Source organism: Gobio gobio, assembly GCF_949357685.1.
Source record: "Gobio gobio genome assembly, chromosome: 2".
NCBI lineage: Eukaryota > Metazoa > Chordata > Actinopteri > Cypriniformes > Gobionidae > Gobio > Gobio gobio.
Window position 1 is genome coordinate 71,941,698 of NC_137098.1, and position 72,089 is coordinate 72,013,786.

General features: G+C 41.0%; 1 protein-coding gene across 1 annotated transcript; it reads right to left on the reverse strand.

The window, feature by feature from the left end:
* Positions 1 to 5,894: 5,894 nt before the first annotated feature.
* Positions 5,895 to 50,480, reverse strand: LOC307120817 (C-type mannose receptor 2-like). Its single transcript, XM_079807992.1, has 5 exons — positions 50,437 to 50,480; positions 50,242 to 50,280; positions 49,790 to 50,149; positions 13,942 to 14,289; positions 5,895 to 7,678 (listed from the first exon to the last, which is right to left on the reverse strand). The coding sequence occupies exons 2-5, from the start codon at positions 50,276 to 50,278 to the stop codon at positions 7,323 to 7,325; spliced, it is 1,101 nt and encodes a 366-aa protein (XP_079664118.1). The 5' UTR covers positions 50,279 to 50,280; positions 50,437 to 50,480; the 3' UTR covers positions 5,895 to 7,322.
* Positions 50,481 to 72,089: the final 21,609 nt, after the last annotated feature.

Genomic DNA, 72,089 nt, shown 5'->3' on the forward strand with positions numbered 1-72,089 from the left:
CATGGTAGTCTTTGGGTGCATAAGTTACTTGATACGATGCTGACCTGTGAAGACCCACCCTGTTCTGTCATTTTTCTAGAAGGTAAAGCTGAGAAAATAAGGAATACATTACTTAATATGAGAGAATATTTAATTATGAGACGATTGGATAGCAAACTTAACAGTACAGATAGGCTAGCGTTAGCGTAACTTACATTTTGTGAAACAAGAAAGGCTAACCCAACTAAGAAACAATGATTACCATCTTAGTCGACCAGTGCACATATTAAAACTACTTAGACAAATGTATAACGGTGAGTGATTGCAGGGGGAGGGAAAAAAACATACCTTTCCAGGGCTCCATTTTTATCAAAAGTTTGGACTGAGTTTGTATCTGTTAGGGGAGGAGCCTCTCAAATATTTGCAGTAGCGGCATCTATTGTTCATAAATGACCAGCACAAATAGAAGATGCCGCTCGTTGACTGAAGTGCCTGTTCTTTGGCCTGATGCTCTTTACTTTTTACATGCCTGTTCATATCTGTCACACCTTGATGGGCACTTGAGCTCTCCTGTCTGCAGTAGTAGGAGCTGGTGGTGCCAATGGCGATGAATGGCCATGTGGTTGACCACACACTTTTAAAAGTACACCTTTAGGTGGCTGCTCCACTTAATGCTTTCTTCTTCCCTGTTTTGTCATCACCTCTTCCACTGTCTCCTCCTCTGATCTGGCACTCTTTTTAAGGGGCTGACCCTTTGGAGCCCAGAATGAAATAATACTCTTGCTTTTTCCCTGATATCTTTAATCAGACAAATGCAGTGATTAAATGTATGCATCACCAGGATATAAAACATTACTGAAACATGGCAATCTGCTTTAAGTCTTAACACCGCTGAAAAGAGTATTAGTTCATGATAATTTGAAATAAAATAAAATACATCCCCAGTACTTTCCTTATTTTCAGGAAGCCCAAGCTAAAGCTTCTGGTTACAAAAGCAGCTGGAGAGTTTTTGACTACATCAATTATAATTGCGGGGTTGAAGTGTGAACCATTTAGGGTTTATTTTTTGCAAAATCCACATTCAAAGTAATTACAATTAAAAACAATTACAGGTGAGATGTCTCCTCATTAGCATAATGCAAACGTTAACATTTTTTTATCTATAACATAGTTATGAAAAATAGCATCCTACACATAGAAACTAGCCACCACAACATGCCACAGATGTAATATAAATCTTAGTGAAAAACCTATTCCCTTATCTTATATTCTATTATAAATGTATATATTATAAATATATTATAAAGTTAATCAACATGTAACATAATAGTGTTGCAATAGGAACGGCTCACATCTTATCACACATATTTTGGAGCGTTTATGGAGTTTATGGTTATTAGCACGCCATGCATGCACAATTAAATGAACCAGGCTTCAGTCATGTTGCGCAGATATTTGGTCCGTTCCGTTCATACGGGATCTTGGTGCTTATAAAACCTCACAACGCGCGATGTAATTTCATATCCTGATTCATGTTTCCATTAACCATGTTAATGTAGGTGTTTGTAGGCTACTTGCTTTTATTGTATATTAATTGTACAATTGTGCATTAATTATAATATATATATCCATTCATTATAGCCTACTATGTTTTACTATATAGAGGAACAAGTTGACTTCACCTGCTAGCTGATTGCTCATGTATTTTTCCCGTTCTCGGTCGCGCGCCACCGGTTTAAAAGAGCTCTTCTGATTGGCTGAAATTCTCTGCTCTCTGAACCGCTGCCTCACAGATGCGCAAATCTCTTTTGCTCCACATTTCGCGTAGTATATGGTGCAAAAGTGAGAGCGCGCGGAACTTGATATTTGAAGACGAAAAAACTGCGTTTGAGACTCGTAGCAGCAGATTCAAGCAGTTGTTGTGATTGGACTTGTGATTGTGTTAGAAAAATATCCAAGAAAAGAAATACATTTGTGATCAAATATTCTACAAGTGTGCAGCTCTCATTGCATGGATTCACATTTTAATTTGCGGATGTGCAAAATTTGTCTGTGACTTCACATTTTTGATACGGGTGTGTGAATGCGTTTTGCACCATATTTACTGCAGCAACTGTAGCAAAAATGTGTGTATGAGTTTCTTCACGTGTGATTCGTAGAACAGGATTTGTGCACCTGCAGTGAAGAATGTGTGAAGGTGTAACTGTTGCGTTGTGTTTGTAAGTGAGAAAAAAATTCTAAAAGTTTACAACTCTGTGACTTCAAATTTATTGGTACACGTGTGGATATGATCTACAGCAACAAACTCCACTCTCACACGTGTTCAGTTGTTTTGCACCAAAAATACCTTCATAGATTTGTTTCTATAATTGAAATGTTTTATAGCAGTATTAATAGTTCTATTAATTTATATCCAAATACTTCTAAAAGATTTCCCATTTGTAGAGGAGTGTGCCAAGGTTGTCCTATATCCCTTTTTTTATTTCTTATTGTAGTAGAGTTTCTTTCCATAAAAGTTTTGAATTCTTCAATTATTAAAGGAATTACCATCTTCAACAAACAAATCAGATTGACTCAGCTTGCGGATGATACTGTCTTTTTCTTGAAAGATAAAGAGCAATTGCCCACAGCTTTGCAGTTAATAACACTTTTTCTGTTGCTTCTGGTTTAATGTTAAATAATATGCCTTTATGAATCAAATGAGGAAAATGTATGTAACATCCCAGTAAAAAAATAAGATGTAGTATTTACAGTAGGAATAAGTGTTTATAGTGGACGGACAAGAATTACTTTTGTCCCCTAAACTTAAAAAAGCTCAAAACATTTAATAACTGGCTTCAAAGAGACTTAACTGTTAAAGGTAGAGTCCTTCTAACCAAAGTAGAAGGGGTATCTAGGTTTGTTTTTCCAGCTGTATCCCTCTGTGTTCAAGATTCAATCTGTAAGAAAATGAATGCTTTATTTACTAAATTTTTTTGGAGGAATAAACATCATCATTTAAGAAAATAAATTCTGCAAAGTCCAAGGAATTAAGGTGGTTTTGAGCAAAGTAAAATGGCTCAGGAATTGTCTACTTAATTCAGACTTAATATGTTTTTTTATAGCATACAATGTTTTTAAAAAGGTTGGAGGTTTACGCTTTTTGTTAATGTGTGATTATTCTACTAACAAGCTGCCTGTGGCATTATCCAATCTCTATCAACAAGCTCTCAAGGCTAGGGGGGGTATTCCAGAAAACAGGTTATGTGACATACCCGGGTATGTTTAAGAGTAAGTAAGCGGATAACCTCAACTTTCGGTTCCAAAAACGGAGGTAACTTTCAGGGTATGTAAGTAACCATGGCAACTCACTCTCTGAACATAACCTGCTCCGGAGCAGCTCATGTTCCAGGGTTAGTTTGCTTAAGAGGTATTCAGAAGAATGTGTTTTATATAATTAATATAGTTATTGATATAACCAAATTTGTTTCAGTTTCATAATATACAATATTATATATTAATTCTAAAGAATTTGAATAATTAAAAAAAAAGTTTAAATGTTAATTCAATTAAAATATATTATTTATTTTATTGTCATCTCACACATGTATCTGCATTCAATTAATTAGCATCAAACAAACAATATAATTTTCTAAAGATTACTTTTTAAACGAAAAGATGATTGTACAACCACCAAATAGGTGGTAATGTGCACAGGTTATGTAAATCGGCATTAAACAAAAGAAGAAGAGGAAGTAGAATGGCACACTTTTTCTAAGCGTCTGTTTCTATGTGGAATCATCAATTGTTGCTTTGTTGAGAATGCCTTGTGTGTTAACCGGGAACATACCTCTGAGTTGTCTGAATTTACTCCCGGACTCGTTTCTGGAACCAGCATACCTCGAGTAAGCAAGGTTTGGGTTAATCAACCGAGAGTTCAAGGTATATGTGACAGTAAGTTAACCTTGCTTTCTGGAATATCCCCCTGGAAGTTGTTGTGCGTAACTTTTCTACGCATATGTGGTGTTTTTGTTATTTTCCGTCTTGATCCCTCTCCTCTTGTTAGCTTATAATTGGTTGACCCCCCCCCCCCCCCCCTCTTTATCTAAGTTTATGGATATTAATGAAAATTTTTAATTTTGTTCAGATCAACCAGATAGAATTATAAAAAAAAATATGTTATCATTCCAAATAATTCCAGGAAGATTTATCGATACATTTTCTACAGAAGTCAGAAAATCTAAAGATGTTATCTTATGTTTTGAATCACAAAAGCCATCTGTCAATTTCATGATGAATCTCATGATTTTATTTGGTAAATGTCATATTCATAAAAGTAAATGGAATAATTCAAAAACCCTGTTTGAAGGTCTTTATGACTGATTTTCATTTGAGTCTCTGAAATGTATTGATAACCAAAAAATTAAAGATACACTTTTATTCGCCAAAGAGTTGAAGTTACTTGAAAACTGAAGTGGTATATGCTGTCTTTCTTATTGTTTATTTATTAATTTTTTTTATTGTATTTTTTTCTCCTTTATACAATGTAATCTTTTTGGATGTCTTGTTAAAAGTGTAAAGGTTTAGATTATGACTCAAACTGTTTTTAGCGTGACTAAATCACTTTTTTTTTTTACAATTATGCAAAGCCTTTGTGTGCTGTAAAATATGTTGATATCAACAGTTATATTAAAAGGAAGTTCATTCTTCACGATTATCATCTCAGGCTTCTTTTTGCTTATTCATGATTTTTACCACTAGATGGCCTCGATGTATAAGGGGTTAAAACCTTTGCATGATGAACCCTTTTACACTACAGTTGTATAACACATAACTCTCATAAATATTTTTCTCAAATATTTATCCATATATTGTGTGAAGCTTTTTCTGTCCTTCAGCAGCTAGTGTTTATCCTGTGTGGACGTTTGGGCACATCTGAAGTGTAGGTTATAAGTCTGCTGATGTTGGATAAATATTGTGTGCTATAGCCTATAATGATGAACTCAATAACTTTAAAAAAGTCTAATAATATTTATGCTGAAATACTTCTGCATATGTTTCTATCATATATCACAGTGACTATCTGCTATACAATGATACCATTAAAAGTAAGGCAGCTCAAAATGTAACAAAAAAAATCTATAAAATAATATTTGAAAAAAATTAACTGCAGATATGCTGCCAAACAAAACAACTAAAGATTAAACCGGTAAAATACCATAATTTAAATAAATTGCACAAATAATTACAGAAAATTTCCTTAAATGTTTTACAGAAAAAAAACCTCTTATTTTCCAGATATGAAACTTAACAGACATGCTTCATGCCAGCACACACAACTCATTCACGGCTCCCAGCATGCATTGCGACACAAATATATTATTATTTATTAATTAATATTTTTTGATTGTCACCATTGTTGAGGTTTGTATGGTGAGTGTTGATGTCTAAGTGTGTCTCAAGTTTTACACAAAAGATGCAGCATCTCACACTGATCTCTGCATTGTTGCAAGTGATGTGACCTTTTTTTATTAATTTTATATTATTTAATGTTTTAACTTTATAATGATTTACATCAGTCCTAAAATACAGAAATGCAGTGATTTGACTGCCATAAAATCAAACAAAACAAATAAAATTTAGTTCAAAAGTCCAACTAAAGCAAACACTAATCTCCATAATAATGACTTCAAATGAAACATTCAATAAAACATGAACATCTAAACCTCTATTAATTCTCAATAACAGAAATAAAGTCAAACTTTAAACTGCTGTTACTTTACTCAGTGTCTATATGGGTCCAATCTACAGACTGTTAGTGTTCATTTAACACGGAGAACTTTACTGTGTAGAAAACTATTGAGTTGAAAGACCGTTTACATCATTTTCTGTTATATATATGTGTGTGTTTTAAAAAACGTCACAACACAAGAATGCTGTTGGTAAATACGTTTATTTGAGCTGGTGTTGCCCTCTTTTGAATTACAGGTTGCAAGATACTTTATACTCAACTTTTAGATTATCTTTAAAAATAAACCATATTTCATTTCACTGAGACACATATAGATGCTCACAATCATTTTCTACACATGTAATTTGTAAAGATATGACTAGTACAGCAGTGAGAAGAAAGAAGCCACACCACCAGAATACCAAGATCCCATGAAATCAACGGCTGCGTTTCCAAAAGCATCGTAGACCATTGCCACCAACATCAACTTAGCTCACGATGCTTTAGAGAAACACAGCCGTGGCTTGTGCTTTGCTTTTTAATAGCCATTTAAGACATGCTTTAAACCACATCCTTGAACCAGGAGTAGTTGACTGTAAGTACTGAAAGCCTGCAGGATGCTCACTAAGGATAAAGAGTTTAACAAGAAAAGTCAATGAATGTGTGTATGTGCCATTCCTAAATGTTTATTGTTTTATCCGCATGTGTGCATGTATGATTTTGTTTGAGGGGGAATTTGGGGGACATTTGTTGGTTTCAAAGGACTTTTATTATGATGGGCCAGCCCATGAGAAGAGAAGGTGGCCATTTTGAACGGGGATGTGTGTGTGTGTGTGTGTGTGTGTGTGTGTGTGTGTGTGTGTGTGTGTGTGTGTGTGTGTGTGTGTGTGTGTGTGTGTGTGTGTGTGTGTGTGTGTGTGTGTGTGTGTGTGTGTGTGTGTGGAGAGGTGTTTGCTACCTTAACTCCAGAGCATCGGTCCAAAAATGATCTCTGAAAATCAATCAGAGTCATGGTGTATTAGACTTTTGAGCTGTTTTATTGGTTCACGCTCTACTCTGGAAAACACATTTTTTCTTCTTTTTGGGGACACTTGATTTTTCCATTTGGACTTTAGGGGGCATCAGATTGATGAGTATTATTTTTTGTTTTTTATTTCTATGGACTAAGGGACTGATGTGTTGAGGCCAGTGAGTCTATTCATGGACTTTCATTATTGGGGCTATTTTCTGAGATTATAAAAGGGACAATAGTTTGTTTTTTGTTTGGTATTTCCTTCTAGCAAATGAGTAAAAGAGAACAAAGCAAGCAAAATATCCCTGTGATAATGACTCAACCCTTTCATAAAGAGTTGCAGGTGTTGTAGAGCGTTTGATTGAACAGTCTGTGTTGAATATAATGAGTGTTTTTTTCCAGAAGAGAACGACTAAAAGCCACAGATGAAAACTCATTTTGATTTCATGGGGTCTTTAAAACATATATATATATAAAGTGCATATTAGTATTTTATACTCTTACATTACAGAAATTAATTTCTTTGTACTGATACAAGCACATTATCTGATGAAAACAGTAAAAACTGTAGAAAAAGTGTTAAGATATGCCAGTAATGAAAGAGCAACACAAACATATCCTTCACTCATAATTGCTGCAGATGAAGTTGAGTGTGTGGTTTTCAGGACGGCTGATCCAGCGCTGATCTCCTCCAGACTGAACTGCTCCAGATCTCACTGCAGACTCACATTGATCTGAATCATCTTTATCCCAGTTCTGATAGCACACGGTCTCTCCGCTCACCCAGAACCAGAGTCCCACAGTGCAGGAGTGACGTAAACCCAACCACACCTCCGCAGTAGACGCCCCTTTAACCACATTCATCACACGACGCTGCATCTCGACTGAATGAACCGAGACCAGATCCATATGATTCTGTCTGCAGTATCTCAGAGCTTCAGACCACGTCCGGTTCTCTTTGATCAGAATCAGTTTATCTGGACACAAAACAAACCACAAGCAAAAACGTCTCGGTTACGTATGTAACCCTCGTTCCCTGAGGAATGGGGGTTTCGCTTAGAAGCCAATCATCTTCTTCGTATTCAACAGCGCCCAATGGCAGTGCCAATGCCATGGGCATGCGGAATTTGCATGCGTAACTCCGCCCCACCTCGTGGGTATATCAGGAAGTACGCTGGCAACATCGCATTATGTTACTGCTGCAGGAGCCAAGACTGAACTCCGCGTTCCAGGCAGCACAGCTGACGTGGCAAAGGAAACGTACGTCTCCGTTCCCTCCTCAGGGAACGAGGGTTACATACGTAACCGAGACGTTCCCTTTCGTTCAGTCACTACGACGTACGTTAGTGACTAACGAATGGGGGATCCTATTCAACAACGCCACTCGGCTGTCATCCAGTGCCCTGCGTAAGTGTGAGACCCGCCACTTAAGGCCGTAGGACTCCCACTTAACACAGGATTACCAAGGTACACTGGGAAGCATATCCCAGTGAGGGAATGCCAAGATGCCTACCGTAGGGAGGACTTAGAGAATACACATATGACCCGCTGAGGGCTGCATATGGAAGATCTCTAGGGTTCCAGCCGAAGGTGGATTTTTAACCCTAGGGGTGGCAGGGACTTGTCAAGGGAAAGACACCTGCTCACTGAGGAGGCTTACGGTGGGAATACTCGTGTGGGGGTCGCCGGAGGGGAACCATGCACACGGAGCACCTGGCCGGACATGAGGGTCTGGGCTCGAAAGGGCAGACTGAACTGATGTCGGCGTAAGCAGTGCTGGAGGAGCTCAGGGCTCTCGGGGAGCTCACCTGAGGAAAATATCGCACGTATCCAGTCCTTGGAGTGGAATGGCGAGCAAGCGAAGACACCTGAGCCTGGCCCATTACCGGCCACCCGTAGGGGCGAGTACATAGTCGGACACTGGCTCCACTCGGAGATTGTAGAATCTGGCGAATGTGTTGGGTGTCGCCCAGCCTGCAGCTCTGCAGATGTCTGTTAGCTAGGCGCCATGCGCTAGAGCCCAAGAGGAGGCCACACTCCGGGTGGAGTGTGCCCTCACACCAAGGGGACATGGTCGGGCTTGCTGCTGGTATGCCAAAACAATGGTGTCCACTATCCAGTGAGACAACCTCTGCTTTGAGAGAGCGCTTCCCTTCCGCTCTCCACCATAACAGACAAAGAGCTGGTCTGAGGTCCTGAAACACTGCGTCATGTCTACGTAGGCGCGGAGAGCGCGTACTGGACAGAGCAATGCCAAGGCTGGGTCTGCCTCCTCCAAAGGCAGCGCTTGCAGGTTCACCACCTGATCTCGGAACGGAGTGGTAGGAACCTTGGGCACATATCCGGGCCGGGGTCTCAGGATCACGTGAGAGTTAGCCGGCCCGAACTCAAGGCACGCTTCGTCAACCGAAAATGCTTGCAGGTCCCCGACCCTCTTAAGCGAGGCCAATGCGGTCAGCAGAGCCGTCTTCATAGACAAGAACTTAATCTCGGCCGACCGCAAAGGCTCAAAGGGAGGCCTCTGCAGAGCACTTAAGACTACTGAGAGGTCCCAAGAGGGAACGAGAGGAGAGCGAGGAGGATTCAGTCTTCTCGCCCCCCTCAGGAACCTGATGATCAGGTCGTGCTGACTTACCTTTTTGTCTCCCAGGAGATCGTGGTAGGCAGATATTGCGGCCACGTACACTTTAAGGGTGGAGGGAGACAGCCTTCGCTCCACCCCCTCCTGGAGAAACGATAGCACGGACCCGATCGGGCATTTCCAGGGGTCTTCTTGGCGGGAAGAGCACCATGTGACGAAGAGGTTCCACTTCAACGCAAAGAGACGTCGTGTAGACTCAGCTCTAGCGGAAGTGATGGTAGCGACCACCGCAGGTGGAAGGCTACTCAAACCTACCGTGTCCCGTCCAGAAGCCACACGTGGAGCTTCCAGAATGCTGGACGCGGGTGCCAAAAGGTGCCCCGTCTCTGAGTAAGGAGGTCCGGTCTCAGAGGAATAGGCCAGGGAGGGGCTGTCGCAAGGAGTAAGAGTTCTGGGAACCAGGTCTGGCCGTGCCAAAGCGGGGCGACCAAAATGACCTGCTCCTTGTCCTCCCTGATCTTGCACAGTACCCGTGCAAGAAGGCTCACTGGGGGAAACGCATACTTGCGTAGCCCTGACGGCCAGCTGTGCGCCAGTGCATCCGTGCCGAGGGTGCCCTCGGTCAGGGAATAATACAGGGAGCAATGGGAAGAGTCCTGGGAGGCAAACAGATCTACCTGTGCGTCGCCGAACCGTTCCCATATCAGCTGGATCGTCTGGGGGTGGAGTCTCCACTCTCCGGGGAGAGGCTGAAACCGTGAGAGCTCGTCGGCTGCACAGTTCAGGTCTCCAGGGATGTGGACAGCACGAAGGGACCTCAGGCGCTTCTGACTCCACAAAACGAGATGACGGGCGAGTTGAGACATACGGTGGGAGCGTAGACCGCCCTGGTGGTTGATGTACGCTACTACGGCCGTGTTGTCTGTCCTGACTAGCACATGTTGACCCCTCAGCAACGCTCGGAAGCGGTGCAGGGCGAACCGTACTGCCAGTAACTCGAGGCAATTGACATGCAGAAGGCGCTGGGGTCCTGTCCAGGAGCCCGCGGCTGCTTGTCCATTGCACATGGCACCCCAGCCCGTGGATGATGCATCTGTTGTCACAACAACATGCCTGGAAGCTCGTTCTAAGGACACTCCGGTCCGTAGAAAACTGAGGTTCGACCACGGGGTGAGTGTCTGTAAGCAGGCCCGAGTCACTTGTACCCAGAGCGTGCCAGACCGCCATGCCCATCTCGGGACTCGATCGCGTCGCCAGTGCTGAAGCGGTCTCATATGAAGCAATCCGAGCGGCGTTACCGAGGCTGCAGATGCCATATGCCCCAGGAGCCTCTGAAAGTGTTTCAGTGGAACCGCACTCTTGCCCTCGAGTTGTCGAAGGGAAGTCAGCAGAGACTGCGCGCGCTCGCTCGAAAGCTGCGCGCACATGGCGACCGAGTCGATATCCATACCGAGAAAAGAGATCCTCTGCGCGGGGCAAAGTTTGCTCTTCTCCCAGTTGACCCGAAGGCCCAGACGGGCTAGGTGATGGAGCACCAAATCTCTGTGTCCGCAAACCTGCTCTCGAGAGTGACCCAGTATGAGCCAGTCGTCGAGGTAGTTCAGGATGCGAACCCCGTGCTGCCGAAGGGGCGCAAGGGCTGCCTCGGCAATCTTCGTAAAGACGCGAGGGGACAGAGATAGCCCGAATGGTAGAACTGCGTACTGATATGCCCGCCCCTCGAAAGCAAACCGTAGGAACGGTCTGTGTCGAGGCAAAATGGAGACATGGAAGTAGGCGTCCTTCAGGTCGATCGCTGCAAACCAATCGTGTGGACGAACGCATTCGAAAAGGCGTTTCGCTGTCAACATCTTGAACGGAAACCGGTGAAGGTAACGGTTCAAGACGCGCAGGTCCAGGATTGGCCGTAGTCCACCGGTCTTTTAGGGTACAATGAAGTACGGGCTGTAAAACCCGCAATTCATCTCGGCTGGAGGGACAGGTTCGATCGCACCCTTCGCCAGTAGGGTGGCAATCTCCGCTCGCATGACGGGGGCGTTGGCCCCGATCATGGTGGAACGGACTCCCCGGAAGCAGGGAGGAACCTGCGCGAACTGAATCGCGTAGCCGCGCCTGCCGGTCCGCTCGACCCAGCGGGACAGCCCTGGAAGCTGAAGCCAGACATCCAGAAACTGCACCAGCGGGGTCATACGGTGTACAGACGTACCTGGTGTGGGCTTGCAGCGATGCAGCGTCACCGGCCCGGACATGGGAGGCTGTGGGGCGTCCCGGTGCGGGGGCACGGTTGACAGCTGCGTCCTGACAGAGGAGACCAGGGAAGGACGCACGTTCCACTGGAGTCTGCTCTGCCAGGAGGCTGGCGACAGAGTGGGATGCGAGTGGCGGGACCCGTGGGTGGCGCGCACCGTCATCACCGGACTCTGTGGGCTCAGGGATGGGAGTGTTAATTCTTTCTTTGACCAACATAGGGTGCTGCTGACCCGGGGGCCAGCAGCTGAACAAAGGATTCTCCCCCGGCCCTCCACCGGGGGAAGGAGTGGTCCTGCTACCATCTCCTCGAAAGAATTTCCCATCCCTGAGCCGTCCGTCTCAGGAGCGCCGCTTGGCCTGGCGTTTAGCGGGGCGCGGGGCGGCCTGAGGGGACTTGGACGCCTTCCTACGGCTTCCTCCGCGACCCGGCCCGGGTGAAGGCTGCTGCTTGGACCGGGTGGGAGGGGCGGGAGCCTTAGGAGGGCGTCCTCGGCGTGGAGCAGACTGAGGCGACTGTGCCGGCGGCTGGGTGGAGGCAGCAGCTGGCCGCCGGGGCAGTACATGTTTGATAGCCTCAGTCTGCTTCTGGGCGATTGAGAACTGTTGGGCGAAGTCCTCAACCGCCCCGCCGAAGAGGCCGGCCTGGGATATGGGGGCATCGAGGAACCGGGTTCGCTCGGTGTCCCGCATATCGGCCAGGTTCAGCCACAGGTGACGCTCCTGGACCACATTTGTGGACATCACTTGACCCAGGGAGCGTGCGGTCACCTTCGTCGCCCGGAGAGCGAGGTCGGTGGCGGCACGCAGCTCATTTAAGAGCCCCGGATCAACTCCACCCTCGTGCATGTCCTTGAGGATCCTGGCCTGGTAGACCTGGAGGATCGCCATGGCATGCAGCGAAGCGGCAGCCTGCCCCGCGGCTCTGTGCGATTTCGACACCAAGGTTGATGTGAACCGACAGGCTTTGGAGGGGTGCTTAGGATCACCACGCCAGGTTGAAGCGCTCTGAGGACACAGTTGCATCGCAACAGAACGTTCAACTGGAGGGATCCCAGTGTACCCTTTAGCTGCCGCCCCATCGAGGACGGAGAAGGCGGAGGAAGCCACCGAATGGTCGCGGGAAGACAACGGGGACTTCCAGGACCGCGTGAGTTCCTCATGCAGCTCGGGAAAGAAAGGTTTTGAGGGCAGGGACTGACGGGTGTCAGCGCGAGCCCCCAAAAACCAATCGTCGAGCCTTGAGCGTTCGGGACAGGGTGGAGGGTTCCACTCGATCCCTAAACTCGCGGCTGCCCGAGACAACATGGCTGTCAGCTCTGGATCTGACTCGGGCAATGCTGGCACGCCCGAGGGCGGCAGCACAGCCGAGTCATCATCTCCAGAGGACTCGAGCCCACCTTGTGATGCGGTGATCGACATCGCATCCTCCTCCGGAGCGCCAAACGAGATGCGCGGGGGGGCCGGAGCCGGCCCCGCGATCTGCATCTGAACGCTCGCGGGTTGCAATGGGCAAGACGGGGGTGTGGCCCGAGGCATGAGCGTCGGGGCTTTGTTCCACACCGTAACCGTCAAGTCACCCTGACCACCAGCCGAAGTACTGGGCCTCTGGGACTCAGTAGATCGGGGTGTGGTAGAGGGGACTCTCACTTCAGTACGAAGGTCATGGAGTCTTGACCGCAACACTGCGATGGTCATGTTCCCGCAGTGAGAACATGACTCATCCACGAACGCTGTCTGAGCATGCTGAAAGCCCAAACATACCAGACAGTGTTCGTGCCCATCAGAGGAGGAAAGCAACCGACCACACCCAGAAGTACACGGACGAGACATCCTGAAAAGGACGCGTCACGTGTAAGCTCTTTTATGAGAGGAAAGCCTCGCAGAGAACGCCGAAGCGCCCAGGGACCACACACCAGCTGTCTAGCGGACCACTGCGCAGATCAGCAGGCAGGCAGTATGATGATCACTGGAACGCGCCGTAACACCAACGCCTCTGGAAAGCTGCTCGTCTCGAAAAGCTGTCGAAGACTCAGATCAGGCTTGTAGGAGTGAAGAGATCCTCTTGGCTCCAAAGCAGAAACATAATGCGATGTTGCCAGCGTACTTCCTGATATACCCACGAGGTGGGGCGGAGTTACGCATGCAAATTCCGCATGCCCATGGCATTGGCACTGCCATTGGGCGCTGTTGAATACGAAGAAGATGATTGGCTTCTAAGCGAAACCCCCATTCGTTAGTCACTAACGTACGTCGTAGTGACTGAACGAAAGGGAACTAGAGAGAGACTGATCAAAAACAACATGCAGAACAAACACTGTGGAGGAATCTGTCATGTCAGACATGTAGCTTGAACTTTAAGATATCTGGAGCTGATGATGGACTGTGTGTGTTTTGAGAGGATCTGCTTACCTTCATGACACACAAAAGGAAATTGGCTGTCGCAAGAGATGTCATTCCATTGTCTCTGATCCCCCCATTCAGTCACTGCACAGTTTTCAACACCTCCATAATTATCAGGTTGACCAGATATCCAGTCTCTGAATGAGGAGTCACTCTGATCTGACCACTGCCATGAGTCTCTGAACAGGCCGATCCAGACTTGTGATTCAGATAACTTATTATCATTGATGAACTTCTGAATCTGTTGATTCTCATTCTGTTTCCTCACACTGACCAGATCAATGTGATTCTGTCTGCAGTAACTCTGAGCTTCTCTCCAGTTCATCGTCTGATTTACAAAGACGAGTCCTGTGCTCACTTGAAGAAAAACACATGGAAACAGATTCAGAGTCAGTTTGTTCATTATTCTTACACTGATTTATGGTTTGGATGTGAATAAGAGCAGCGGTGGAGCATCAGAAACACGTGTCATTTAAAGACTTTAGAAGTGAATGAGATAATGAAGTGATTATTGACATTTTTTGCTGCTGCAACTTTGTCTTTATAAAGCGCATTTGTTATGGCAAAATAAATTATGACGACTCGGTAATGACAATTCAGTTTTGATGATGACACCATAATCATGTAATGACCTGTTTCACTGGTTCATATAGCATTATTAATATAGTTAATGTTCTATTAATGTGACATTATTAATATAGTTAATGTTCTATTAATGTGACATTATTAATATAGTTAATGTTCTATTAATGTGACATTATTAATAGAGTTAATGTTCTATTAATGTGACATTATTAATATAGTTAATGTTCTATTAATGTGACATTATTAATAGAGTTAATGTTCTATTAATGTGACATTATTAATAGAGTTAATGTTCTATTAATGTGGCATTAATAATATAGTTAATGTTCTATTAATGTGACATTATTAATATAGTTAATGTTCTATTAATGTGACATTATTAATATAGTTAATGTTCTATTAATGTGACATTATTAATATAGTTAATGTTCTATTAATTTGACATTATTAATATAGTTAATGTTCTATTAATGTGACATTATTAATAGAGTTAATGTTCTATTAATGTGACATTATTAATATAGTTAATGTTCTATTAATGTGACATTATTAATATAGTTAATGTTCTATTAATTTGACATTATTAATATAGCTAATGTTCTATTAATGTGATATTATTAATATAGTTAATGTTCTATTAATGTGACATTATTAATATAGTTAATGTTCTAATAATTTGACATTATTAATATAGTTAATGTTCTATTAATGTGACATTATTAATATAGTTAATGTTCTAATAATTTGACATTATTAATAGAGTTAATGTTCTATTAATGTGACATTATTAATAGAGTTAATGTTCTATTAATGTGGCATTAATAATATAGTTAATGTTCTATTAATGTGACATTATTAATATAGTTAATGTTCTATTAATGTGACATTATTAATATAGTTAATGTTCTATTAATGTGACATTATTAATATAGTTAATGTTCTATTAATTTGACATTATTAATATAGTTAATGTTCTATTAATGTGACATTATTAATAGAGTTAATGTTCTATTAATGTGACATTATTAATAGAGTTAATGTTCTATTAATGTGGCATTAATAATATAGTTAATGTTCTATTAATGTGACATTATTAATAGAGTTAATGTTCTATTAATGTGACATTATTAATATAGTCAATGTTCTATTAATGTGACATTATTAATATAGTTAATGTTCTATTAATGTGACATTATTAATATAGTTAATGTTCTATTAATGTGACATTATTAATAGAGTTAATGTTCTATTAATGTGACATTATTAATAGAGTTAATGTTCTATTAATGTGATATTATTAATAGAGTTAATGTTCTATTAATAATATAGTCAATGTTCTATTAATGTGACATTATTAATAGAGTTAATGTTCTATTAATGTGACATTATTAATAGAGTTAATGTTCTATTAATGTGACATTATTAATAGAGTTAATGTTCTATTAATGTGACATTATTGATATAGTTAATGTTCTATTAATGTGACATTATTAATATAGTTAATGTTCTATTAATGTGACATTATTAATATAGTTAATGTTCTATTAATGTGACATTATTAATATAGTTAATGTTCTAATAATGTGACATTATTAATATAGTTAATGTTCTATTAATGTGACATTATTAATATAGTCAATGTTCTAATAATGTGACATTATTAATAGAGTTAATGTTCTAATAATGTGACATTATTAATAGAGTTCATGTTCTATTAATGTGACATTATTAATATAGTTAATGTTCTATTAATGTGACATTATTAATAGAGTTAATGTTCTAATAATGTGACATTATTAATATAGTCAATGTTCTAATAATGTGACATTATTAATAGAGTTAATGTTCTATTAATGTGACATTATTAATAGAGTTAATGTTCTATTAATGTGACATTATTAATATAGTTAATGTTCTATTAATGTGACATTATTAATATAGTTAATATGACATTAATATGACATTATTAATATTGTAACGGTCACCAGCTGGAGTGCCCTTGAGAGCCACCAGAGGGCACTCCACATTAGACTATTATCACTCACTAGCTCCATTTCCCATAACTCACTGCCCGGACTCATCATCACTTATCACTGATCACATTCACCTGTACCTCATTCACTGATTGCATTCATCTGTGTCTCATCATCCTGTTAGTCTCAGTCTATTTATACCATGCTCATTCATTCACTCACCGCGAAGTCTTGTTTAAGTGTTACACTGCATTTCTGAGCATTCTCCTAGTTTTCTTGTTTCTTTCTTCACATACTGTGCAAGCACAACGTCTGTAAGCTCATGAAAACAATGCATTAAAGCTTTAAATAAATTAGAGAGAGATCAATTAGATAATATAATTTATATTTGTCATTAAAATATTTTTTTTGTGATTTATTTTGCAGTGAAATTATGAATTTTGCAGGATCTCAAACAAATGCGACATTTTGTTGATTTTACGCTGTATTCAGCGATCGCAGAATCGCAAAAAAACTGGAGGGTCTGATTATTGTGGAATTAATGTTTTGATTCAATTGTCATATCAATAACGTTTTTAGTCACATTTATTAAACACAGTTCCCTTTCGTTCAGTCACTACGACGTAACGTTAGTGACTAACGAATGGGGGTTTCGCTTAGAAGCCTATCATCTTCGAGATCTTAGAAAATGCCCAATGGTGTGTCAATGCCATGGACATGTGGAATTTGCATACGTAATTCCGCCTCACCGCGTGAGTATAAAAGGAAGTACGTGGCAATATCGAATTACGTTTCTGCTTCGGAGCCAAGAGTACCTACCTCTTCACTCCTCACAAGCCTTCTGAGACTCTGTCAGCTTCTTCGAGACGAGTAGCTTTCCAGTCGGTGTTGGTGTGACGGCGCGTTCCAGTGATCACATACTTCCTGCCTGCTGATCTGTGCAGTGGTCTGCTTCCAGCTGGTGTATGTTTCCCTGGGCGCTTTGGCATCGACTGCGAGGCTTCCTCTCACAAAAAGAGCTCACACGTGGCACGTCCTTTTCAGGATGTCTCGCCCGTGGACTTCTGGGTGCGGTCGATTTCTCTCGCCCTCTGATGGGCACGAGCGCTGCGTGATGTGTTTAGGCTTTCAGCATGCTCAGGCATCGATCGTGGATGATTCATGTTCCCACTGCGGGAACATGATCATCTCGGTGTTACGGTCGAGACTCCGTGAGCTCCTTGCTGATGCCGGAGCGAGAGTCCCCTCTGCCACACCCAATCTGCGGTCTCCACGAGAGGCGGCACTTTGGCTGGTGGCCAGGGTGACCTGAGGGTGACAGTGTGGAATCAAGCTCCGACGCTCATGCCTCGGCCCACACCCCCCTCTATCGCCGCACCACAAGGTGGGCTGGAGTCATCTGAGGATGATGATTCAGCTGTGCTGCCGCCTTCGGGTGTGCCAGCATTGCCCGAGTAGGACCCAGAATTGACAGCCATGCTCTCTCGGGCAGAAGCGACGCTTGGGTTGGAGTGGAACCCTCCGCCCTGACCTGAGCGTTCGCGGTTGGATGATTGGTTTTTGGGGGTGGCACATCCAGACACCTGTCCGGCCACCCCTCCAATTCCTTTCTTTCCCCTGGAAGAATCCGTTGTCTTCCCGCAACCGTTCGCCGAACTCCTCCGCCTTCTCCGCCCTCGATGGAGCTGTGGCTAAAGCGTACACTGGGGTCCCCCCAGTCGAACGCTCTGTTGCGATGCAACTGTGTCTGCAGAGTGCTTCGACTTGGCGCGGCAATCCAAAGCACCCCTCCAAGGCCTGTAGGTTTTCGTCATCTCTGGTGGCGAAGACCTATAGAGCTGCGGGGCAGGCCGCCGCTTCTCTGCAGGCCGCCGCTTCTCTGTCCGCCATGGCAACTCTTCAGGCCTACCAGGCCAAGTTGCTGTGTGACCTGCACGAGGGCCTGATCCAGGACTCAGAGATGTTGCGTGCCGCCACCAACCTCGCTCTCCGGGCGACGAAGGTGACCGCACGCTCCCTGGGTCAGGTGATGTCCACAAATGTGGTCCAGGAGAGACACCTATGGCTCACCCTGGCCGATATGCGGTACGGCGAGCGAACATGTTTCCTCAACGCTCCCATATCCCAGGATGGGCTATTCGGTGGTACGGTTGAGAGCTTCGCCCAACAGTTCTCAGCCGCCCAGAAGCAGACTGAGGCAATAAAACACATACTGCCCCGGCAGTCCGCTGCTGCCTCCACCCAGCTGCCCGCGCAGTGGCCTCAGCCTGCTCACCGCCGAGGGCGCTCTCCCACGGTTCCCTCAACCTCTGCGCCACCCAAGCAGCAGCCTCCACCCGGGCCGCGCAGAGGTAACCCGCAGGAAGGCATCCCAGTCCGCTCCAGCCCCGCAGCCCGCGAAAAAATGCCAGGCCAAGCGGCGCTCCTGATGCGGACAGCTCAGGGATGGGCAGTTCTTTCCAGGAGATGGCAGCAGGGCCACTCCTTCACCCGGTGGAGGGCCGGGGGAGAATCTTTTGTTCAGCTGCTGGCCCCCGGGTCAGCAGTACCCTAATGTGGTTAAAGAAAGAACCGACAATCCCATCCCTGAGCACCCAGAGAACGGTGATGACAGTGCGCGCCACCCCCGGGTCCCGCCACTCGCATCCCTCTCTGTCGCCAGCCTCCTCTCAGAGCAGACCCCAGTGGAACGCACGTCCTTCCCTGGTCTCTGTCAGTACGCAGCCGTTAACCATGCCCCCACACCGGGACGCCCAAATGCTTCCCATGTCCGTGCCGGTAACGCTGCCTCACTGCCCCACCCTGGGTACGTCTGTGGTCCGAATGACCCCGCTGATGCAGTTCTTGGGAGCCTGGCTTCAACTTCCGGGACTGTCCTGCTGGGTCATGAGGACCATCAGGCTCGGCTACGCGATTCAGTTCGCGCAGGCTCCTCCCCCCTTCACAGGCTTCTGTTCAAGATGTTGACTGCGAAACGCCTTTTCGAATTCGTTCATCCGGACGATTGGTTTGCAGCGATTGACCTGAAGGACGCCTACTTCCATGTCTCCATCCTTCCTCGACACAGACCGTTCCTATGGTTTGCTTTCGAGGGGCGGTCCTCCCATTCGGGCTATCTCTGTCCCCTCGCGTCTTCACGAAGATTGTCGAGGCAGCCCTTGCGCCACTCAGGCAGCACGGGGTTCGCATCCTGAACTACCTCGACGACTGGCTTTTACTGGGCCACTCTCGAGCGCAGATTTGTGAACACAGAGATCTAGTGCTCCAACACTTAGCCCGTCTGGGCCTTCGGGTCAACTGGGAGAAGAGCAAACTTTGCTCAGCGCAGAGGATCTCTTTTCTTGGTATGGACATCGACTCGGTCGCCATGTTCACGCAGCTTTCGAGCGAGCGCGCGCAGTCTCTGCTGACTTGCCTCCGTCAAATCAAGAGCAAGAGTGCGGTTCCACTGAAACTATTTCAGAGGCTCCTGGGGCATATGGCATCTGCAGCTGCGGTAACGCCGCTCGGTTTGCTTCATATGAGACCGCTTCAGCACTGGCTTCGCGTTCGAGTCCCGAGATGGGCATGGCAGTCTGGCACGCTCCGGGTACAAGTGACTCGGGCCTGCCTACAGACTCTCACCCCGTTGTCGAACCTCAGTTTTCTACGGCCGGTGTGCCCTTAGAACAAGTTTCCAGGCATGTTGTGGTATCAACAGATGCAATGGACAAGTAGCCGCGGGCTCCTGGACAGGACCCCAGCGCCTTCTGCATGTCAATTGCCTCGAGTTGCTGGCAGTACAGTTTGCCTTGCACCGCTTCCGGGCATTGCTGAAGGGTCAACATGTGCTAGTCAGGACAGGCGAAGGCTGTCTCCCTCCACCCTTAAAGTATACGGGGCCGCAATATCTGCCCACCACGACCTCTTGGAGAACAAAAAGGTAAGTCAGCACGACCTGGTCATCAGGTTCATGAGGGGAGCTATGAGACTAAATCCTCCTCGCTCTCCTCTCGTACCCTCTTGGGACCTCTCAGTAGTTTTAGATGCTCTGCAGAGGCCTCCCTTTGAGCCTTTGCAGTCAGTCGATCTTAAATATTTGTCAATGAAGACAGCGATCCTGACTGCATTGGCCTGCAGGCCTGCAGGCATTTTCGGTTGACAAAGTGTGCCTGGAATTCAGGCCGGCTAACTCTCACATGTTCCTGAGACCCCGGCCTAGATATGTGCCCAAGGTTCCCACCACTCCGTTTAAAGACCAGGTGGTGAACCTGCAAGCGCTGCCCATGGAGGGGGCAGACCCAGCCTTGGCATTGCTCTGTCCAGTACGCACTCTCCACGCTTACGTAGACAGGACGCAATGTTTCAGGAACTCAGACCAGCTCTTTGTCTGTTATGGTGGACAGCGGAAGGGAAGAGCTCTCTCAAAGCAAAGGCTGTCTCACTGGATAGTGGACACCAATGTTTTGGCTTACCAGCAACAAGGTCGACCATGTCCCCTTGGGGTTCGGGCCCACTCCACTCGGAGTGTGGCCTCCTCTTGGGCTTTAGCGCATGGCGCCTCGCTAACAGACATCTGCAGAGCTGCAGGCTGGGCGACACCTAACACATTCGCCAGATTCTACAATCTCCGAGTGGAGCCAGTGTCCGACTATATACTCGCCCCCCTGAGGGGCCGGTAATGGGCCAGGCTCAGGTGTCTTCGCTTGCTCGCCATTCCACTCCACGGACTGGATAAGTGCGATATTCTCCTCAGGTGAGCTTCCCGAAAGCCCTGAGTTCCTCCAGCACTGTTTTACGTCGACACCAGTGTGTCTGCCCTCCCGCGAGCCCAGACCCTCATGTCCGGCCAGGTGCCCCGTGTGCATGGTTCCCCTCCGGCTACCCCCACATGTGTATTTCCACCATAAGCCTCCTCAGTAAGCAGGTGTCTTTCCCTTGACAAGTCCCTGCCACCCCTAGGGTTAAAAAGTTACGGGAGGCGGAGTTACGTATGCAAATTCTGCATGCCCATGGCATTGGCACGCCATTGGGCGTTTTCTAAGATCTCTAAGATGATAGGCTTCTAATCAAAACACCCCCATTCGTTAGTCACTAACGTTACGTCTCCGTTCCCTCCTCAGGGAACGAGGGTTACATCCGTAACCGAGACGTTTACTCATCTACTTATTAAGAAATAATAACATTTCGCTCTGTTTGTGACTTCTGCTGCAAACTGCTGCTGCAAATATGGAGGATTACATAATGATAAACAAGACTACACTTTAAAACATTTCTTTAAGCGACTGACAATCGATCCATAGAATACACCAAAACACAACATAAATCCACAAAAGACATCAATTAAATTATTTTGCTGTAATCCAAATCTTTATAATCCGCACGAGTGCGTGGAACAGATCCAAATTCAGCCCTTCATCTTCATCTCCACTCTCAGCTGCGACCACAACGCCAAATCCCAGAGCAGATTAATGATGAATTCATTTTCAAAAATTGCACTGAATTGAACTCTTGATTCAGAATCAGACTGCTAAGATGATAATAGAGGCATAGTGATGATGTGAGTAATAATTCTTCTCTGATCTGATATTCATTTACATTCAATTATTTAATTTACCCTGATTATTGTTTTAAGGAGTTTGTGGTAGTTTTGAAATCTGGCTTAAAATCAAATTGGGCTTCTTGACAAAGAATATCTGCAAACAGTTTATCATCATATATAAAGTTTGTGTATTGTTCTTTTTGCTTTTATATTATACACAGCCTAAAAATTGACACTTTAAAACATTTACACATTTATCTACAAAACCTCTGGATTTATACACTCACATAAAGGATTATTAGGAACAACTGTTCAATTTCTTATTAATGCAATTATCTAATCAACCAATCACATGGCAGTTGCTTCAATGCATTTGGGGGTGTGGTCCTGGTCAAGACAATCTCCTGAACTCCAAACTGAATGTCAGAATGGTAAAGAAAGGTGATTTAAGCATTTTTGAGCGTGGCATGGTTGTTGGTGCCAGACGGGCCGGTCTGAGTATTTCACAATCTGCTCAGTTACTGGGATTTTCATGCACAGTCATTTCTAGGGTTTACAAAGAATGGTGTGAAAAGGGAAACACATCCAGTATGCGGCAGTCCTGTGGGCCAAAATGCCTTGTTGATGCTAGAGGTCAGAGGAGAATGGGCCAACTGATTCAAGCTGATAGAAGAGCAACTTTGACTGAAATAACCACTCGTTACAACCGAGGTATGCAGCAAAGCATTTGTGAAGCCACAACACGCACAACCTTGAGGCAGATGGGCTATAACAGCAGAAGACCCATACCGGGTACCACTCATCTCCACTACAAATAGGAAAAAGAGGCTACAATTTGCACAAGCTCACCAAAATTGGACAGTTGAAGACTGGAAAAATGTTGGCTGGTCTGATGAGTCTCGATTTCTGTTGAGACATTCAGATGGTAGAGTCAGAATTTGGCGTAAACAGAATGAGAACATGGATCCATCATGCCTTGTTACCACTGTGCAGGCTGGTGGTGGTGGTGTAATGGTGTGGGGGATGTTTTCTTGGCACACTTTAGGCCCCTTTGTGCCAATTGGGCATTGTTTAAATGCCACGGCCTACCTGAGCATTGTTTCTGACCATGTCCATCCCTTTATGACCACCATGTACCCATCCTCTGATGGCTACTTCCAGCAGGATAATGCCCCATGTCACAAAGCTCGAATCATTCACTGTACTAAAATGGCCCCCACAGTCACCAGATCTCAACCCAATAGAGCATCTTTGGGATGTGGTGGAACGGGAGCTTCGTGTCCTGGATGTACATCCCACAAATCTCCATCAACTGCAAGATGCTATCCTATCAATATGGGCCAACATTTCTAAAGAATGCTTCAGCACCTTGTTGAATCAATGCCACGTAGAATTAAGGCAGTTCTGAAGGCGAAAGGGGGTCAAACACAGTATTAGTATGGTGTTCCTAATAATCCTTTAGGTGAGTGTATATATATTGCACTTAAGATATGCAAATTAAATAAATTCTTTAGGTAACATAATTAGCCTACCTGAAATGTTTTTATTTTTTTTATTTTAATTGAATAAACACACACACACACACACACACACACACACACACACCTATGACGCACACGCATATGCACAGTCAGTGATGGCAAGTCCAACGACTTCAAAGGTAGCTTTTGCAAACTGGAAGTATAAGCGCTACTTGTCCCTCGTTGAGGTGAAAGGTAAGAATGTTTATGTAACGTGCAACTTATGCCCAGGAAGAAAGAGTCTCTCCACGTCGGTGGCCAGTAATTCTAATCTAATGAAGCCTCACTGTGATGTCCACTGTGAGAGACATAATCTAAAAAAAAAATCCAGAAATTACAATATATGATTTTTTAACTATTTATTTGTATGATACAGCTGCAAATAAGTATTTGAACACCTGTCTATCAGCTAGAATTCTGACCCTCAAAGACCTGTTAGTCTGCCTTTAAAATGTCCACCTCCACTCCATTTATTATCCTAAATTAGATGCACCTGTTTGAGGTCGTTAGCTGCATAAAGACACCTGTCCACCCCATACAATCAGTAAGAATCCAACTACTAACATGGCCAAGACCAAAGAGCTGTCCAAAGACACTAGAGACAAAATTGTACACCTCCACAAGGCTGGAAAGGGCTACGGGGAAATTGCCAAGCAGCTTGGTGAAAAAAGGTCCACTGTTGGAGCAATCATTAGAAAATGGAAGAAGCTAAACATGACTGTCAATCTCCCTCGGACTGGGGCTCCATACAAGACCTCACCTCGTGGGGTCTCAGTGATCCTAAGAAAGGTGAGAAATCAGCCCAGAACTACACGGGAGGAGCTGGTCAATGACCTGAAAAGAGCTGGGACCACCGTTTCCAAGGTTACTGTTGGTAATACACTAAGACGTCATGGTTTGAAATCATGCATGGCATGGAAGGTTCCCCTGCTTAAACCAGCACATGTGAAGGCCCGTCTTAAGTTTGCCAATGACCATTTGGATGATCCAGAGGAGTCATGGGAGAAAGTCATGTGGTCAGATGAGACCAAAATATAACTTTTTGGTCATAATTCCACTAAAAGTGTTTGGAGGAAGAAGAATGATGAGCATGGGGGTGGTAGCATCATGCTTTGGGGGTGTTTTTTCTGCACATGGGACAGGGCGACTGCACTGTATTAAGGAGAGGATGACCGGGGCCATGTATTGCAAGATTTTGGGGAACAACCTCCTTCCCTCTGTTAGAGCATTGAAGATGGGTCGAGGCTGGGTCTTCCAACATGACAATGACCCGAAGCACACAGCCAGGATAACCAAGGAGTGGCTCTCTAAGAAGCATATCAAGGTTCTGGCGTGGCCTAGCCAGTCTCCAGACCTAAACCCAATAGAAAATATTTGGAGGAAGCTCAAACTCTGTGTTTCTCAGCGACAGGCCAGAAACCTGACTGATCTAGAGAAGATCTGTGTGGAGGAGTGGGCCAAAATCCCTCCTGCAGTGCAAACCTGGTGAAAAACTACAGGAAACGTTTGACCTCTGTAATTGCAAACAAAGGCTACTGTACCAAATATTAACATTGATTTTCTCAGGTGTTCAAATACTTATTTGCAGCTGTATCATACAAATAAATAGTTAAAAAATCATACATTGTGATTTCTGGATTTTTTTTTTTTTTTAGATTATGTCTCTCACAGTGGATATGCACCTACGATGACAATTTCAGACCCTCCATGATTTCTAAGTGGGAGAACTTGCAAAATAGCAGGGCGTTCAAATACTTATTTTCCTCACTGTATATATAAATATATAAATTACTTCTATCATTAGCTGGTTACATTCATCATGCCAGCTTCACGTAGATCGATTGGATCTTTACAATTCAATTCAGTTAGATTGCCTTCTCTCGAAACGCTCTTTTGGATCCTCTGTTGGCTCTTCGATTTAGAAGGAAGAGCCAGGGAGGATTACCCGGTTATGGTCTGTTGGGGGGATTTATGCTACTCTCCAGTCTATAAAATAGGAGGATTGCCCCTAGAAGCTGCTGCTGTTCCCTGTTTTGGATTTCATGGAAATGAAGGGGAATTTAGAATAGAGCCATGTTGCCTATTTACTATTTATTTACTCGTATCATTAACTGTAGCTACATTCCTTGTGCTAGCTTCACATAGATGAAATTGCTCTCTGCTATTTAATGGTGCTCATGAAAGGTCAGAGGACTCCCCGAACAGAGCCATACCGCCAAAAACAAAATTTAATTCAGATTCATCAACTGATTGCAATTTATTCAATAAAAATGTCTAAATCATTTTTTGTCATGTGTGTTCTTGACTTACTGGACCTGACATAACTGTTCTTTTGTTATGTGTTTACGAATTTAATGTCTTGATCTATGTTACCTGGCTGTTAAATAGTGTTTCACTATTGTTTGGATATTAATATCCGCTGCAGAGTTGATATTTACGGCCTGTTGAAATGAACGCTGGAAGAGTAATTTGCTCGGCTATAAAATAGACTCTCTCAAAATTCCCTATGAATTCATTAATTCATTAATTTGAGCTAAATAGACCTGTTTCCCTTTAACAGAGTCCCCTTTAAGTTCTTACATATTGGTGGACGAATAAGTTAAGGTGTAAACATTAATTCTGAATTATTTATATGTAACTTTCATTTTAATTCAATTCCCCATTGAGTTATTATTTGATCTGATTCAAATCTTTACAAAATGGAACACTGATCTCCACAATGGCGACTTCAAACTAAAACATTTTAGGAAAATCAACATCAATTTATGTCAGTTTAAATGATGTTCTCTCAAATGTTCAGTTGTGTTGACAATTTAGCATTCAAAATGACTTTTGGAAATCAGTGAATGTAAACAGAGAAGAATACCTGCAGAAGTGGAGGATATGAGTGAAAGAATGAAGAATAGCCCCGCCTACATTTTTTTTTTCTTGAGAAAATGGTACTCAAACCAATCAATCTTAACTTGGATTTTCTGAGTAAACAAGACATGGATGATTACTAGATTTTTACAATAAAGTTAAGACAAAAAATTTTGTTGGTTGGAACAACTGTTGGATTTTACAGTCAGTACGTTTACATGGACATCAATACTCCAATATTAACCTGATTAAGACAATACTCTGATTAAGACGCTACCATGTAAACAGCGATTTCTAATGACCTTAATCCGGGTAAAGTCATACACGAATCGAATTAAAACGTGGAGTATACCTATTTTAGTCGCATTATCGGATAGCATTACAGACATGTACACACATTACACTGCATGAAAAAAGGTGTATCCGGACCAGGATACTCCTGTATACACTGCTGAAATTCGGAAGAATCCAGGAGTATACTGGCCGGATAGGTCAAATTCCATGGATCCGTATATGTCCGTATTCATCCGAAATGGTACCAAATCGGATGTATGTTGTGGCCGTATACTCCCATGCTACAGCCATTTGTTGCCATGGCAAATAATCCCATCAAGTTTTTCCCAGGAGACATTTTCACACCTCTAAACAGCTTTGCCTTCCATCCCCTATTGGTCCTTCATCTCAAACTGGATTGGTTGTTTTTTTTAAAACCACTCCCAAAACCCAGACTGCTATTGGAGGACAGGGCGCATTGAAAACCCAGTCAAGTGACTTTAATGGTTACTTCTAAGGCTAAGGGTGGGCTAGGTTTTGTAGCATAGGGACTTGATTGGTTATAGGCCAGCTATGCAGATTTTGCTCATTAATATATAATATATATATATATATATAATATATATATATATATATATATATATATATAAAATAATCCCCTCTCCCTCCCAAAAGAAAAATACACACAAAACAATTTGAGAAAGTCTGAAATATTTATTAAAAAGGTATAAAAAAAAAAAAAACATTCTTAACAGCATTATAAATGAACATTAAAACAATGGTGAAACAAAAACAAGTGAACTAAATGTATTTAAAAGGGATGAAAATGTAAAGGAACAAATGTAAAAATATAAACAGTCCAAAGAACATAAATATACGTTAAAATGAATTGGTAAAGAAACAAAAAGGAAAAAAAATGAACAAATGCATTTAAAAGACAGAGATGTAAAGGAATAAAATACACAGTGAACATAAAAAGGAAAAGAATAAATATACAAATTAAACAATATAAAATGAGAACAATAAATTTATAAGACAAAAAAAGTGTATATAAAATATATTAAAATACATATAAATATTCCAAGTAAACAATATAACCAAATAAAAAGAACAAAGAGCATTATAAACATACATTAAAATGAATGGGGGAAAAGATAAGTGAACAAAATGTTTCTAAAGGAAGGCGACGTAAGAAGAACAACAATACAAAACGTGGAGATCAAAAGCAACATGGACATCTAAAAAGGAACAAACATACAAAGTATACAATATAAAACGAGACAAAGAAATCGTCTCGGTTACGGATGTAACCCTCGTTCCCTGAGGAGGGAACGGAGACGTAACGTTAGTGACTAACGAATGGGGGTTTCGCTTAGAAGCCTATCAACTTCGAGTTTTGAGAAAACGCCCAATGGCGTGCCAATGCCATGGGGCATGCGGAATTTGCATACGTAGCTCCGCCTCACTGCGTGAGTATATAAGGAAGTACGAGGCAATATCGCATTATGTTACCTGCTTGAGGAGCCAAGACTGAACTCCTGCGTTCCAGGCAACACAGCTGATGTGGCAAGGGGACGTTACGTCTCCGTTCCCTCCTCAGGGAACGAGGGTTACATCCGTAACCGAGACGTTCCCTTTCGTTCAGTCACTACGACGTAACGTTAGTGACTAACGAATGGGGGTCCCAATATAATCCCGCCACTCAGCTGTCTTCCAGTGCCCTGCGTAAGTGTGAGTACCCTGTCGTAAGACTAGTACGGATGAAGGACTCCCACTTAACACAGGATTACCAAGGTACACTGGGAAGCATATCCCAGTGAGGGAATGCCAAGATGCCTACCCGTGGGGAGGACTTAAGAGACACATATGACCCGGAGAGGGTTGCATATGGGAGATCTCTAGGGTACCAGCCGAAGGTGGATTTTTAACCCTAGGGGTGGCGGGGACACGCCAAGGGAAGAAACCCGCTCACTGCGGAGACTTACGGTGAAATACACATGTGGGGGTCGCCAGAGGGAACCATGCACATGGGGCACCTGGCCGGACATGAGGGTCTGGGCTCGAGAGGGCAGACTGAACTGATGTCGGCGTCGACAGTGCTGGAGGAGCTCAGGGCTCTCGGGGAACTCACCTGAGGAAATATCGCACGTATCCAGTCCGTGGAGTGGAGTGGCGAGCAAGCGAAGACACCTGAACCTGGTCCTTACCGGCCCCTCGGGGGAGCGAGTACATAGTCGGACACTGGCTCCACTCGGAGATTATAGAATCTGGCGAATGTGTTGGGTGTCGCCCAGCCTGCAGCTCTGCAGATGTCTGCTAGCGAGGCGCCATGCGCTAGAGCCCAAGAGGAAGCCACACTCCGGGGGGAGTGTGCCCTCACACCAAGGGGACATGGTCGGCCTTGCTGCTGGTAAGCCAAAGCAATGGTGTCCACTATCCAGTGAGACAGCCTTTGCTTTGAGAGAGCACTTCCCTTCCGCTCTCCACCATAACAGACAAAGAGCTGGTCTGAGGTCCTGAAACACTGCGTCATGTCTACGTAGGCGCGGAGAGCGCGTACTGGACAGAGCAATGCCAAGGCTGGGTCTGCCTCCTCCAAAGGCAGCGCTTGCAGGTTCACCACCTGGTCCTTGAACGGAGTGGTGGGAACCTTGGGCACATATCCAGGCCGGGGTCTCAGGATCACGTGAGAGTTAGCCGGCCCGAACTCCAGGCACGCTTCGTCAACCGAAAATGCCTGCAGGTCCCCGACCCTCTTGACTGAGGCCAATGCGGTCAGCAGAGCCGTCTTCATAGACAGAAACTTAATATCGACCGACCGCAAAGGCTCAAAGGGAGGTCTCTGCAGAGCAGTTAACACTACTGCGAGGTCCCAAGAGGGTACGAGAGGAGAGCGAGGAGGATTCAGTCTCCTAGCTCCCCTCAGGAACCTGATGACCAGGTCGTGCTGACTTACCTTTTTGTTCTCCAAGAGATCGTGGTGGGCAGATATTGCGGCCACATATACCTTGAGGGTGGAGGGAGACAGCCTTCGCACCAGCCCCTCTTGGAGAAACTGAAGCACGGACCCGATCGGACATTTCCAGGGGTCTTCTTGGCGGGAAGAGCACCAGGTGACGAAGAGGTTCCACTTCAACGCATAGGCATGCCGAGTGGACTCTGCCCTAGCGGAAGTGATGGTGGCGACCACCGTAGGTGGTAGGCCACTCAAACCTGCCGGGTCCCGTCTAGGAGCCACACGTGGAGGTTCCAAAGGTCGGGACGCGGGTGCCAATGGGTGCCCCGTCTCTGAGTAAGGAGGTCCGGTCTCAGAGGAATAGGCCAGGGAGGGGCTGTCGCAAGGAGAATGAGTTCGGGGAACCAGGTCCGGCCGTGCCAGTACGGGGCGACCAAAAGGACCTGCTCCTTGTCCTCCCTGATCTTGCACAGAAGCTGTGCGAGTAGGCTCACTGGGGGAAACGCATATTTGCGTAGGCCCCGCGGCCAGCTGTGCGCCAGTGCATCCGTGCCGAGCGTGCCCTCGGTCAGGGAATAATACAGGCTGCAGTGGGAAGAGTCGTGGGAGGCAAACAGGTCTACCTGTGCGTCGCCGAACTGTTCCCAAATCAGCTGAACCGTCCGGGGATGGAGTCTCCATTCTCCCGGGAGAGGCTGAAACCGCGAGAGCTCGTCGGCTGCGTGGTTCAGGACTCCCGGAATATGGACAGCACGAAGGGACCTCAGGCGCTTCTGACTCCATAAGACGAGATGGCGGGCGAGTTGAGACATGCGGCGGGAGCGTAGACCGCCCTGGTGGTTGATGTACGCTACTACGGCCGTGTTGTCTGTCCGGACGAGCACATGTTGACCCTTCAGCAACGCTCGGAAGCGGTGCAGGGCGAACCGTACTGCCAGCAACTCGAGACAATTGACATGCAGGAGACGCTGGGGTCCTGTCCAGGAGCCCGCGGCTGCTTGTCCATTGCACATGGCACCCCAGCCCGTGGCAGAGGCATCCGTCGATACGACAACATGCCTGGAAACTCGTTCTAAGGGCACACCAGCCCGTAGAAAGCTGAGGTTCGACCACGGGGTGAGTGTCTGTAAGCAGGCCCGAGTCACTTGGACCCGGAGCGTGCCAGACTGCCATGCCCATCTCGGGACTCGATCGCGAAGCCAGTGCTGAAGCGGTCTCATATGAAGCAATCCGAGCTGCGTTACCGCGGCTGCAGATGCCATATGCCCCAGGAGCCTCTGAAAAAGTTTCAGTGGAACCGCATTCTTGCTCTCGATTTGTCGGAGGCAAGTCAGCAGAGACTGCGCACGCTCGCTCGAAAGCTGCGCGTACATGGCGACCGAGTCGATCTCCATACCGAGAAAAGAGATCCTCTGCACGGGGCAAAGTTTGCTCTTCTCCCAGTTGACCCGAAGGCCCAGACGGGTTAAGTGGTGGAGAACCAGATCTCTGTGTCCGCAAACCTGCTCTCGAGAGTGGCCTAGTATGAGCCAGTCGTCGAGGTAGTTCAGGATGCGGACCCCGTGCTGCCAAAGGGGCGCAAGGGCTGCCTCGGCGATCTTCGTGAAGACGCGAGGGGACAGAGATAACCCGAATGGGAGAACTGCGTACTGGTATGCCCGCCCCTCGAAAGCAAAACCGTAGGAACGGTCTGTGTCGAGGAAGGATGGAGACATGGAAGTAGGCGTCCTTCAGGTCAATCGCTGCAAACCAATCGTACGGACGAACGCATTCGAAAAGGCGTTTCGCAGTCAACATCTCGAACGGAAGCCGGTGAAGGGATCGGTTCAAGATGCGAAGGTCCAGGATTGGCCGTAACCCACCGGTTTTCTTGGGTACAATGAAGTAGGGGCTGTAGATTCCCATCCCCTGGGAAGAACTGGAACCCATCTCTGAGTTGTCCACCTCCATCCTGGCGTTTAACCAGTCTGGGGAGCGGACTGGGCGACATCCTCAACCACCTCCACGGCGCGGCCCAGGTGAAGGCTGCTGCTGGGGCCGGGCGGGAAGAGGGAGGGCGCCCTCGGCGGCGAGCGGACTGAGGCGACTGGGCCGGCGGCTGGTGCAGCAGCTGGCCGCCGGGGCAGTACGTGTTGCAGCCTCAGTCTGCTCTGGGGCGGCCGAGAACTGTTGGGCGCAGTTCTCAGCCGCGCCGCCGAAGAGGCCAGCCTGGGATATGGGTGAGTTGAGGAGGCGGGCCCGCTCAACGTCCTCCACATCACCAGGTAAGGCCTGGTGTTCTCCCGGACCACAGCTGTGGACATCGCCCGACCCAGGGAGCGTGTGGCCACCTTCACCGCCCGGGGGCGGGGTCAGTTGCGGCACGCAGCTCAATGAAGAGCCCTGGGTCGGCTCCACCCTTGTGCATGTGCAAAGGGGCGGCGGCCTGCCCGTAGCACTGCGGGACCACGCCACCGAAGTAGACGAGCCCACAGGCTTTGGGGGGGGTGCTTAGGACAGCCACACCACGCCACGTCAAAGCCCTCTGTGGACACCGTAGTGCGCAACTGAGAGTTCAACAGTGGGGGGGGAGGGGGCCCCAGTGTACCCTAGGCCGCGGCCCCATCAAGGGCAGAGAAGGCGGAGGAGGCCACCAAACGGTCGCGAGAAGCACGGGGACTTCCGGGACCGCGTGATCTCCTCATGCACCCCGGGAGCGAAAGGCATTGGGGGCGGGGCCCAACAGCTGTCGGGTGCCGCCCCCAAAAACCAATCGCGCAACCACGAGCACCCGCGGCTGGGCGGAGTTCCACACCAGCGCGAGACTCGCGGCTGCCCGAGATAACATGGCTGTCAACTTTAGGTCAGATCAGGCAGTGCTGACACACCCGGAGGCGGAGCACAACCTAATCGTCATCCCCAAAGGACTCCAGCCCACCTTGGGATGCGGCGATCGACATCTCACTGCTATCCGGAGCGTGAACTGAACGAACGGGGCGTCAGAGACGGGCCGTAGATTCAATCCAACACTCGCGGAAGCGATGTATGAGAGGGGGGTGTGGCCCGAGGAATGAACGTCGGGGTTCTTAATACCACAGCACCGCCCTCAGGTCACCCTGGCCACCAGCCAAAGTACCATCTCACTCGGGGACGGTAGATTGGGGTGTGGCAGAGGGGACTCTCTCTCCTCACGGAGATCATTGAGTCTCGACCGTGACATCGCGATGGTCACGCCCCCGCAATGGAAACGTGACACATCCGCAAACACTGCCCGTGCGCGCTGAAGCCCAAACACGCTCGAGCAGTGAATGCGTCCTCAGACAGCAGCGGAAAATCGATCGCACCCGGAAGTGCACGGGCGAGCCGTCTTGAAAAAGACGTGCCACGCGCAAGCTCTTTTTGTGAGAGGAAAACCTTGCAGTCGATGCCGAAGCGCCCAGGGAAACACACACCAGCTGTCAGGCGGACCACTGCACAGATCAGCAGGCAGGAAGTATGCGATCACTGGAACGCGCCGTCACACCAACACCGACTGGAAAGCTGCTCGTCTCGAAGAAGCTGACAGAGTCTCAGAAGGCTGTAGGAGTGAAGAGGTAGGTACTCTTGGCTCCGAAAGCAGAAACATAATGCGATATTGCCTCGTACTTCCTTATATACTCACGCAGTGAGGCGGAGCTACGTATGCAAATTCCGCATGCCCCATGGCATTGGCACGCCATTGGGCGTTTTCTCAAAACTCGAAGTTGATAGGCTTCTAAGCGAAACCCCCATTCGTTAGTCACTAACGTTACGTCGTAGTGACTGAACGAAAGGGAACTATAAATTAAAAAGTGTATATAAAATATATGTAAATACTCTATATATGGGAACCAATAAAAGTATAAGTATATAAACATAGGAATAAAGAAAATATAAAATGGAACAATTGAATATTAAAATTATAATTATAAAATAATTGTGACCAACTCTAACACAATGTTGTTTGAGTTTTGAACATTTTTTCAAACTGCCGTGATGGGCTGGTGATGTGATGCATAGCGTGGGTCAGTCTAGTCTGGTTTGTAGTAGCTAGCCTAACCATCCACACTGGCCTTCCATCAACAACAGCAGCATCTTCATCAGACATCTTGTCTATAGTTGCGGTCTTCCACAGGTTCTGTGTTGGTTTGTGCAACCCTGGACCTGGTCTCCAGCAACTGCAAAACATGACAGTGAATTAACCACTAAAACTCAGAGAGTATAGTAACATTCTGGAGGGAAAAAGCTTAACCGGTTTCTTAACTTACCCGTCTCTTTCTCTGACGGTTCTGTGTGATGTTCTTCATAGTGTTTCTTTTCTGGGCCTTTTCAGACTGAGCCAAAGAATACTTCCTTAGCAAAGTCTCACAAAATAAAATACATCTTGCGACCTGCCAAATAATACATTAATAATATATAGTTAATGCCAATAAAAGTAAGTAAAACAATTCAATTAAAATGTATTTGTATAGCGCTTTTCACAATACATATTCAGGGTTTTTCCTGGGTCAAAAATGGTCTTCGGTGGTGGCTGACAGACATGGTCATCCATACACACACATACGCACGGTAAAAAAAAAAATACCCTACCCACTTGATCTGCAAGCGCAATACTGACAATAAATTTGAAATAAATTCAAAAAAAGTTTGTAACTTTTGCTTATCTTATTTTGATACCTTGATGTTTGTTTTTGTTCCTCATTTTTACACTATTTACTGATAACTGTTTTGGTAATCATATCAATATTAAAAAAATAGTATTAAAAAAATGAACAAATAGCCTAATTTTCTGCCATATACAATTTTCTGCCATATACAATCAGCTAGCTAACAACAAATTTGTTCTGGGTTCACCTCACTCCAGTCTAAACTAAATGATTTTAGGCTATTTATTTTACTACATATTGTCCACATAAATAAGCTGAAAGACTGTTGATAATTAATAATAATTCTTACTATCCACTCTTGCTAAAGTGGGTAAGCACACTTGTGTTCTCATTTCAGGTGTTGTTCTGAGTAAATGATTAAACTAATTCGTGAGTTCAGTGTTGGACAGATCAGTTGTTCTAACCAGTCTTTAAAATTATTCAGTTCAAAGGAGTCATTAGGTCACGAATCGGACATTAGCAGACGCGTGTGTGAATCCATCTTTAGAACATCGCGAAAGATTTGTCAAGACACAGAAAACACTTCATAACCGGATAGGATTTGTTTCCTGTTTATTTAAAGTATGCTTTATGTCAGCTGGTCAGAGAATCAGTCAATGTTTTTTGAGCGCATTTCACACCCAGCGGTAATTAAAGGAAGACGTCTGATAGCGCCACGTGCAACATGGATTCGGTCTTCCGACCTTTTGATTTTGATTAACGTAAAATGTGAAACATTAGAAAGCTAAGAATGCTTATTTTGAAGACAGAGAGAGAGTGCGAGCGGGGTAGGAGCTCTGGTCGTTCTCTCTGTCACTCAGTTAACGCAAGCGCAGCAGTCATCTGTTCTACATCAATCATAAATCACAATAACTCAACAAATAAGGCTTTGGCGGGACAAAAATTTGTTTTGGCGGCCGGCAAAAAAATTTCAATGTAGGAAAAACCCTGATATTGTTTCAAAGCAACTTCACAGAAAACGCATGCGTCTACATTACAGAAAAAAACAGAGAATATTAAAATAATGACAACTTTTTTAAGATTACCTTTTACACATTCAGGGTCAACATCTGTAAAAGTTCTTCAGGATCATGGATCCAAAACTTCTGGATCATGAGGGGGGAAGAAACATGCACACACACAAATGAATATTAATTTGTTTGATAAAACATTAATATTAATTATCAACTTACGGACATGGACTTGCAAAACATACTCACCAGGCCCATACAAAAACTTTACAGTAGATCCAAAATCCTGGTTTGCTTATAATTCTTCAGAGTCCAAGTATGGTGTTTTCCTGTCCTCTCTGTTGAACAAGTGTACATGACAGTGTTCTCAGATTACTCATTCCAAAGCTCTGTTACATTTTATGACAAGCTTGATCTTAAAACTAGCTGACAGTAGGGATGGGCATTATGACCATATAATTATACATACATGAGAAATTTTATTTTACAATAACGATATCACAATATATATATTTTATTAAAATGCTACAGAATAATACTGCTTTAAAAGTCTTCACTGTATGATATTCAATTAATTAATATCACTTGATTCTAAAAGAAGCAGAAGGTCTTCTCTATTCTTTTGTTTTATTAAAATTATGACAAAGCTGCAGCCGCTTTAAGAACGGATGCACAGAATGACACACATCCGGGATTCCCCACGTTAACTTGAACTGTTTAACTTACTTAAGACATAACTGACTGTTTAAATCAAGTGAATACTTAACATGACAAGGTTTCTGAGATAATTGTGTGCATTTTACAGAAAGATAATTGATTTCGGGATCGCCTGCTGTCTGAGAGAGGCTTATTTTAACACATGCATGTCCCGTTCATTATTCTACATTCATGCATGTTTCCTTGTCAAAATGTCAAAAAGTTTTAGTACAGTCAGTGCTGCGTTATATACGCTATATTCCCATTCCGCAATATAAAACGGTAATGTTAACGTTTACAGCAAAATCACTAACAATAGTCAGTATCATCAGATCGCCATAACACCCAGCCCTATCTTAACAATATTACAACAAAACACAGAAACAGAATATGTAAGTTAATCACGATTAGCATATGACTTTAATGCACAAACGTTATATCTTGATAAGCAGTAGAAAAAATATAAAGGGGTTTACGTTACCTTCTCCCGTCTGCTGTCCGCCATTGGAAACTTAGTCTGTTCGTATTCATGTTTTTTCGTTCTCAGTCGACATCCCACAATCAAAATTCGTCCAAAATAAGATTTTAACAGGTTTAAAATGATCCATGCAATGCCATTAATGGACAGAAGAAGCCGTCCTGTTGAAGATTAGAAGCCGCGATCGCGTTGGGTCCCCGCGAGCCACGAGCAACTCCAACGACAACGGGTGTATAATTCAAACTGAAGGCGCGCACTGTCATTGGTCAGATTTCTGGATGACGTTCAGATTGACCAATCACGCTCAAAAGAACACGGAAAGACAGCAAGTAGCCTTGCAAATATAGAAAAAAACTTGTTTAAAACAACAGTTAGAAAATGTGTATATTTATTTTTATTTGCTGTTATATTTAATTAATTGGTCAAATGGTGTTTTGTGGTGTGGGCAGATGCCTGGAAGTTTCAACCTGGAGAGCAGTGCAGATTTGTACTCTTTAAAAACAATTATTGTTTGATATTTAGTTTGCTATATATTTTGTTATATTTGTATCCAGAATTGAATGTAAAACCAGTTTGAATGTAAAAATACACCTTCACTGTAAAACAGAAAATTAAAGTAAAATATCTTAATTTAAATAAGGAAAAATCTGTAAACTAATAGTGTTTTCTCTAAAACGTTTAATGTAAATTTCTGTGAAGTTTTTTAACTTTATTTGACTTAAGATATTTGACTTATTTTACGGTTTTTGTTTTGCAGCTGTAGCTGCTGGTTTTTTTAGGTTTTTATTCTTACAGTGTAAATATAAAACTAATTTTTTTAGTTTTTAATTTTTTAAAAACTAAAGATTTACTTTAAAATGACAAAGAATAATGTAAAATTTTTAGTATGGACATAAACATAAACCTTTAATATAATGAGCTAAATATTGTATTACAGTTGTTAATTTACAGATATTGTTTGTAATTTTGCATGAATTTGTTATTTATGAAAACAGAAAAATAATACAGTGATGTTCCTGTATAAAAAAATGAGAATTACTGTAATTTGTCATTAATGATATAATCCTTAAAATAACAGTCAAGTTGTTTATTTAGATATTGTTTGTAATTTTACATTGTTTTAAACATAATTCAAAATTACAAGAAAATACTGTAAAAAACTGATGTTTTTTTCTGTAAAATTAGGATTATTTTTATTGGTTGCCTTATTTTTATTGGTAACCTTATTGGTTGCACCTACATCTATTGTGAGTGGTGGATTTCAAACCTCAAAATGCCCCTCTTTTGCAGCGTGTTGAAGTTAAGAATCTTGGAGTGACACTTTTTGTTAACAGTTGCAGAGCTGAAAGATCTGCTTGTGTTTCTGTGTTTCTTGAGCAAGTGAATCCCTGCTCTTTTTTATTCCATATTTTTATTTTGAGCATATTAGTTTTTGGTGTTTTTAAAACAAACTTTTTCATTTTCCACATTTCATCTCCTTTTTATTTAATTCTATTATTGCCTACAATTTGTAAAACTTTGCAAAAATTGTTTGGGGATAGTCTAAAAGATTTGGTTAATTATCCTTTGTTAATTCCATTACATTTCTTTGTTTATTTCATTACATATTCAGATTTTTTTGTGAACGTATATGTTCAGACAGGGTTTTTATTTTGTACTGTTTTTATAAAAAATATTTGATTAAGAGACTCTTTTCATGCAGTGGTTTTAAGGCCCTGACACACCATTCTGATGGTTTGGCCCAGACCCAGGCAACATGAACCAACCCCACAGTCGGCTTTAGTCATTGCTAGTTCGGTTTAGTGTTTCAGGGCCTTAAGAATTATTTTTTCTGTGTAAAAAGCTTGTTTGCTGTAGCCTACAGTAGACCAGAGATAATTCTCAATCCTGAAGTCCTCCCCTGCCACCCCTCCTTCTGAGAACAGCCAGCAACTAGTGTCAGTCATTAACATATGAAAGGTCTTCTTCACACCTAACAGTCCTCAGTCCTAGCACACCCAGCAGTGTTTCAGCTGTATATGTCCGTGAAATTTCACGGATTCCTGTATACGTCCGCATACGTGAGGTTTCCGGGTTTTTCTGGAAATATACTGTTCCGTGTTACTCTGATCCGCTTTTTCCCACATACATCCGGTAAACATCAAATTACACAGGAGTATACCATGCCCGGATAGTGCCGGATTTCAGTGTTTTCATGCAGTGTTAATCTAACTATTGACGTCGTGTAGGAGTTTTTGCCACATTTTGTGACAGGACACACACACACCAGGCAAGTGCAGAGGGGAGGGCTTTGGGGGCTCGAGCCCCTGCCCTTTTTAAAAATTAATCAAAAGTGCCCCTCTCAACAATCATCAATAATATTGTGGCCTATAAAACAGAATTTGAATTATAATTAATATAACAACGCGTACAAAACAGTAACAAAGCTCTCAAATGTTGGAAAATTCAAGTTTACCTTTTATGTATCTGTCAGTTTGAAATGTCGTTGCCATGACGTGTTGCTATGGTGTGTGTCTTGCTTGACTGCTCATTCTGACACTGCCTCCTCTATATTTTTTTATTTTTGTTGTAATTATTCTGCTCATTGTAAAAGTAAAATACAATAAGTTTGTATCTGTAATCCCAGATTCATAATTGTCTGCTTACAACAGCGGCTTGCGGGTCATATGGCCATTCAGTGAACGCATGCAGCTCGATGGCAGGAAAAAACTATCCAAACAATCACGATTCGGACTGCGAGTTTGTCTGGCCTAAGCGTGCTGCGCGTGTAGTGGTCTCAAAGTGCCCCAAACCAGTAGTGGTCCCAAACCAGTTCAGCGGAAATCCCGCCCGTCACTGAAACCTTAACCAATGAAATTAGCTGTAGGGCGGGATTTCCGCTGAACTGGTTTGGGGAAAACAAATCACGCCCTCTCTCCGCCTCACACTTTGAGCGCACTACACGCGCAACAGGCTTAGCCCGGCCTCTGGCTAGTGAATGTAATCATGGCAAATGCTAATGAAAAGCCAGAGCTTGAAGACCCTCCCTTATCATTAAGGTCTCCTGTTTGGGGAACACTTCGGTTTTGCGGTGAATTACGACAATGGACAAAGACATGTGGATAAGATGAAAGCAGTGTGCAGACATTGTTCAGTATTGATTGGGTACGTTTCTGGAAACACGTCAAATTTGCTAACCCATCTGAAACGGCACCACACAAATGTGAATATCACTGCTACAAGGAAAAAAACGCGTGTAGTGCAAACGCAGCTCCTGTCGTCATTTAAACAGCCTCTCGCTGGTTGTTCAGATCGGGCCAAAGCAATAACAAATGCCATTGGTGTTTTTATTGCAGCGGATCTACGACCTTATTCAGTAGTATTCAGTTATGAAATTCCTTCTCGTCCGCATTTTAGTCAGAAAGTCATACCGGCCATGTATGAACAAGCAAAAGCTGCTGTTGTCCACGACTTGTCCAATGCATCTGCTGTAGCACTCACGACTGATGGGTGAACATCAAGAGCTACTGAGGGCTACTTAACAGTGACTGCCCATCACATCACCCCTGATTGGAACATGGTAAGCCATGTTCTGCAAACTCGCCCCATATACGAACAACATACAAGTACAAATCTGGCAAAGGGACTTAAGAAGGCAGTGTTGGAGTGGAAGTTAGATAGGCCAGGAACTACAATTCCTGTCACAACAGACAATGCAATAAATATTGTCAATTCAGTCAGTGAAGCTGGACTGGGCCCCCAAATCTCATGTTTTGCACACACTATTAATTTAGCATCACAGTACGCAACAGGACTCAACCAGCTATCAAGAGTGCTAGGTAGAGTCAGAAGGGTTGTGTCTTTTTTTCACCGTAGCCCAACAGCGGCACATATATTGGAGAGCAAACAGGAGATGCTTAATATACCAAAACATTCCCTTATTCATGATGTTACCACCCGCTGGAACTCCAGTTATGATATGCTTGAGAGGTACATTGAACAACAAGCAGCTGTGTACTCAGCACTGACAGAAAAGGCCCTCAAGAAGAGCAAAGACATAGGCACATTGTCTGACCAGGATGTGAGAATGGCAGAGGAGGTAATTGAGGTCCTTAAACCACTAAAAATCCTCACAACACTGATGAGCACTGAATCCACACCTTCAGTATCAATGATCCTACCCCTCAAAACCACAGTGCTCAGTTCTATGGAACCCAAAGAAAAAGTCCAACTGTGAGAGACATCAAGGCTGCCATCAGGGAAAACCTGGAGAACCGATACTCTGCTTGTCATGACTTCCTACACAAATGCACAGTTCTTGACCCAAGGTTCAAGGCCCTTCCTCATGTGGATGATGCCTGTCGTGACATAATCTACAACAGCCTCATCACAGAGATTGTAACCATGGAAGAACAGGTATTAATTTTCTTCCTGTGCATAAAATGTCTTCATCGCTTAATTTGAAACACCTGCTGCTATAGTGTCAGTAGTAATAATTAATTACATATTAACGTTTTTGTCATTTTATTATGCAGAGTGAGGAGGCCACTGGGACAACAGCAGCCAGTTCATCTCCAGGGAGAGAAAACCCAGAGGCGTCTGAATCATCTCCTCCTGTAAAGAAGACAGCCATGGCACAACTGTTTGGTGAGCTCTTCAAGACTCAGGTGGTAAAGAAGCCTACTTTGCAGCTGGTGAAGGAAGAGGTTAGCTCATACAAGACAGTGGACTGCATTTCACTTGAATCCCAACCCACTTGCATGGTGGAGGACCAATGAGCCCACATATCCACATATTGCCAAGTTAGCAAAGTGCTACCTTGCTGTACCTGCTACGTCTGTACCTAGTGAGAGGGTATTTTCCACAGCTGGAGACATCGTAACTGCCAGCAGATCTGCCCTTTCTGCAGACAATGTAGACAAGTTACACTGCATGAAAAAAGGTGTATCCGGACCAGGATACTCCTGTATACACTGCTGAAATTCGGAAGAATCCAGGAGTATACTGGCCGGATAGGTCAAATTCCATGGATCCGTATATGTCCGTATTCATCCGAAATGGTACCAAATCGGATGTATGTTGTGCCCGTATACTCCCATGCTACAGCCATTTGTTGCCATGGCAAATAATCCCATCAAGTTTTTCCCAGGAGACATTTTCACACCTCTAAACAGCTTTGCCTTCCACCCCCTATTGGTCCTTCATCTCAAACTGGATTGGTTGGTTTTTTTTAAACCACTCCCAAAACCCAGACTGCTATTGGAGGACAGGACGAATTGAAAACCCAGTCAAGTGACTTTATTGGTTACTTCTAAGGCTAAGGGTGGGCTAGGTTTTGTAGCATAGGGACTTGATTGGTTATAGGCCAGCTATGCAGATTTTGCTCATTAATATATAATATATAAAAAATAATCCCCTCTCCCTCCCAAAAGAAAAATACACACAAAACAATTTGAGAAAGTCTGAAATATTTATTAAAAAGGTATAATAAAAAAAAAACATTCTTAACAGCATTATAAACGAACATTAAAACAATGGTGAAACAATAACAAGTGAACTAAATGTATTTAAAAGGGATGAAAATGTAAAGGAACAAATGTAAAAATATAAACAGTCCAAAGAACATAAATATACATTAAAATGAATTGGTAAAGAAACAAAAAGGGAAAAAAATGAACAAAATGCATTTAAAAGACAGAGATGTAAAGGAATAAAATACACAGTGAACATAAAAAGGAAAAGAATAAATATACAAATTAAACAATATAAAATGAGAACAATAAATTTATAAGACAAAAAAAGTGTATATAAAATACACATAAATATTCCAAGTAAACAATATAACCAAATAAAAAGAACAAAGAGCATTATAAACATACATTAAAATGAATGGGGGAAAAGATAAGTGAACAAAATGTTTCTAAAGGAAGGCGACGTAAAAGGAACAATACAAAATGTGGAGATCAAAAGCAACATGGACATCTAAAAAGTTACAAACATACAAAGTATACAATATAAAACGAGACAAAGAAATCTATAAATTAAAAAGTGTATATAAAATATATGTAAATGTTCTATATATGGGAACCAATAAAAGTATAAGTATATAAACATAGGAATAAAGACAATATAAAATGGAACAATTGAATATTAAAATTATAATTATAAAATAATTGTGACCAACTCTTACACAATGTTGTTTGAGTTTTGAACATTTTTTCAAACTGCCGTGATGGGCTGGTGATGTGACATGTAGTGTGGGTCAGTCTAGTCTGGTTTGTAGTAGCTAGCCTAACCATCCACACTGGCCTTCCATCAACAACAGCATCATCTTCATCTTCATCAGGTCTATAGTTGCGGTCTTCCACAGGTTCTGTGTTGGTTTGTGCAACCCTGGACCTGGTCTCCAGCAACTGCAAAACATGACAGTAAATTAACCACTAAAACTCAGAGAGGAGTATAGTAACATTCTGGAGGGAAAAAGCTTAACCGGTTTCTTAACTTACCCGTCTCTTTCTCTGACGGTTCTGTGTGATGTTCTTCATAGTGTTTCTTTTCTGGGCCTTTTCAGACTAAGCCAAAGAATACTTCCTCTGCAAAGTCTCACAAAATAAAATACATCTTGCAACCTGCCAAATAATACATTAATAATATATAGTTAATGCCAATAAAAGTAAGTAAAACAATTCAATTAAAATGTATTTGTATAGCGCTTTTCACAATACATATTCAGGGTTTTTCCTGGGTCAAAAATGGTCTTCGGTGGTGGCTGACAGACATGGTCATCCACACACACACACACACACACACACACACAGTAAAAAAAAAAAACCCTACCCACTTGATCTGCAAGCGCAATACTGACAATAAATTTGAAATAAATTCAAAGAAAGTTTGTAACTTTTGCTTATCTTATTTTGATACCTTGATGTTTGTTTTTGTTCCTCATTTTTACACTATTTACTGATAATTGTTTGTTTTGATAATCATATCAATATTAAAAAATAGTATTAAAAAAATGAACAAATAGCCTAATTTTCTGCCATATACAATCAGCTAGCTAACAACAAATTTGTTCTGGGTTCACCTCACTCCAGTCTAAACTAAATGATTGTAGGCTATTTATTTTACTACACATTGTCCACATAAATAAGCTGAAAGACTGTTGATAATTAAAAATAATTCTTACTATCCACTCTTGCTAAAGTGGGTAAGCACACTTGTGTTCTCATTTGAGGTGTTGTTCTGAGTAAATGATTAAACTAATTCGTGAGTTCAGTGTTGGACAGATCAGTTGTTCTAACCAGTCTTTAAAATTATTCAGTTCAAAGGAGTCATTAGGTGGCGAATCGGACATTAGCAGACGCGTTATGTGTGAATCCCGTCTTTAGAACATCGCGAAAGATTTGTCAACACACAGAAAACACTTCATAACCGGATAGGATTTGTTTCCTGTTTATTTAAAGTATGCTTTATGTCAGCTGGTCAGAGAATCAGTCAATGTTTTTTGAGCGCATTTCACACCCAGCGGTAATTAAAGGAAGACGTCTGATAGCGCCACGTGCAACATGGATTCGGTCTTCCGACCTTTTGATTTTGATTAACGTAATATGTGAAACATTAGAAAGCTAAGAATGCTTATTTTGAAGACAGAGAGAGAGTGCGAGCGGGGTAGGAGCTCTGGTCGTTCTCTCTGTCACTCAGTTAACGCAAGCGCAGCAGTCATCTGTTCTACATCACTCATAAATCACAATAACTCATCAAATAAGGCTTTGGCGGGACAAAAATTTGTTTTGGCGGCCGGCAAAAAATTCTCAATGTAGGAAAAACCCTGATATTGTTTCAAAGCAACTTCACAGAAAATGCATGCGTCTACATTACAGAAAAAAACAGAGAACATTAAAATAATGACAACATATTTAAGATTACCTTTTACACACTCAGGGTCAACATCTGTAAAAGTTCTTCAGGATCATGGATCCAAACCTTCTGGATCATGAGGGGGGAAGAAACATGCACACACATAAATGAATATTAATTTGTTTGATAAAACATTAATATTAATTATCAACTTACCGACATGGACTTGCAAAACATACTCACCAGGCCCATACAAAAACTTTACAGTAGATCCAAAATCCTGGTTTGCCTGTAATTCTTCAGAGTCCAAGGATGGTGGTTTCCTGTCCTCTCTGCTGAATGAGTACATGATCTCAGATTATTCATTCCAAAGCTCCTTTACATTTATGACAAGCTTGATCTTAAAACTAGCTGACAGTAGGGATGGGCATTATGACCATATAATTATACATACATGAGAAATTTTATTTTACAATAACGATATCACAAAATATTTATTTTGATGGATATTTTATTAAAATGCTACAGAATAATACTGCTTTAAAAGTCTTCACTGTATGATATTCAATTAATTAACATCACTTAATTCTTAAAGAAGCAGAAGGTCTTCTCTATTCTTTTGTTTTATTAAAATGATGACAAAGCTGCAGCCCCTTTAAGAATGGATGCACAGAATGACACGCATCCGGGTTTCCCCACGTTAACTTGAACTGTTTGACTTTACTTAAGACATAACTGACTGTTTAAATCAAGTGAATACCTCACATAATAATTGATTTCGGGATTGCATGCTGTCTGAGAGAGGCTTATTTTAACACATGCATGTCCCATTCATTATTCTACATTCATGCATGTTTCCTTGTCAAAATGTCAAAAACTTTTAGTACAGTCAGTGCTGCGTTATATACGCTATATTCCCATTCCGCAATATAAAAAGGTAATGTTAACGTTTACAGCAAAATCGCTAACAATAGTCAGTATCATCAGATCGCCATAACACCCAGCCCTATCTTAACAATATTACAACACAACAAAACACAGAAACAGAATATGTAAGTTAATCACGATTAGCATATGACTTTAATGCACTAACGTTATACCTTGATGAGCAGTAGAAACAATATAAAGGGGTTTACGTTACCTTCTCCCGTCTGCTGTCCGCCATTGGAAACTTAGTCTGTTCGTATTCATGTTTTTTCGTTCTCAGTCGACATCCCACAATCAAAATTCGTCCAAAATAAGATTTTAACAGGTTTAAATGGTCCATGCAATGCCATTAATAGACCGACGTGAAGATTAGAAGCCGCGATCGCGTCGCGTCCCCGCGAGCCACGAGCAACTCCAACGACAACGGGTGTATAATTCAAACTGAAGGCGCGCACTGTCATTGGCCAGATTTCTGGATGACGTTCAGATTGACCAATCACGCTCAAAAGAACACGGAAAGAGAGCATAGCCTTGCAAATAAAGAAAAAAATTGTTTTAAACCACAGTTAGAAAATGTGTATATTTAGTTTTATTTGCTGTTATATTTAATTAATTGGTCAAATGGTGTTTTGTGGTGTGGGCAGATGCCTGGAAGTTTCAAACTGGAGAGCAGTGCAGATTTGTACTCTTTAAAAACAATTATTGTTTGATATTTAGTTTGCTATATAGTTTGTTATATTTGTATCCAGAATTGAATGTAAAACCAGTTTGAATGTAAAAATACACCTTCACTGTAAAACAGAAAATTAAAGTAAAATATCTTAATTTAAATAAGGAAAAATCTGTAAACTAATAGTGTTTTCTCTAAAACATTTAATGTAAATTTCTGTGAAGTTTTTTAACTTTATTTGACTTAAGATATTTGACTTTAATTTTACGGTTTTTGTTTTACAGCTGTAGCTGCTGTTTTTTTAGGTTTTTATTTTTACAGTGTAAATATAAAACTAATAAGATTTACTTTAAAATGAGAAAGAATAATGTTAAATTGTTTGTATGGACATAAACATAAACCTTTAATATAATAAGCTAAATATTGTATTACAGTTGTTAATTTACAGATATTGTTTGTAATTTTGCATGAATTTGTTATTTATGAAAACAGAAAAATAATACAGTGATGTTCCTGTATAAAAAAATGAGAATTACTGTAGTTTGTCATTAATGATATAATCCTTAAAATAACAGTCAAGTTGTTTATTTAGATATTGTTTGTAATTTTACATCGTTTTAAACATAATTCAAAATTACAAGAAAATACTGTAAAAGTTTTTTTCTGTAAAATTAGGATTATTTTTATTGGTTGCCTTATTTTTATTGGTAACCTTATTGGTTACGTACATCTATTGTGAGTGGTGGATTTCAAACCTCAAAACGCCCCTCTTTTGCAGCGTGTTGAAGTTAAGAATCTTGGAGTGACACTTTTTGTGAACAGTTGCAGAGCTGAAAGATCTGCTTGTGTTTCTGTGTTTCTTGAGCAAGTGAATCCCTGCTCTTTTTTATTCCATATTTTTATTTTGAGCATAACAGTTTTTGGTGTTTTTAAAACAAACTTTTTCATTTTCCACATTTCATCTCCTTTTTATTTAATTCTATTATTGCCTACAATTTGTAAAACTTTGCAAAAATTGTTTGGGGATAGTCTAAAATGTTTGGTTAATTATGCTTTGTTAATTCCATTACATTTCTTTGTTTATTTCATTACATATTCAGATTTTTTTGTGAACGTATATGTTCAGACAGGGTTTTTATTTTGTACTGTTTTTATAAAAAATATTTGATTAAGAGACTCTTTTCATGCAGTGGTTTTAAGGCCCTGACACACCATTCTGATGGTTTGGCCCAGACCCAGGCAACATGAACCAACCCCACAGTCGGCTTTAGTCATTGCTAGTTCAGTTTAGTGTTTCAGGGCCTTAAGAATTATTTTTTCTGTGCAAAAAGCTTGTTTGCTGTAGCCTACAGTAGACCAGAGATAATTCTCAATCCTGAAGTCCTCCCTCTGAGAACAGCCAGCAACTAGTGTCAGTCATTAACATATGAAAGGTCTTCTTCACACCTAACAGTCTTCAGTCCTAGCACACCCAGCAGTGTTTCAGCTGTATATGTCCGTGAAATTTCACGGATTCCTGTATACGTCCGCATACGTGAGGTTTCCGGGTTTTTCTGGAAATATACTGTTCCGTGTTACTCTGATCCGCTTTTTCCCACATACATCCGGTAAACATCAAATTACACAGGAGTATACCATGCCCGGATAGTGCCGGATTTCAGTGTTTTCATGCAGTGTTAATTTTTCTGACAAAAAAAACATGAAAGTTGAATGAAACTGAACAGGGCTATAAGCTGGAATTGTAATGTTGTTTAGACAATGTGTGGAAAAGTTAGGTTCTTAAAAAAAAGAAAGAAATCTGAGCAGGCCTACAACCTGGGATTGTTAATGCTGTACGGTAATCGATAGTTATTTTTTAATTTTATATATAATATATATATATATATATATATATATATATATATATATATATATATATATATATATATAATAATATATATATATATATATATATATATATATATATATATATATATATATAATATATATATATATATATATATATATATATATATATATATATATATATATATATATATATATTTTTTTTTTTTTTATTTATTTATTTTTTTTTATTATATATTATTTTATATTAAATTTTTGCACAAAATTGTATTTTTTGTTGAATTGAGAATTATTTTATTTATTGGAGAATTTCTGTTTTATTTTTATATTTTTTTTATTTATACCAAGTAGACATGTGCCGGTAAACGGTAATACGATATACCGCAATAATGAACATGCACAATATTGTTATCGTGGGCACTTCAAAATACCGTGAATAATTATTTATTACGAATTATTCCGATTTTTAGAATGCATTTTAAGAATACTTTACCCATCAACCGTTTAAAATGAACAACACGTCAAAGAGGAACGCGCACTGATGTAAACAAACCCAACGTGCATGAATGGACTGAGCACATGAGCTGAGCACATGGCGGAACGAGACGCTGAAGTGCACGTTCACTCTCTGACAGCAGAGGGCGCTGACGGAACCGCAGAAATGCAGCCGTTTCACCGGTAACCCTAGTAAACAAAACGATACGGTGAAAAGACTTGAGGCTATTCATTTTCAAACTTAAACATTTTATATTTTAATCTTGACTAAATTACATGCCCTAGATATTGTTTGAATATGTTCTGATTGTAGTTCAGTCACACACTTTACAATAGGGCTCCATTATTTAACATTAGTTCATTCATTAACAAACTGACAAGGAAAAATACTTCTAAAGCATTTATTAATCTGAGTTAAATGTACATTTCAGCATTTAATAACACATTATTAAAATCAAAAGTTGTAACTGTATTATTTAATGGACCTGAGCTAACACTAACAGTTGCTTTTTTAAACTAACATTATCAAAGAAGAATAACTTCTGTAAAAATGTAGCTATTCATTCTTTGTTAATGTTAATGCATTAACTAGTGAGACATTATTGTAAAGTGTTACCTATTGTTCTTTATAATTCTTTTGCACTTAATCTGTTTTAAATATTAGTTTATTTTATACATTTTTGTGTATTGCTTTATTGTATTTAAATGTTTGGTTCTTTTGTTATAAGAAAGTTATTAAACCTGTTATAGTACAACAACACTTTTTTTGCAACTTATTTCAATATCGTGATAATACCGTATACCGTGATAAAAGCTTCAGCAATTAATCGCAACATGAAAATTTGATACCGGCACATGCCTAATACCAAGCAGGCATTACATTTAAAATTGTGTTAAAATTTTTTTACTGTTGATGTTTACAAATAAAAACGTTAATAATAAACAATCTATTGTGTTTTACATTTCTTTACCCTAACTGTACTGAAATTGAACCGAACCGTGACTTAAAAACCGAGGTACATACCGAACCGTGAAATTTGTGTACCATTACACCCCTAATATATATATATATATATATATATATATATATATATATATATATATATATATATATATATATATATATATATATATATATATATATATATATATATATAAGAAATTACATTAAAAAGTATAAAATTACTTGTTTTTTATAAAGGAACACTGTCCAACAGCGACACCCGCAGGTAAAGTTACAATGGGTTGCCTGAGCACATTGAAAATTAACATACCCACCAAAGTCGCGCTATGATTGGATGTCGGACAGCGTAGCGTGGCATGGGGACGTAATGACGTACCATTAATCGAGCTATGTTCTATAACCTGTAAAACGGGAACATGAACAGAATATTCTAAAAGCAACTCATGTAAACACCTTAATCAGAGTATTGTCTTATACAGAGTAAGGGCAATAATTAGATTACTGCTGTCCATGTAAATGTAGTCATTGTGGCCTCTCCAAAAATGCCTTCCCTGCCTTTAATTTATAAGTTAATAAGTTATATTTGGTATATGGTGCATCTATAAATGAACGATTGTTGTCATTTTAAATAGTTGCACTCACTGTTGATGCAGATGAAATGACGAGGATCACTACAGGGCAAATCATGAAACTGTCCATTCCACATCATTCCACACTCATCTCTGCCTTTAGGGTGTTCAGATCCCCAGTTCGGATAAAGCGCAGGTTCACCTGAAGACCACTGCCATTTATCAACACCCGTCTTCTGCAGCCCAATCCAGACACCACGATCATTCACACTCTTCTTCACACTCGTCTTCAGCTCGTTCAGCTCGTTCATGTTGTCAACGGTGGCCAGATCTGTGTAATTCTCTCTGCAGTATCTCTGAGCTTCAGTCCAGGTCTTCAACACATTTATAAAGTGATACTGACGCTGAACACATTCAGATACGGAGCAGAGAGCTGTGAAAGAGAGGGTTTGATTTAATGCTTTTCATAACAGGGTCAAACCTGATGAAACTATAAACCATAAATAAAACAACAAACACACTCACCAATGAGAAGAAGAACGACATATAGAGTCCGGTCCATTTCTGAGGAAGAAACACATTGAAAAACTCATCTTAGAGTAAAACATGATCATGTAATAAAAATAAATAAAACATTGGCAGTTTTAGCAATCATTCAGACAATATTAACATCTCAAAGTCTAATTGTGTGTGAAGAATGAACATGTGAGTTGTTCTTACTTTAGAGGTCGTGTGTTTCTGTCCTGAGTCTGATGTTTCTGTCTGCAGCTTTAAACTACGAGATTATTATATCTGCTCTCATCCCTCAGTCAGCACATAATTTGGTTATTTCTCTAGAAAGCCCTTTATCATATTCACTTCCTCCTTATTTTTGTTTGTCCTTTGTTTCTCTATATTTGCATATTGCATCTGTGTCAGTCAGTATTAGTATATATGGACCATAATCAAACAACTATGAACGTTTATATTTTAACTTTAATAACTAAACAGCTGCTTTAATGATATTGCTGGACTGCATAACTCGTGTTACATCCCTTCATCTGGACATGTCTGGGCCTGTCCACACACACTTGTGATCTTTGCACTTCATAATTTGTCTGCTTACGTGACATTTTTCCTTGTATTTGGTCCAAGTGTTCAAGTGGACATGAAGACCGCAAGAGTGTGTAGAACTTCTGATGACCCAATGGGACACACATCATGTTCATGCACACACTCTCTAGTGGCCAAGACTGCGAGTGTGTGTGTTTGGACAGGCCCAGTGTTTGTGTTTCTCTGTTCTGGGACACTTTTTATCTGTTGCTGTTTAAACTGAGGGTTGAGTTCATTAGTGGAGACGGTGATACTGGTCACTGAGAGCCTTTAAAAACCCTCCGTCTGAAGCTCCGTCAAAGAGACAGAGATGTGTGTGAGATGAAGGTGTGAGTTCAACTATTGAGAGAGTTTGGGGTTTGAGAGAGTTTTCATTTTTAAGAATTAGTCTTTTTGTGGAAATTCTTATTTTGCTTAGTTTCATCCTCCTGCTGTTTGTTTATAAAACAAGAACATATTTGCATGTAAACACATCCTCATCACTCATTTGTTTATGTCACGCCACATTTAGACGTTCAGGGTGGACAATATTTACATCTCTGACGTGAAACAGGAGAAACAGTGAGTGTTATTGTTCTAGTCATATTTCATTATGTTTCATTCAGTCTTATTCATCTGTTTTTTGCAACAGTAAAAGTTACACTTCTCAACATTAGCTTTCCTCTGGCTGTAAGTCAGAGATTATAAAGCACATTTATTAAAGATGAAAAGCAGTGAGAAAAACGACCATGAGATGATTATTATGTATTGATGATGATACAATCTTGTAGTGCTGGAGATTTCAGAAAAATTTTACGTTTTGGGGCCAGGGAAATATTCACCAATACACTGACCAGGCATAACATTTATATTGTTTTAACATTAATAACATTAATAACATAACATTTTATATTAACATCCTTATATTGTGTTGGTCCCCCTTTTGCTGCCAAAACTTTTATTTTTGAGGCCAAGTCAACATCTCGTTGTTGTGCTCCTCAAACCAATCCTGAATATTTTTTTCTTTGTGGCAGCGCATTATCTGCTGAAAGAGCCACAGCCACCAGGGGGGCTAACATTTGTATAGCATTTATGTACAAATAAAAAAGGTCCTGTGCAAAACTAAACTTGTAGTTAGGCACTGGTTTGGTATAAAAAGTCATTTTCATGCTGTGCAGGGCCCCACCACTCCTCTCGAATCAATGTAAATGGTACGACCCGCAGGTGCTTCTGCTGCAGACCTGCGGTGAATCAGTTAGTGAGACAGGAGCTGGAGTTAGCGGTGATATGAACTAGGAGGACAGCGGAAGAGTCATATCTTTCTTTAAGAAAGGAAAATCAGGGGCCCAAAAACGAAAAGAAAAGAAGATTAAAGAGAGAAAGGCAAATGAGGGCAAGCAGTTGCTCACTCAGTTTTTTTAAAAGAAAGGTGAGCTCCAAATGCATCATGATGTTGATATTAGGTGTGTTCCACATCAGCTGGATGTAACCGATCAGCGAGAGTAGCCGCGTGCAGGCGGGGTGGAGCTGCAAACGGAGACGTGAAGTCGGACACTTTCTGTGTTTGCATACTTTATCAGCTGAAGTGAAATAAATGCAATATTTGGCAATACACAGATGTTTCAGAGACATTGTCATGTAATACTTTATGCACTGCTTAATACAGCGTGTGTTTGTACAAGAATAAAGTTTAACATACAAGCCTACACTATCAATGAAGTGGGGTCTACGTTTTTATCAGTTTTATTTTGATAAACATGACAATATAACATCGCGACTACATGAAAGGAGGTTTTACTTTTATAAAAAACAGATTTGTGCGCATTAGTGGAGCTGAAGGTTTTAGAATAAACACGAAACACACGTGATCGCTGTCATGCGGTGAATCTGGCCAATCGTGGAAAGTCTGTGTCGTCATCAGAGTCTGTGCAGCCGCTCTGGAGAAACTGCACCGGCTGTATTAGCCGACTGCTCTCGAATCGCTCTCGCGGCACTTTGTTGATATACGTCACTGTCACGTGGCGTCAGCGCTTCCTCAAATCAGACAACATTTCTGACCAGCATGCACTGCTTCAAGTCAGCTGCCGATCGGTCTGCGCATCGCTGGGTGAAGTCCAACAAGCCTTTGTTTTCTGGTTTGTCATGTGATTCCATTGTGCTCTCATGTCATGTGTTTCCCTAGTCTCTTGTGTCATGTTGTTATTGGTTGATTTAGTCATGTGTTCTCAGTTCAGTTCTGTCATTGGTTCATTGTCTTGATTGTTCACAGGTGTGTCTTGTTGGTCATAGTCTCTGTGTATTTAAGCCCTCATGTTTGCGATGTGTCTTTGTCTAGCTTTGTTATATGTAACCCGCTGTTGGTGAGTATCTGTCCATGCTCCATGTTCCTTCCATGCTCCATGTAGTGATGGGCAGACCGAGGCTTCGTGAACCACTGAAACAGTTGAAGCAAATGTGCCATATTGTTTCGAAGCTTCGAATCAATCCGACACCCGTCTCTACGGCGACATCTAGTGGTCACTTGCATGTGTTGATCTGAAATACCTTGACAATGATCCATGTAAAAAAAAAATAGTTTTTAACATCTGTCTGACAACTACATGATCTTGGTTGTGTAACCTGTAGCCTCGTCATTGTGAATAACTATAGATTTTTTTGTGGTCATGAAAAATGAACGTTAATAAAATATATAAAGCCACAATGTGTCACATTTGTTACATAACATTTTTATTCAAAAATATGATTTGCTCTGCTGTTGAAGGAGTTAGCTGACTTCTTTTTTTACATATAATTTCTCCAGCCTTTGAAAAAATCCTCTTACATGGGACACTTGTTGTCCTCTGCATCCTCCTAAATGTCAGGATGAGCTCCTCAAATGGTGCATGAAGGCTATCTGCCTATCACAATACACACATCTCACTTTATTTGGGGTTTCCAAATGGAAATGCTCCCACACCACAGATGTACGGCATCTCTTGTAATGGACAATAACAAAGATAACTTCCTGATTAACAACATCCTCATGCTGGGAAAATTTTATATAGCCTACACAAATGCAAGTTCTTAAAGGTGAAACCAAGATTTTATTAATTTCATAATGAGTTTAACTCTTATACAAAAGCCCTCAAAGTTATGAAAATGCAATCAGTCTTTTTTCCATTATAGAAGAATATGATCTTCAAACAAAACCCTAGCCCCTTTAATGTTTTTTGTTTCTTTTATTATGATTTGCCTGATATATTTTTCGACTGTACTCTCAAGTACCTGATCTGTATTTTGTAATACAAAAATGTTCTATTATTGCCATGCTGTTTGTAAATGATTATTTGTTCAGCAATAAAAAAAATGTACGGCATCTCTTATGTGGAGCCTCCATTTTTATCTTTTCTATTAATATATCTATCTATATATCACCTATGAATCTATATAATTCTATATCTCTCACTTATGCTGTGCTATCTGTCACTATCTAACTTAGCCTATATGAATGTGTCACTATATCTATCCTATCTGTCACTGTCTATACCTATCAGTCAATATATCTCATTTAAATCTAGCCTAAATATAGACTAACTAACCAAAGCACACTATAAATCTCACTTATACCACAAAATCACTGCTATCACAAAAACTCTCTCCTCTCACAAAAACCCACGAGGTGAAGATGGATTTACTTCACATTTAAACTGTGGTGAATTAGTTTTCGGCAGGCGCCACCTGATGAAACACTTCGAAGCTTCATTTAGCCATAGTCACGTGACATGGGTGTTTCAAATCACAGTTCGGAGCAGTGTTTCGAAACATCTGCGCTTCGGGATCTCGGCAAAGCGGCGAAACATCAGTTTAGCGTTAGCCATCCCTAGTTCCATGTTCCATGTCACCGTTTGTTTTGAATATGTTCATGTTTATCATTAAACTGCACTTGGGTTCATCATCGCTTGCCTCCAGTGGATCCTTCATTACACTTGTTTTGGCTCAGTCAGGATGCAGTGGCTGATTTCAGATCAGAATGTCCAGTAATTTATGATTAAAGTTGAAGAAGTGTATTTAACGTTCTTTGGCAATGTTTTACATATTGTTTCCCATCTAAATCCAGTTCAAAATAAAGTAAAATCGTAACTGCTTGTACATGAGCGATAGGAAATCATCCATCCATTTTATCCACCCTGCTATTATCAGTTTGTTACAATAATTTCATAAAATCAACAAAAAAATCATACTGATAATTCACTGACAATAAAAAATGACTATCAGTCAGATTATCAATAATGCAGTAAAAAGTAAACAAAAATATGTTTTATTGAACTGAGATTGTGTCCTGTTATTAACTTCTTACAGTTCAATGTTCATGAATGCAGTTTTGATGTGCTATTTTACTACACTGTATATTTATCCAGTACATACAACCGAAATATGACCATGATTCTTACATTTATTAACCCTGAACACCCGCTATATGTTGACGTGTCTCTTTCTCTGTCTGCAACTATAAGCATTAAACTCTTATACACTAATTATGATACATAAAAAAGAGAATACACAGTTGTGTTATGAGCTATTTATGAAGATAATGGCAAATGCCTGATTCAAGTGCAATTAATAAGCAAAAGCAAAAGTGAAGATCTTGCCACACTACCAGACAACCATATAATGAAAAACACACCAAGGCTTCTCTCACTCTTACTCTCACTCTTACTCTTTCTATATATATATATATATATATATATATATATATATATATATATATATATATATATATATATATATATATATATATATATATATATATATATATATATATATATATATATATATATAAAGATATAAATATTACGTTTATTTTGTTTTAGCACTATTTAATTTAACTGATGCATGATGTCTACAACTGGCAGGTTTTTAAAAGCTTTTTTAAACATTTCAGTTTGTGATGTTACATCCTTACTCATAAATCTATATCACTGTTCTCTTGTTTCTGTATTTATTTTTTTAAGACAACATCAAATCAAAGTAGCTAATGAAAGAAGTTTTTTCAATATAATATAAATGTAATAATGTCAAAATACTTAATTTCTTGGGAAATATGGGAGAAAATTTGCTTAATTTTATATAAAAAAAAATAAATAAATATGCATTACATAAATATTCTGTGTATATTTTTATAAATCAACAATAATAATGTTAATTTTTGGGAGAGAAAATATGAATCTTTGTTATTAGAATTTTGTATTATATATTATTTTTTATTTATTTTCGGAAATGTAGGAGAATATTTTTTTCCAATAAAATCAAAATACATAATTTTAGTGAGAGAAAAGCTTAATGTTGATATTTATTGAATAATTAAATGACATTCTTTTCTGATGTAATCACTCATGTTTCTGAGGGTTAATGAAAAAACGGCATCTTGCAGTGACTGTATGAATAACTGACATGCATGAATGATGAACATAATGAAGCTCAGTTGCACTGGAGATCTGCTTCAGGAATCTAGAAATGAAAATCACAGAGCTTCAGGTCTTCCTCATCATTAACCACATCATCACGGAGGGATTTTACTGTGTTTCTCCTGGATTGACTCAAGACTCACCGCCGCCTTGTCTTCTTCCTGAGGTGTTTGAGACCAGCTCAGCTTCACATTGGTGATTCCTCTCACAGCCAGCGCTGACGTCAGCTGCAGTGAACGCTTGTTAATATCATATTGATGCATCAGAACAGGATAAGAGACTCACGTCACGCTCTCACCTCTTTAAGCACTTTCTCCATTACTGTCGGGTCGGTCAGACTGGAGCTGGATTTAAACGCTAGCTTCACAAACGATCGTCTTATATGAACTAAAGAAACAAAAACATTCAAAATTGCATCAAACAAACACCAGTATCAGTCACACATACTCTCTTTATTATTATTATTTGTTTAAATATGCAAGCACAGTTACAACCATCTACGCCAGGGGTGTCAAACTCAGTTCCTGCAGAGACCACCATCTCATACTGGCCTGCGATAGTTGCATCCACACCTGATCAGCTCCTCAAGTCCTTCAGGCTCACAGGTATGTGTGTTGGAGCAGGGCTCTGAGTTTTGCACCCCTGATCTACGCATAAGCTTGTATATGCATTCAACAGGTACAGTATATCTGCACAGAAACATAAATCATGAATGGTTGGATTTGTGTGTGATCACCTTTCTCATATACCTCCACCTCGCACACGGATATAGTGCCCCACCATATAAAAATCGTGATGTACTGTCCCTCCAGTTCACCGCAAGAGTAGGTGACAGTGAAGGCTGCTGCATTACTTGAGATCATGGCACATCTACACACACACACACACACACACACACACACACACACACACACACACACACACACACACACACACACACACACACACACAATGATTGAAAGTGTAATAATTCAGATTATCACAGAAGTACTGGGATAAAGTTATTAGTTCAGATGTAAACACTGATGTCTACAGAAGCGATCAAAATGCATCAAATCACCTTTTGAAAGTAACTTGATGCTTCAAATACAGATTGTATCGATTATATCGTTACACCAGTAGGTGGTGACAAGTGAATGTTAAAAATCAACTGAATCATTCATTCAAGAGATTCATTCAAAATCGCTGATTCATCTAGAAATGAAGCAAGTGAAGTCTGCTTCCAAAAATGCATACTCTATTATAATATTCCCTATTATTGTCACCGTTATGTTCAGTTAGTTTCTGTTTTCATGGACTTTCAGTTTGTTTTTGTTTGTCACGTGTCTTCCTTGCTCAGATTCCCGCCACTAATTTGTCTCCTTTTACCATCATTAATAGTTAGTTTGTTTCAGCTGTGTTTGATTAATTATCTTGCTTGAGTTTGTTATTTATACGGTACCTTCTCCTGCACTCATGGTCCGGTCACGGTTATGCATATGTGTGTGTTATTCTGCTACCTGTTTTGGATTATAATATAAGTTAATAATATTAACTTTGTGTTGGGACCTTACATCTCTTCGTCTGCCTGCCTTCACATAACGTAACAGATGACCGGACCTCAAGAAATAGATTGGAATGCTAAGTTCATCCAGGTGGCTCAGGAGAACTTTTCTCTCATTCACTGCTGTTTTTTTCATCTTGCCGTCACCAGTCCATTCGACGACGAGACCCTGAAAACCTTGTTCTGGATCAGGGTGACCTTTCACCACCCCATAGACCTCCCAGACACCACAGGACTAAACTGGAGGAAGGCTGTCGTTAGGAGCCTGGAGAGCGTCCGGCCCTGATTTAAAGCACAGAGCCAGATTTGCCATCTTTGGCTGCGAAGAATTAGCGAGAGCCCCCTACAGATGTTGACGAGTGAGCCAGAGCCAGAGGACAGAAGTGGAGCCCCTGAGTGAGTCTGACCAGGGATGTGAGCCTGCGACACCAGTGGCCGAGAGAAGAACCGAGGACTGGATGATGGACGTCAGTGATGAAGGATAAACTCCCACCCAGCATCTAATGCTTCATCTGTGTTTAAGGATAGCACTGAGAATGATAATTCTTCTGTTGTACCTTCATCGCTGTTTAAAGACAGCATTATGAGCGATATGGACAGTGATTTGCTCATTTCATTGATCTGTGTGTCACAGAGCTCAGCCAGTCTTCAGCCCCACCGCTGCTAGAAGCTTGCAGCCCTGCGGTGTCTCTGGAGATGCCCTGCCGGCACGTCGAGCAAAGCTCCGCCTCCGACTCCATCCCGGCTCCTCCCACCTTCGGCTCCACAAGAGACCCTCGGTCTGGCGGTTCCACCGGGTTCCCCTTGGTCAGTCGTCGCTCCAACTACTTCACGGACATACGGGCTGTCCGCTGCTCTCCATCCCTCCATCCCTACGGCTGCAGAGTGCTCCTTCCTCCCTTCAGTATCGCCTCTGTCACATCGGCATCGCTCCAGTCCTCGGGTAATCTGGCTCCGCCTCCAACGCTCGCCGCCGCGTCATCGCCTGGATCTCCAGCACCAGCAATGATGCTCAGCTCCATCGGCCCTCCGTCTTTGCCTTCGAATCCTGGGTCCTCGTCTGCCATCACCATCCCATAGCCATATCCTGTCTGCCACCTTCCCATAGCCATATCCTGCCACCATCCCATAGCCATATCCTCGTCATTTTTACTCATGTGCAAATAATTAATACATTTCTGATTTAATTATGGTAACAATTTAAATATTCTACTGACTATGAGTGACAAGTACATAATCCTAACCATAATCCTAAAAAAAAAAATAGATTCACTTACTGCTTTGCACAGAATAACATTAGTAATACACTGTAAAAAAAAAAATAATGTCTCCAATTGAAAATTTTCTAGTGAGCGATCATATCTAAATTTTCCAGTTGGCCAAATTGAATTTCTGTGAATTGATGCAATTTAATTCAATTAAAATTCAAGAAATTCAATTTGGCCAACTGAAAATTTTAGATGTGATTGCTCACTAGAAAATTTTCAATTGGAGACCTGATTTTTTTTTACAGTGTAACTTTATGAGAATCAATGTATATTTAATACAGTGATGTAATATATGTATATATATATTTACATTTGATCACTTTATTCAATTTTTGCATAGTATTATTTATTAGTAGTAAATTGTAATAACTTTTTTTTCTGTTGTATTTGTCCTATTGTTTTGCATTTGTATTGTAGTACTGAACGTTTGAACTAATCTGCTCTAAAAGAACAGATTTAGGGTTTGGAGGTCTAGGACCGGCACTGAATTCTCTAATGAGAGTTAGTTGACGATTAGTTGCAAAGATACTTATAGTTAGTAGAATGTCTAATCAAAATAAAGTGTATCTGAAGCGTCTCACTTAGTATTGAGGTCCCAAAGTATTTCAGAGGTTTTCCGGAAAAAAACAGTGATTTCTCTACTACTTCCTGGAAAGCTGTCTTCTCTGTAAGTGACAACCACGCTGTTCGTTTGATAAACTGATTGGAGATCCAGCCTCCACCACTGTTCACTTCCCAAATTGGTTGCGCCGCAAGAACTAGAAGATGTAGAAAAATCCTTCCCGCCGTCGATGGCGAGGTCCGGAGACTGACCATTGTATGTCGTTGACTGTGTGGCATTTCCACTTCGCGCCAGATTCCCTGGAAAAGGCAGATTATTTTGATGTGGAGACAGTCAGGGAACTTTCATTTAAAAATAACTTTTAATTCCAGTGGATCTTAAGGTGAAAATGAACAAAACTCCTCCTTTGTTTATTAATTGTAAAAAAATTTGTCTTTTCAAATAATTTTGTGATTTCTCCGTTGACTTGGATTGAAGGAATTGAAAAGCAGCCAATTTGAATTGAAATAAAATAAGGATTTCAGGAATGCTTATTTTATTCTCTCAAACTGGCATGTATTATACTTTGTAAAATAAATAATAAATCCTGAATAGCCCATATAGTCACAAAAACTGCTGCTTTGTTCAGTATAGATGTAAATGTATTAGTCCAATTCATTTGTTCAGTTTAACTCGTTACATTTTTTTTAATGCAATTAACGCAGCATTCGTTTCCCCGTCATCCTCTGGCTAGCATTACAATATATGATCATTCTCTTATTCAAGTGAATGCTTTTAAAAAAAATTGACTTTAATGCTAGGTTTTATTAATTAATCACGATTAATAATTATTATTTTTTTTCAGCACTAAAATGTATACCTTGAGCCATTTCTAACGATTGAATTATTCTGTACCTGCTTTATTTTCACCTTAAAATCCATTGCCATTTAAATTTCCTTTGCATGGGATCTTTAAGTTTGTGAGTTTTCATTATGTGTCAGAAATTGTAGAGCCCTTAAAATGTTTCAAAGCGGCACAAACAAACTAAGAAAACATGCAATAATGTATGTAATGTTTAATTCATGAAATCTCACCTTTTTCATCTGCCTCAATTTGAACTGAGAAAAACCCTTAAAATGAGAAACACAGAATGATGGGCAGTATTAGTAGACTTAGATTTAAGTAAAACCAAGTCATCTTCATTTATACAGCACTTTATATACAATACTGATTGTTTCAAAGTAGCTTGACAGTAATAAACATGAAATAAACAGAATCAATGATGCAAATGTCATCAAATATGAGACAAACTCAAATTCTGCTGTAGATTGGATCTGTTCAGGAACAGGCAGATGGCGCTAACGGTACAGCAACTGTTTAGCTTGTTTTGGGCAAAAAATGAAGGTTGTCTCATATTTGGTGATGGAAAAAATCCCCAAAACTTTTGCAAGAGAACCCAAAAGCATTGACATATGATTTTTCATCCCATCTCATATGTTTTCCATCACCGTATAAGTAAAGTATAGTATTTTGAAGGGCTGCCCTCGATTAAAGGGTTAGTTCACCCAAAAATAAAAATTCTGTCATTAATTACTTACCCTCATGTAGTTCGACACCCGTAAGACCTCCGTTCATCTTCGGAACACAAATGAAGATATTTTAGTGTAAATCTGATGGCTCTGAAAGGCCTCCATTGACACAATGGCACTTTACACTCTCAAGACCCTTAAAAGGTACTAAAGACGTCGTTACAAAGTCCATCTCACTACAGTGCTTCTACAATAACTTTATGAATCGGCGACAATAGTTTTTGTCCGCAAAAAAACCCTAAATGAATCAGTGAGCCGAATCATGATTCGGATCGCGTGTCAAACCGCCAAACTGCTGAAATTTGGCGATTCAAACTGCTGATTCGACTCACTGATTCATAACGCTCTGAAGCTTCATGAGGCCGTGTTTTGAAATCGTCATCACTATATAAGTCGTTATTTAGGGTTTTTTTTGCGCACAAAAACTATTATCGCCGATTCATAAAGTTATTTTAGAACCACTGTAGTGAGATGGACTTTGTAACAACGTCTTTAGTGTCTTTTAAGGGTCTTGAGAGTGTAAAGTGCATTGAGCCAATGGAGGCCTTTCAGAGCCATCAGATTTACACTAAAATATCTTAATTTGCGTCTGAAGATGAACGGAGGTCTTACGGGTGTCCAACGACATGAGGGTAAGTAATTAATGACAGAATTTTCATTTTTGGGTGAACTAACCCTTTAAAGATTTTTCTAGTTGAATAGTAGTTGTTTATTTAAGCCATTAGTCGACTAATCGTTTTTTTTTATATCTAAGCCATAAATCATAATAATGAGCCTTTAATGGTCTATAATACATCAGGGTTCGAACTTACACAAGCTTGCAATAGCACACCGGCAAACGTAATGATTATGAGTGTCATGAAAAAACAGAAGGAGACCATCTAAAAATTTGAACAATTTATTGATAATGTTTTCTGTGTTTTTGGCTGATTAAGTTGACGACACTGACTCATCATCTCCGCAGTGGACGCACCTATATGCATGTTTCAGGATTACATAATCTGACAACATTTATTTTCCACTTGAATTGGTTTGTTTAAAAGCACATTTCAGGCTTCCTATAGATATATTTCTCATGTATGCTGAGTTTCAGTTCATTTTTGTGACGCGCTCAAGTTCACGGAGACCGAGAGAAAGTGTCCTGCACTCTAAAAAAAAAGGCTCGTAATCATAGGGGAACCTTTTTTAGTGCTATATAGCACCAATTTTGGTGCTTCAGTGGTTCTTCAGCGGTTCTTCAGAGGTGCTATATAGCACCTTAGTCAAAGAACCGGTGAAGAACCTCTGAAGAACCGCTGAAGAACCTCTGAAGAACCGCTGAAGAACCGCTGAAGAACCACTGAAGCACCAAAATTGGTGCTATATAGCACTAAAAAAGGTTCCCCTATGATTACGAGCCAAGAACCATTTTTGGTGCAATATAGAACCTTTTTTTTTTTAGAGTGTGTATGTTTTCTTTATTTTACAAAAGCACAACGTTTTGTTGTTATTCTGAGTTTACAGAAATAAAAGTAGACCCTTTACAGTTTGCATCACTCTTATCTGTGACAAGTATTTTAAGTGAAATGCAAATGAATTAAATGTTCTCTAGAATGATGTATTGTAAGATATTAGAAAAGATGTTTCACTTACCCAGTAAAAGCAACAGACTCCTGAAGAAAACCCTCATGTTCACTTCTCGATTCTTTCTGCTTTTGTTTGAGCACTGAATGAAAGTTGTTCCTCTGAGAGAGTGACAGAGAGATGATAGAATGATGCAAAAGATCAGCTTTACATACCAGTGTGACTTCAGTCAGTCGTGTCACATGATCATCTTTCTCCTCCTCCGTTTCCATATTTCTCTCTTCTCGTTGACTGGAGCTGGAATATTTTTCAAATCCCTTTTATTCAAACCAAGTCAGGTTAAAATTGACAAATTGACTTGTCATAAGAGTACCAGTAATAAATAGCAATGATTATATGACCAATATGAGCTATAACGCAGCTACAAAAAAACACTAAACTGGATCTCCTGAGAGAAAACTGAGGGAGAGTCTTCCTAAACTATATATGTTTGTACTTGCTTTTTTATTCAAATTTTAACATGCTAACTTTAATTCTGTCATTATTTACTCACTCTCATGTCATTCTTTCCTTTCAGTGAAACACCAGAGGTGAATATTTTGAAGTGAATGAAGACTGAGGCTGTCAAACGCCAAAATGACTAAATAAAATGCATCACAGAAGTGGTTCATCTTCTCTAAGGCTATATCTATCACACTGAATATTGTTTTTCATCTTGAGTGTTGCACCTGCCACATTTGAACCATTTAGGCGGCAGAGGTTTTTTCCTAAAACATTCGATTTTGTCATTTTAATTTCAAAAGGCTATATCTTAAAAGTGATAAAAGATAGAGACTTTCTGTAAATTAGAGAAATATTAAGGATGACCCAAAGTTTATGTAGGGATTACATTTTCCCATCTAATTTGCATATTATGACATCATATGGTGGTGGTCACCTGGGATTAAAGAATTTTCATGAAAAGTCACATGTTTAAATGATAAAATGCAGCACTTCTTTCCCCCCAAAATGTCCCTCACCTTCTGTATGCTATATTGCACAATACTGAATGCTCAGGTAAATAGTAAATAGTAAACAAACTGTGTAAATCGTTACTAATAAATGGTAGAAACAAACCAAATGCATGTAACGGTTGGCCTTTCGCTGTAGAGACTTTCCATTTACTACATAGGCACTCTGATTCCATGAATGGGGCACATATATATTATTCATATGACACACAAACATAAGTAGACAAGACCTGTTTAGTTCAAAAGATCACTCGCCACGGCAAGGCAGAGATCATGAGTGACCCCTTATTTACACTGCACGCATCTGCGGTGAGGTTTTGTTCCGTCTTCTACGCGGTGCCAACTCACACAAGGAGCATTTCAGAAGCGAAGCGGCAGGTTACGCGAGACCACGTGATTACACAGTCCTACGTTGTTTTTCTTGATTTTTTTGTGTTCTAACATTAAGTGTTTGTTTTGTTCAGTTTAATCCTGTTTATTGTTGTTTTTTGCTATCCCACATGAAAATATACTAAAGTATTTGCTGTGTTAAGCCTTGTTTACACTGCACGATATCTGCGGCACGTTATGGCTGCGACGCGGCTACCGGAGCTGATTGCGGCCACTTTAGTCAATGCTTGTGTTTACACCAGCCACGGTGCGGCGCGTTTCAGAAGCGTCCCAGAAGCAGCTCATCACGCCGCTTCGCTAAAGATAGGCGCATCGCCTATTTTTGATGGATTCCGCGCCGAAGCCGAGCAGTAAATAGTCAAGTCAAGTCAAGTCAACTTTATTTATATAGCGCTTTTAACAATGTAGATTGTTTCAAAGCAGCTTTACAGTGTTAAACAGGAAAATAATGCAGCATAATTTTATTCAGCTGTATAGCCATTCTGGAAAAATTTCAAGTATCATACAGTGACAGTGTGGGCTTTAGATCAATAATTTGATCAGTAATTTAGTTTAAATGGTTAATTTAGTTTATTATTTAGATGTATTTCGATGTTTAGTTGAAAAATTTAGTGTCCCCAACTGAGCACGCCAAGCCAGAGGCAACAGTGGCAAGGAAACCAAAACCCCATTAGGTGACCTAATGGAGAAAAATAAACCTTGGGAGAAACCAGGCTCAGTCGGGGTGCCAGTTCTCCTCTGGCCAATTAACAAACAGCGTATTATTATTATTATTCTGGCAGTTTTACAGCTCGGAGGTCATAATAGATCAGAATATTCGAGGGACCGGGGGCAACATGCTGGAGACGGGTTTATTGAGGATGATGTTGATTAAATAATTATTAAAGTGCAATATTCGAATGATCGGAGGCAACACGCTGGAGACGGGTTTATTGAGATGCCGTGTCGATGAGGCAGTTGCAGGGGGAGTCTAATCACGGTCTCTCAGACACTTCGGGGTCCTGTGTTGGTCTTCTCTGGGCGCAGGTCCACCATCTGATCTGGATACGGCCCGGATCCAGCTGACTGCAGTAAACCTCGGGATAAAACAGAGAGACTAACATTAGCGTAGATGCCATTCTTCTGATGATGTAACGAGTACATCAGGTGTTATGGGAAGTGTTCCCGGTTCCGGCTGACCTAGTTAATGCAGCCTAACAATCATTTCATTGAAAAAGTGTTTTATGTGTATGCCACAGTAAAGAGATGTGTTTTTAGTCTAGATTTAAACTGACAGAGTGTGTCTGCTTCCCGAACAATGTTAGGAAGACTGTTCCAGAGTTTAGGTGCTAAATAGGAAAACGATCGACCGCCTGCAGTTGATTTGGATATTCTCGGTATGATCAACTGATCAAATAAAAGACTCCCCCTGAAACTGCCTCATCGACACGGCATCTCAATAAACCCGTCTCCAGCGTGTTGCCTCCGATCATTCGAATATTGCACTTTAATAATTATTTAATCAACATCACACTGACGAAATACAAAATAAAAGTCAAAAATCCTGTTCATTTCAAAATAAACACCCCTTGCAGACTCCGTATTTCACATAACTATCATTCCTAAAGTATTTATTACAGTTTATACGTTCACTGTAATTCATATAACAGTATACTTTAGTATTCATTAACAAATTGTTGTAAATACTATAATATTTACAGAATACTAGAATTTACTAGTTTAACACGGCAAATACTGTAGTATATTTTCATGAGGGATAGCAAAAACAACAATAAACAGAATTAAACTGGACAAAACTTAATGTTAGAACAAAAAAAAACGAGAAAAATAATGCAGAACTGTGCAATCATGTGGTCTTGCGAACACTGTCGCCTCGACAAATTAACAATTTGTTAATGAATGCTAAATTATACTGTTGTATTAATTACAGTGAACTTATAAACTGTTATAAATACTGTAGGAATCATAAATATGAAATACGGAGTCTGCACAGGTTGTTTATTTTGAAATTGACAGGATTTTGTATTTTATTTTGTATTTACTGCGCGGCTCCGGCGCGGAATCCGTCAAAAATAGGCAAGGCACCTATCTTTAGCGAAGCGGTGCGACAAGCCGCTTCTGGGACGCTTTTGAAACGTGCTGCGCCACGGCTGGTGTAAACACAAGCATTAACTAGAGTGGCCACGATCAGCTCCGGTAGCCGCATCGCAGCCGTAACGTGCCGCAGACGCGTGCAGTGTAAACAAGGCTGCGAATAGAAGACCCAACACTTCATTGCGAGTAAACTTTATTGATGCCATTAGGAAATAATAATAATCGAATGCAAATACTCGCTGACGTTGACAATATTGCTCTGATAAAATGGCTCACTCGCACACTAGCTCCGCTTTTGTTCGCACTGATTCAATGCGCTCTTGCTCGAAGATTTTGTATAGAAGCATGACGTTTTTTTGAGTCTGGGATGCAGTATGACATGTCTGACATCTAGTGGAGGGGATGTTGAACGAAATTTGACACCCTATTTGACAAAATTGGCCGTTTTATTCAGTGCTGCATCTTGTCGAGTAAACTCGACCGTGGCGCATGAGGGTTAAGAATGTTTTTTTCTTTCCCATTTCACAGACACTGCAATATTAAAATACTTTTTTCACAAGGCATTTCTAATGCATGGCCCCATATATCACCCGTCATGAGGGGAGGCTCTGTTTCTAAATGTACATATTAACATACACGATCAGGCATAACAATATGACCACTAACATTGTGTTGGTCCCCCTTTTTCTGCCAAAACAGCCCTGACCCATCGAGGCATGGACTCCACTAGACCCCTGGAGGTGTGCTGGCACCAAGATGTTAGCAGCAGATCCTTTAAGTCCTGTAAGTTGCGAGGTGGGGCCTCCATGGATCGGACGTGTTTGTTTAGCACATCCACAGATGCTCGATTGGATTGAGATCTGGGGAATTTGGAGGTCAATTCAACACCTCATGTTGTGCTCCTCAAACCATTCCTGAAGCATTTGTGCTTTGTGGCGGCGCATTATCTGCTGAAAGAGCCACAGCCACCAGGAAATACCGTTTCCATGAAAGGGTGTACATGGTCTCAACAATGCTTAGGTAGGTGGTACGTGTCAAAGTAACATCCACATGGATGGAGGACCCAAGGTTTCCCAGCAGAACATTGCCCAAAGCATCACTGCCTCCGCCGCCATGCCTTCTTCCCATAGTGCACCTGGTGCCATGTGTTCCCCAGGTAAGCCACGCACACGCACCCGGCCATCCACGTGATGTAAAAGAACACATGATTCATCAGACCAGGCCACCTTCTTCCATTGCTCCGTGGTCCAGTTCTGATGCTCACGTGCCACTGTTGGTGCTTTGGGTGGTGGACAGGGGTCAGCATGGGCACTGGTCAGCGGCTGTGCCGCCCCATACACAACAAACTGAGATGCTCTGTGTATTCTGACACCTTTTTATCAGAACCAGCATTAACTTCTTGAGCAGTTTGAGCTCCAGTAGCTCGTCTGTTTGATCGGACCACACAGGCCTGCCTTCGCTCCCCACGTGCATCAATGAGCCTTGGCCGCCCATGACCCTGTGGCCGGTTCTCCACTGTTCCTTCCTTGGAGCACTTTTAATAGAGACTGACCACTGCAGACCGGGAACACCCCACAAGAGCTGCAGTTTTGGAGATGCTCTGACCCAGTCGTCTAGCCATCACAATTTGGCCCTTGTCAAATTCGCTCAAATCCTTACACTTGCCCATTTTTCCTGCTTCTAACACATCAACTCTGAGGACAAAATGTTCACTTGCTGCCTAATATATCCCACCCACTAACAGGTGCCATGTGGAAGAGATAATCAGTGTTTTTCACTTCACCTGGTCATAATGTAATGCCTAATCTGTGTATGTGTTTTGGGTGCTGCTCTGTCCACTTCATTATACATTACTTTTAATTATTCTTATTTCCAGTGGTTTTCTTTTATTTTTATGCACATGTTATGGATTCATCTTAATGTGCTTGGCCAACATGGACTGTTGCCAAAGTAAATCTATTTCAGCTTTTCTTGCATCATGCATATTGAAATATAGTTTCATGTTGGTAAATTTGACATTTAACAGCTTCTGCTTGAAAATCTGTTATTTAAAATGGATTAGACTCACATATGATAAAGAACAAACTCAACAGTCTGATCAGATGGACACTTTGCATGTTTGAAGCAAGTTTCGACAATATGCATGGCGAGTTCCCTTGGAAGTCATTTGCTTAGAAAGCATGTTAAAAAAAAACGTGAATTGAATCTACATGTAAATGTTCCCAAATTTCTCTGTGTCGGCATCTTTGGGTTTGGTGTGTAGCGACACCGGCACAGAGAGAAATTTGGGAACATTTACATGTAGATTCAATTCACGTTTTTTTTACATGAAATTTGGGAACATAATTGTTAGTTTTAAGCGATTTTTCCAGATCCACCTACATTAACCTGGCAATAATCGTATTTATTTCTAATAATGTCTGATTATAGTGTTCTTTTTTTTGTTTTGCCCCCGATAGCCTTGGTTTTCATTTGAGTAGGAATACAATTAATCATTTGAATAGGCAGAGAACTCTTTTGCCTACAGTATATGCAAAAAATGTTTGTCATCTTGTCTTTGGAAAGAAGCTAAGAAAATTACATTATATAAATGAGATGTTGACATGCTGGTGGAATGAAGATGGACAGTGTTGTGGCTGTTTGAATTCAGACCACAAATTAATACAGGTGGTACATGGCTCATCAAACTTCATTTGTGATTTTAGTTTTCAAAACCCTCCTTATGAAAACATTAGAGAGTTGGCAAGAAATCACAGACTGTGGTTTCAGCATCATTTCCCTTATGGAAAGACAAAAAACTATTTTGAAATGGTGTTAATCTAATGCTTCATCATCTTTAAAGTGATTGGTATATTCCTCTAAAGTTAAAGATTTATTTCAGGGCACAACATGGTTACAACACAATACAATGATTAATCATTTATATATATATTTTTTAAAAATGGTCTAGTTTTATTCATGGTTTTTGAGCATGATGGCATGTCACACACTAATTATTATTCACGTCGGCATTAATGATGTTCGAATTCGCCAGTCGGAGATCACCAAAATTAACATTAAAGAGGTGTGTGAACTCGCTAGTACGATGTCAGAGGCTGTTTATTGTTCTGGACCGCTCCCTGTAAAAAGGAGTGATGAGATAGTTAGCAGACTATCATCACTCAATGGCTGGTTGTCTAAGTGGTGTCCGCAAAATAACAAAGGGTTCATAGACAATTGGAAAAGTTTTTGGGGCAGACCTGACCTGTTGAAGAAGGATGGCATCCATCCCTCTTGGGGTGGTTCCACTCTTCTCTCTAGTAATTTTGCACATAGTCTTAGAGCTAAACCTTGACTCACTAGGGCCCAGGTCAGGAAGCAGACAAACTGGCTAAACCGACCGTCTGCTAGCTGTCTCACGTTTCCGGAGTCAGATAAATCCCAGCACATAGAGACTCTTTCACCTAGATATTATCATATAGAGACTGTGTCTGTTCCCCGAATTAGTAAATACAAAAAAAACTCTAAACCATTCAACAGTAAAAATTGAATTGATGTCCAACAAATAAACAACAGATATAATACAGATAACAATTGATAAAGCTTGGGTTGCTGAATATTCGATCCCTTTCCCCTAAAGCGCTTATTGTTAATGATATTATTACAGATAATAATCTAGATGTGCTGTGTTTGACAGAAACCTGGCTAAAACCTGACGACTACATTACTTTAAATAAGTCCACCCCCCAAGATTATTGTTATAAACACGAGCCGCGTCTGAAAGGTAAAGGGGGAGGGGTTGCTGTAATTTATAATAATATCTTCAGTATTACTCAGAAGTCTAGTTTCAAATATAATTCCTTCGAAGTTGTGGTGCTTTATGTAACATTATGTAGTGTACATGATAAAACCCGTTTAACATTTGTGTTGGCTACTGTATACAGGCCACCAGGGCACAATACAGACTTTATCAAATAATTTGCTGATTTTCTATCAGACTTAGTACTGGCCTTAGATAAAGTACTAATATTTGGTGATTTTAATATCCATGTAGACAACGAAAAAGACGCATTGGGATTAGCATTTAAAGACATTCTAAACTCTATTGGAGTAAGGCAACACGTGTCAGGACCCACTCATTGCCATAATCATACTTTAGACCTAATATTGTCACATGGAATAAATGTTGATACCGTTGAAATTCTGCAGCAGAGCGATGACATCTCAGATCATTACCTAGTATCATGTATACTTAATTTAGCTAAGGTTGCAAAGCCGCCCCCTTGCTTCAAAAATGGCAGGACAATCACTGCCGCCACTAAAGATTGCTTTTTAACCCTTGTGTTATGTTGCGGGTCAATTTGACCCGTTTTGAATTTTAAGTTGTCAGAAATATCAGTTAACCTATGTTTTTTTTCTTTAAATTTTGTGACTTTTTCTCATTTAGGGTCATGAACATGCATGCAAAGTTTCAACACGCTGATGTGTTTTGACATATACACACACATTTACTGTTACGTCCGTGATGTTCACGGGTCAATTTGACCTGCATATTTTAATGTTCTAAGGCAATTGTAGAGACCCAAAATAATAACATTTCTTGGTTATATTTTGTTATTTTAGTTTTTTACTTACCTATGAAGCAAAAAAAAAAAGCTTTTCTCCATTTTTTCAATACAGAAATATTTTTTGTATGCCACAAATGGTAAAAATTAGCTATAATTTCTTTTTTCAATCTATCTGAAATATTATCCAACCTACATTGTTTTTCTTGAAATTGTTAGACCTTTTTTCATTTAGGGTCATTAACATGCATGCAAAGTTTCAACATGACAATGCGTTGTGAAATGTGCATATCAAAATTTTATACACTCTTGCTGTTTGTGGGTCAATTTGACCCATATAGGACAGCTATTCAAAAGCAACTGTACAGACACAAAATACAAAACACTTTGTTGTATCTCAGAGCTCTTCAACTATTAACAACTTCATGAAGCAGTCTTTTGAAATCGGCCATCACTGTATAAGTCGTAAAAGTAAAGTTTAAAACAAGTTATAGAAGTTTATGAACATGAAAATATATAACATATATATATATTTTTATATTTTTTATAAAATATACATTTTTACAAAACATGTTAAATTCTAAAACCTCAAGAAAATCAAAGCTAAATATCTGAACAAAAAGTTTTTGTGTACTAGATGACATGTAGACTCTTCGATTTCCATAAATGGTTTGAGTGATCTGAACGTTATATTTTCATACTTTTCAAAATATCTATGAAGTAGACATCCTATTGAGAAGTAGTTTGGGCAGTAATGTTAATATTTGATTTGAATTCAATCTCTAAAATGCATATAAAAAAAACATATGGAAAGAGTCAAAACGTGCGTTTTAGTTTGGTACCGCATCACAAATGACGAATATATCGCTATTTATCTCCTGCTCTGTCATCTCTTTTGAAAATCAGTCACCAAATATGAAAATTAGAGTCTGAAAGCTTTAAAATGCTATATAGTTGGTCAAGATTACTTTAGGTTTAGACTAAGATAGTATTGTTCTAAATCTATAAAGGCAAGTGTCCTAAGGGCAAATCTTAAATATTAAAATTAAAATAGTTAAAAGTATTTTTATAAATCGTAAATTCAGATATTTATTCTTTGTAATGTGTGAAAAGTATTGATATTAAAAGTTAATTGTTTGTACATGATTGTATGTGTTTTTTTATAGTGTGATTTTTGGGGAATTGTATTGAATCCTATTAGGGTCAATTTGACCCGGACCATAAGGGGTGTAACCAGAAATCGAACAGTGCACGAGGGTTAAATAATCTTCCTCATCAGTATCCCAGATAGCTCAGAAGAACTCAATGTTGCAAC

Coding starts and splice junctions, on each gene's coding strand:
- LOC307120817 (XM_079807992.1), bottom strand. CDS start 50,278: ATGGACCGGACTCTATATGTCGTTCTTCTTCTCATTG. Junction 50,150..50,241: donor TGTCGTTCTTCTTCTCATTG/GTGAGTGTGTTT, acceptor TCTCTTTCACAG/CTCTCTGCTCCGTATCTGAA. Junction 7,679..13,941: donor TCCTTTTGTGTGTCATGAAG/GTAAGCAGATCC, acceptor TTTTGTGTCCAG/ATAAACTGATTCTGATCAAA.